This window comes from Falco peregrinus, chromosome 1 (genome assembly GCF_023634155.1).
Source record: "Falco peregrinus isolate bFalPer1 chromosome 1, bFalPer1.pri, whole genome shotgun sequence".
Taxonomy (NCBI): Eukaryota; Metazoa; Chordata; class Aves; order Falconiformes; family Falconidae; genus Falco; species Falco peregrinus.
The window spans coordinates 18,493,036-18,565,124 of NC_073721.1; the positions used below are offsets into that span (position 1 = coordinate 18,493,036).

Below are 72,089 nucleotides of genomic sequence, written 5' to 3' on the forward strand. Positions count from 1 at the left end.
GTAAAACACACACCTCCCCAACCATGCAAAATACAGCCTTGCACTGTGGCATCTAAAGCTACACAAAGATACAGCTGGACGTTACAATTTAGCCACAGCCACAGGTAGAGAGGTTAGTGTGGAACTACATCTCTCTAGGGACAACTCTGAGAGACTGTACCTTCCATGCCATCCCACTAAAAAGCACACATTGCTCCCTTTTTGCAGGCTAAGCCAGCTGCACGGTGCAGAGGAAAGAGCTGGCTGTGGCTCTGCTTCTTCCCTTCTAAGTAGATACAAGGCAGCATATGGGGAGGAGGTCTGAAGCAAACTTGCTCGATGTTACAGCTATATTCTAGGTCTGCAGTTCATTCATGTGGGAGGTTTGTCTTCCAGTCTGTAAACTCCTTATGTTAGAATGTATTTAAACTCTTTGGAGTTGAAACTGTAGCTTCAGCTGTGACCTTTATAGCGCATATCATGCTATCAGCACATAAACAAGATAATACAACCCCTTAAACACGTTCAGCTTCAGTAAGGTTGCACAGCTGTTCAAGAAGTAAAAGCTGAGCAAGCAGAAGTAGTATCCATAGAGTGGGAACTTTTAAGCCTCACAGAGACCTCTTTGTTCTCTTAAGAGGTTAAATTACATACTCTGTCCAGTCATGAAACAGCTTACAACATTATCTCATGTGGGCTTCCCAAATCAATGTTCTCTTATGTGCCACAGCTTCACTGAAACACTGTGCCAGATAATTTAATGCCAAGTGTTCAATTAGTGTTGTAGACCCTGGCTCAGTTGCAGGGACTAGATTGGGTGCTTAAAAGCATATAATTTATATGGTTTTTCATTTGTCGCTTTTCATACAGGCCCAAACTTACTTCAGTTGGGTGCCTTTGTTGTCTTACCAATTTTGCTTGTTTAGTATTACTGAAATAAAACAAAATCAGTAAATCTAAAATGCCAAATATTTACATAACAAAAAGAATTTCAACGTAGCAAATTGTGCCTCAGGCAGATGGATTAATGTCTCAAAATGCACATCGGAATATGAAAGCTTTATGTTCATTTATTGAAGAATATAAACAGCTTAATTTGAACTTCACCTTTCTGTAAATGAAGAAGGGCTGTCTGTCACATTCCAGGGAGAAATACTGCAGCAGTACCAGATATTACCACCTTGTTTGCTTTTTCCCAGCCCTTTTCCAGGGACAACGGTCCTGCTAGCAGAGCAGAAAGCCTTTCACAGCTTTCACCTTTTTTACTTTTCTTCTCTTTCTCTGGCAACTTAGGCTGTTACATTAGGCTATGAATTGAAATGGATGAGGCAAGGGCATGCATGTTCCCTTCTCTTGATGCCACAACAGGAACGGAACCTTCTGTGGTGCAACAAATCAGACAGCCTGGGGCAGGAATATTTGAAACCATCACAGCAAGACTTGCCAGGCCATAAATGAAGTAGGAGAGTGATACTGTGCACTGCATACTCTAAGAGACAGATCGAGTAAATAGTCGTGCACTCGTTTCAGTATCTGTGAGGTATCAGCTCTCTGAAAGGTTGTGAAGAGTATTTGTCTCATTCTTCTTCACACTTAAGCCACCTTAAGTGAGTGTGTTAATAGGATGTCTGAATCCTGCTGCATTCATAATGGCTCTTCTGTAAATAAAAGGGAGAATGTTATGCAGAAGTACTTAAGTATCAAAAGTGGTATTTTAGCTTTGCTTATCAGGTATGCAAGTTAAGTATGGGCTTTCTGATACTGTCTTCTTAGCTGTTAGGATGACCTAAGATAAAGATTTTGAAAGGCCTGTAGTACAAATGATGTTCGCCAAATAATGACACAGTTCTCTACTTACTTTATATAGCTTATTAGAAATAATGCCTAATTTAAGAAGGGATAGAACATTTAGTACCATTATTGCTTCCTATAATGCAATATCTTTAAGAATTATAAATGAAAAATTGTCATTATAGAATATTTTTGTTCTCTCCCTTTCTTCCTCCCTAATCCCTCAAATGCTTTTGAGGGTTCATTTATGTACTACTTCAGTATCTTTCAAGCTAAATTTACTTAACTTAAAAGTACTGCTATTCTCTCACAACTTTCAGTCCTTGAAATACCCAGCATTTAATCTATCTGATAAGGTTGTTCCTTAGCTAAGAAACACACATCAGCAATGATAAAGATTTGACATAGAAACTCAGTTACTAGCTCAGTAGTTGAAGTTTTGCCTGGAACAAAGTATAATTACCACACCTGCAGTTGCTTTAGCTATGTAAGGCTACTAAAGGTAGAAAGTGATAAAAGAATAATTGTAGTGGGTAAAGGCAATAGCATCTGACCATACGTACAGAGGAAAGCCTTTAAAACAAGGCCATACTTGCAAGTTAATATTCAGCACACAGATGCACTTTGAAAATGTTGTGTACTGCTTTCAGAAGCCTGTGAATGTGTGCAATCAAAAAATTTGCTATTGATAAGGTGTGGTCCTATTTGTCCTTTTTGTTGGCAGCATGCAAGACGACAGTTTAGAATCCTCAGCTTCAATATCTCAACTTCTGAGAGAAAGTTATTTAGCTGAAACTAAACATCAAGGGAAGAGTGAAAGAAGCAGATCAGAACCAGCTTCTCATAATTTCCATTACGGCAACGCTTCTGGTGATTCAGATGAGGTAGCTGCCCAAGATGACCTTCCAGACCTTTCTGCTTTTTTGAGCCAAGAAGAGCTAGATGAAAGTGTAAACCTGGCAAGGCAAGCTATCGATCAGAATCCACTGGACACTAAATGGGATGAGCTTCAGGCACATTCACAGCATCCCCCAGATCAGCTGAAAAATACAGGAAAACACAAACAAATGGCTCAGTCTACAGCTTTGAAAACATCAGACAATGGCCTGCACTCAAACTTTTGTCAGGACCATGTCAAAAATACAAAAGGCTCCAAAGGGAGCTCTCAAGATCCAAAGAAACAACACATCCCTTCTGAATCAGAATCAAAAAAGGAATTCCTAAACAAGGCAGCAGATTTTATTGAGGAGCTCTCGTCACTTTTCAAAGCTCACAACTCTGAAAGAATAAGACCCCGAACATGCAAAAACTACAGGAGCAAAATTGAATCCAAGAATAAGCCTGCTCAAAAGGGTTGCTCTAGCCTATCTAGCACATCAGAAAACAGAGAAAGGCTTTCCATGCCAGTACCTCAAGACCTGGAAAACAAAGCAGAGAAAACACTTGAGCAAACAGATGATCAACAGGCAGCAAACCTGGAATCCATCAATCAATTAACAAGTGCAGAGCTAAAAACAGAGTCAGAATCTGCATCTGTATATTCTGATGAGCCTATTGGACAACCACCACGCTTTACTCAAAAACTGAAGAGCAGGGAAGTTCCTGAAGGAACCAAAGTGCAATTGGACTGCATTGTGGTAGGAATCCCAACACCTGAAGTCAGGTAAACATATTCTGCACTTGTCAGTTTGTATTTCTGTAACAGTAGGTGTATGCCTTACTCTTTCCAGATATTTTGATGCATATGTTTCAGTAATCTATAGCAGAAGTCTCTCGATCTTGGTTATGAAAGTCAATCAAGAAAAAAGAAATGTTTTCTTTAAGTTGTACAAAACGCCACTTATATTTTAAGATAACGCATTACTTTCTTTGAATTTTAGATAACTGTTTTTAAATACTGTACTTCCATAACTACAAGAAAATGCTGACTCCTTAGTGAGAAATGTTAGTTATCTTTATGGAAAACAAGATTGATTGTGTAAACCGGCTAAAAACACCCATGGCTATGATACCTCATGCTGATGTCTGAAGGTATTTGAGATGAGTGAACACAGAATCCTATAAACCAAAAACATCCATACATGAACAGAAAGGAAAACAGTTCATTTAGGCTGTTATACAAATAACCAGGAGCAGCTCAGTTCTAATTCAGACTCTGACAATGATTCTGCTGTGACCTTAGAAAAAGCACTTCCGTTTTATCAAGTATAAGACACTTCTATTAACTGAGTTTTATCAAGTATAAGACACTCCTATTAACCGATACTTATTCATGTTGTGTGACTAGCCTGCTAATTCTGGTGCTTCAGTTTTCACCTATATCTATGAGGATTTTGAAAGCTGAATAAGTAACATCTGCAAAGATCACTGACAATTAAAGGAAATGTGAAAAAGCTACACTTCATTCATCAATGACATCAGTGGAATAAGAAACTGATTACTTTCAAGTTTATCTTAAAAATTCTTAGGTCTCATCAGCATTTCTAAGTCTAAATTTGTTCATATAGAGCTCATTAGTCAAATTTATCTCTCACTTACAATGGTGGAATTACATTTCCTTTGCTGGGATCGTAGCAATCCAATAGAAAGGACACACTATACACCTTTTAGAAATGTACTATACATATTTGCATCCTAATATTTGAAGTATCATAGATACCCTCAGTCTAGACGGTTGTCTATCCTTTTACAGGCATTTTAGAAATCTGTGTTGCTCAACTAAATATGGAAAAGAACTATTTGCATCTTCAGCATCTAATTAAAGGACTCTGAGAGTCACAGATGGTCCACTGTTTCCAATTGTCAGCTCACTGTCTTCCTTATATACTTCAACAATGCTGAGTACAGCACTACTACCACTTCTACTGCAGTGAACATCTTTTATCATCTTTTTCACTAAACTAATAGGCACAATCATCAAATGAAAACTGTTTCAGCATCCAAAGAAGGAAGTTCCTAAGATTTTTGTGGTAAAGAATCTTTGCCTTCCTCTCCCTTGGATTTCTGGCACGCCAGCTGCTGATTTTTCAAAAGGAAGAAGCTTTTATAATGCATATTAAGTACATAGGAACAAGGATCTACAAACAAATCCTCTTGTAATGGACAGCCTTGTCACGAAGACAAGAAGTTACCCAGTTCATAGGATCCCTGAACTGTGACTGCCACACCATTTTGCCCCACTAGTACCTTCAGTAGTAACATGTAGGTTCTCAGCCTTTAACAAGACCTCGACCCATGGTGCCACACAGGGTCTCTTGTCCATGGCAGAAAGGTGAACTTCCAAAGGACTGAATAATTCGTTTATAGGAGAGGAATCTGTTCTAAAGCTGGGGGAAATACCTTGTTTGGGAAGAATGTTTTCTACTATGCTTCATGTCTATACTCGCTGCTTTAATTAACAATTTTGAAGCATTTCCTTGGTGGAGCTTATGCCATTATAAATGTTGTATTGTGTTTAGCCCTTAAATTCACAGAGGAGTCTGATTAAGAGAGAAAACAGTGCCAGAATTTTGCGGGTTTTGACAGAAAACAGACAGGAAATATCATAATCCTCTAGATATTAGCAACAGTCTCTGAAAATTTCTTTTGCTTATAAAAACTTGGAGAATTATTTCTCCAGGCACTTGCCTCGATAAATCTTTTTTATATTAAAAATGTCAGTAGGATCCCTGGACATAAGAAATATTTTTTTTCTCTCATCAGTCACAGTTCATAATACAAAGAAAACAACTGAAATAATCTTCTCTTATGTATATAGACCTGTACACAAACTCAGTCTGGCTTTCTTTGCATTCGGAAAAGGTGAACATGGAATTTCTTGTTTATAGACATATACTCTGGTGCACAATGCTAATTTTATGTATTTTCCAGAAGGCCACAACACCATCCTTACAACAGCACATCATGCCCATGCCATTGACACATACATAAAACTGACAAGGTGTTCATGCCATCTAAGTATAGGCATTTAACAACTAACTGAATTAGAAGCTGACACTATAAAGTCACTGAAGCCTCGCAAGGGCAGATCGGAGAACCCAGGAACAATGACTCATCCCATGGAGCATCCAAGGATGGCCAGGATGCCTATGCACCCACAGAATTGGATGACGAGTATCTTTTTAACTTGGGTCTATTTTTGTCCCAACAAAACTAATGCTTTTTCGTTGGCATTTCTACTTTGACATTTGATTTTGTTTATTTTAAATAATAAAATACGCTACTTATGTGAATGACATTTGATACAGAAGCTGTTACACTTTTATAGAGTAAGCATCCATCAGATTTTTCCAATGATAATACACTGCTGTCAGGCACTGTACTGCCTCAAACAGAAAAGCATACCTGGTTTACGGACTCAGGCTTGTAGCAAGGTCAGGGTCCTAGAGGAGCTAAGGCAGAAGTCCAGAACTTATATGCTGATGTCCCAAGGCCAAGGGAAGTACAGACAGGGAAGACCCACAGGGAAAATCAGTCTGAAGCAGTCAAGCTGAAGAAAAAGATCAGGCTCAGCTTTCAGTTCCACTATTTAAACTAACAAATAAAAGATAAATCACAAGGGGATAAGTTTCAACTCTCTCCCCCCTTGTGTTTGTTTGTGTATGTGTGTGTGTACATGCTGTATTCAGGAGAAAGCTGGGAATGTTAGCTGCTTGAACAGAATTTCCTGATCACAACTTTTTGTTAACAAAACTTTTGTCCTGTTCATCCAAGATTCTTCCAACTCCACCAATGTGTAGGAGTAACACTAAGAAAGGGTGTAAAAAAATTCACTTGCCTGAGTGATAAATACTTACGTGGTTCCAGCGATCGTGGCCTTGTTAGTCACTGCCACAGCATAAGGGAATCAGAAAATATAATGTACCTTGGGGTATGCGTCCCATTAACTATGGGGATCAGGCGAATGCAGGTCTTTTTCACTAAAAAGAGTTCTTGTCTTTGCTCTGTTGTGCAAAGCTTCCAAAATAGTGAAGGAAGCATCTTGTTGGCCATAGTTGTGGAACTGAGTTCAGAACAGGAAACTGTCTTGCTTTGAGGGTAACAGTTTTATAAGGTTTGTGGTGAGTTAGTTCAGTATCATGTGGAGCTGGGCAAGGAGAGAAGAATTCTAATAGATAAGCAAGAGAGACACAAAAATCATAGTTCCAGGAAAGGACTAAGTGGCAAGGTAGCAACTGATGAAAGAAAGCTTAATGCTGGCTGGCTTTAAATCATGATTTCTTCTTCCTTCAACTTAGCTGAATGAACAAGTTCAGCAAACAAGCATCCTTTGGACACAGGTGTGTGAATGCATACCTGCCTACATCCTTTGACTTCCAATGGACTTTCTAACCACAGAAAGGAATCCCAGCTTGCTTATAATGCTATTAATATATACACTTAAGATGCAGAAGTGGTACTGTGGGAACCCAGAGCATTGTGAAACAAGAATAAGATTCAACAAGCTCTGTAACACAGTTTCTCAGTCAACACTAGAAGCAATCAGATGTTTAAACTGATGTAATAGGGATTGTAAGAGAGAAATTAGAGAGAGGAGGTTTAGAAAGAAGCTGATCACAGGAATGGAAAGGACTGGAAAATATGATGGACAGATACCGTGTTTGAAAGCAAGAGAGTATAAAACAAAAGTGATGATGTAAAAATGGTGTAAATGATATTCACAATTGATCAGGGTCAAAATATCATGATATATGCAATGATAAAGCAGTATGATTTATAGTAGGTAGCTACCTGGCATATATGAGGGCTCACTGAGGGACATAAAACTGGATGGTGGAACAAGAGGAGAAACTGGGAACTGATTCGAAATATCAGTATATGGGAAGCTAAATCCTGCTTGGCTGAATACAGATAGATCTGTCCAACTGCTTTTTAAGATAACTCAGCATTAATGTAACAGGTCCACAAATTAGAGGAAGCTCATTAAGCCTACCTATCTTGAAAGAAGTTTCAATGAAACATCACCCATTTTTCATTATCATCAGCTGCAGCATCATAGAAGAGACGAAGAAAGATCGATACTTTAGTATATGGGCCTCTAGCTAGCTCAAACATTGGCTCGCAATTAAAGAGCACTACTACAATTATTGATTGATTACTTTACTCTGACTACACTGCAGGTTAGAAATAAGCATTTAAGAGAAGTGTGTAGCATATTTCCAGTGTTAAACGTTTTGGTGACCTCCTTCTCATGCTTTCTTCTACACATTTGTTTCTGTATGAGTAATGATAGGTGTGACATTCACTCCTCCCCATGAAGAGAGCACTCCTTACTCCCTCAAGTTCAGAGGTGTCTACATTTTTCCAAACTGTTTGGCACATCACTCCTAGGTTAATTTTACTTATGAATCACATTGCATGGTTTGGCATACACAGCTATCCTGGAAGTGTCATGAGGATTTGATGTTCTAAAAACGGGCTGTATGTTGTAAGGTTTCTATGAAAACATTCTTTAACATCAACATACAAAGCTTAAAAAGTGCATTTTAGTGCTGCTTTGTTTAAGGATACTAGATCTGCAACCAATCACAGATTTTAAGAGACTCTGAAGCCACGTATGATTGATTAAGATTTTTTCTTCCTGGCTGCCACATGAAAACATGTATCTGTTTTAGTGCTCAAAGTCTAGAGAGCCAAACTTCTTTTACATGCAACTCCAGTCAAGTCAATGGATTAAGACCGAGGATGAATTTGGCACAGCAGACGACACCGCTTGTGCTTAATGTGAACCTGCCTTGTATGATGAAGCTATCATTACAATTCATGGCAGGAATGAAATGTCAGTGACAGAAAGTAGTGCTACTTCAGTCACGCCACGTATCTCAATGTCAGAACTCCCCTTGGAACTGACATTTCATTGCTACCACGTACAACGTTTTGATGTTAAGAATAAGCAAGGAGTAGATATGGCCATACCAAAGATTCACATAAGCTTAATTTCCCAAGAGAGAATTGTTTTCCATTTACAAGCATTGCAAAGAGATAACAAACATGCTCTTTTTCTCAGCTTAATCTTAAAATACTTTAACATTATGGTGGAAATAGTGAATAAATAAGGCAGTGCATAGGACATCTAAACATAGATTTGAAACAGAAGTTTATTCCTGAAGTTTTAAATCACACTGCAAATTTTGGACCAAAGGAAAAAATAACTGCAAAGAAAAGAATTAACTCAGTCCTGCCTCACTGTGTGTTTGAGTCTACTACAGGAACATAGTACTCACAAACTACTGAAATAACTGGAAGGAATAGCTTACATGCTGTTTTCAAATTTGCCTAAAGGAAGTAAGAATTGTGCCTCACAAAGGCATGCAATACAGACTTATCTCTCCACAAACACAACAGGTTAATTAGAAAAGCTGATCAGTAGTAACACAAAGAGTTCTTACATCTTACTGGTGATTATATTGCAGCATTTTATGTATTGTGTTTTGCCCTATGAGTCACTTAAGTAAGGAGCCACATTTGAGCGGACACAAACATATAATAACACTGTACTATACAAGTTATTTTAATGCTCTGAAAAGATGCTGTTGAAGATGAGATAAAATTCAAGAACATGGGTATTTGCTTTAATAGTTTCTCATGTCTGCTAAAGCTAACATGCTAAAACAAGGCTATGTTATAAGGAAGAGGCATGAGGTAGGTATATAAAAAGACATGAGTAAGCGCTGTGACTCACCTCCCAAAGCACACAGTTGCCTACATGAATTACACACCTAAAAGGCGACCTGTACATTCATGTACCAAATTTGTGCTTGTAGTCACACAACTGTGCATGAACCTTTGGTCTTCTCCTCTGAAAATGTGACCATTTTCACAGAATCACAGAATAGTCATGGTTGGAAGGGACCTCTGGAGATCACCTAGTCCAACCCCCCTGCAGGTTCTCCTAGAGCAGGTTGCACAGGATAATTTGCAATTATCACTAATTGAAAATCTTAAAAACAACAGAAGACTAAACCATATTATACATAGAATAAAAAAAAATTCTCCCTGCAGGATCACAGGAAACCTACATGATTTCCTGGTCTAGAATTTAAAAATGGCACTAATCATTTTCAATGGACAATTTCAATCGACGCTGTAATGCACAGTAGCATACTTCTCCCTTGGGACTGCTAACATTGCCTCTACTTACTCATGGTACAGCTGTTCCTTTATCCCAGGCACTAAACGTTTATGTTCTGGATACCAAGGACCCTCTACTAGCTATGGTGCCTGTATCTACATGTTTATAAGGACATTACTGAACAGAAAAGCAAATGTGATTTGCACTTCTGGGGAGCCAGTCAAAAAACCCCCACTGTGTATAATTATTAGTGGTGAAAATACCAGATTTGGGCAAGCCATTATGGACAAAGTCTAAAACACGTAGCTGTTCCTTCTGTCTGAAGACATTTGTATTAGAGGATCTGAAGGTTCCTGACCGGACTATGATGAAATATGAACACTACAGCTCAAACAGAAGAAGCTAGAAAGATCATTATTTTTAAAGGAAATGTATTTCAAATGGAAGTGTAAATCACCTCTTTCAAAATAAAGATGACACAAATAAAAAGCAGGATTTGCAAACTAAATGTTAGTGAAAAACCATATAATTTCAACTACTAGAAAAAAATGGTAATGGTACTGTGACAGTGAAATCCTTTAAAACAGAGATAATTTGCAAATAATCATTTTAAGACCAGTGATTTCACCTTTTAAAATTATTTTAAAAATTGTGCTACTTCACACTAAAAAAGATAAGAGAATGCTAGATAAAGATAGAAGATAAAGAGACAAAAAGAACGGTTAGATACTCTGGAGAAATATATGAATATACATACATCTATATATTCGCTCTGTTCTTATACTCTTCCGTGTCTGCTTTTAGCCACTGGTCAAGACAGCCTGCTGGGTTAGGTGGACTTGTAGTCTGAGCCAGAACACCCAATAAGTTCTTATTTATCTTTTTACATGTGCTAGCTCACCTGGCATCTTAGGGTATGTGCTGGTGTCATTTCTCCCTTTTATATGATGACAGCTGTCTCTTCAGTTTCCAGTGGTGCTATACGTTGTATAGGTTTGGTTAATATCCAGAACACTGTTTACAACTGTATTGTGAAGCACCTTAAACTAAGTTCCATTGAGGTTTGAGAAGTAGCCCGAATGGCTGCTGAAAGCTATCCTGGAGTAAAGTGTTGGCCTAGGCAGATTGTCCACTGACAGAAAGTATATCGGAGCATCTCATTTTGCCCACCAGAGTGATAGAAAACCTAGCAAATGGACTATATCAAACTTCAAGGGGACAGAGGAATATTCCCTTAACATTGTGGCTCCCATTGAGCTCAAGCAAAAACCTGTGGCAATTTAAGATGCAGCTGTAGCCTCCTGACTGCCCAGACCCTTCTTTTATGGCTATTAACATTTACCAAAAGTGATATATAGGAGAATTTGTATAGTTCTGTTATCCTAGATCTACATGTCTAGTGTCCTGGCACAAACCCATTTTCATTAGACCAGAACTGTAGCAGCTGGGCCTGGGAATATGTCAGAACCTGCCATCCTTGCTCCAGAGCAAGAAAGCTCCAGCAAAGAAGTCAGCATCAGGATTTTAACATTTAAAGTACTGCTGCCAGATCTGGAAAAGCCTGTCTATCAGAGCTCCAAGGCTCAAATGGAAGAGAAATTAGTAACTTCTGTTGAAGTTCTCCGCATAAACCAGTGCCAGTTTCTCTGTTGTAAAACCCTCCAAGAAGGATGTGGATGTATTTTAGCTGTACTTCAGTTGTGAAATGTCAGGGGAGAGAGCTGGGACATTTCACAGCCTACTGGCATCCTCTTTTAACATGATGATATTTACTACATGACTGTCCATTGCAATCAGAAATGTTAAATTCATAAAAGTCATCTTCTTAGACCCATTTTCAATTCTTGTTACAATGGAGGCTTGTAAAAGAGGGTAAGCAAGCAGATGTAGACACAAACCAAGACTTTTAAGGTCTAGCTCTCTAGCTACAAAGTTTGCCTTTCTAAAAGGGGAAACTGTGTTAAACAGTGTGATTCATTCTACAGTGTGGGAGCTTCCCCATGTAACAGGCAGACCTGTACGTTTTCCAAGCTGTACGTTCAAGTCAGTTGACTGTACAGCTACAGATTACACTAATGTGCGACTCCAAGCGTACTGGGGAATACCCTGTCTACTTTAAGAAAGCCATGTTGGATGGCTAGGACTGATGGTGCACAAATAGTGCATGGCTTACTTCTTAGCTATGTAATATGAATTTAAGTTCCAAATCTGTACTCTTTCATACCTCATAGTCCCTCTAAGAGTCCTTTTTCAATTCTACATTATACTTCTATTCAATTCTGGGCTTCCATGGGTAGGGACTGTCTTATAGATATTTTTTTTCCCCCTCAAGATGTTAATTTGGTGTTTTCTTCATGCTCAATTTGTAGCACAACCTGTTGTTTCCAAGTTCCACTTCCAAGAGGTGAATACAATTGAATGATTAAACAGATTTATTTATTAATGTTTTTCTAAATTATCTGAGATGGAAATGTATCAAAGTACCTTACAGTACAGCATAGGAAATATGAATTATTACAATTTATTACTCAAAAACCGATCCTCATCCTTCTGCAACTAACCTTATTTGGTGTAATACATAATAGTAAATACATTTGCCATTATTTCGTTAGCATTTGTATGCACTCAAAAGCTAGCAGGTACTTTTACTAAGTTACCATATAAAGATGTATGAAACAATTATTCATTTAAAAAAGTCCATTGATCAAAAAATGTTATAAGTATGACAGTCCCACTCACACATGCACAAGATGCATTATTCAACCATATGTAGTTAAGAGAGCAGCACTAAAGAAAAAATACAAATATTTTTGTGGAGTTTTGTATCTATTTATACTTATGAGAAAAGTTACGGTGAAGATGCATGCACCCTAGTTTGGCTTTTCAAATTTAGGTAGTTATCCAAAAATATAGGTGTTCCTGATATTAACCCAAACATCTATAACTGGATCCCTATACATAGTACTACACCTTCTCTATAAAACCTAGATTGTCTTACTGAATTTGAATCTGGTTCTGCAAACCCACCTGCTTTTTCTCTCTCTGTTCTGTCTTTTCCATATTAACAAGCAATAGCAATCAGGCCTGCCCTCCCCGCCTACCAGCTCTCAGGTTGAGCTGGTGGTTACTCTCACTAATACATCCTATGGAGCTGTCTTTTCAGGTGATGCTTTTACTTTTGCTTGGATTTCTGCATTTTCTACTGAAACAACCCTTCTGAACACTGAGAGACTTAGGAACGCCTTAGATGAGCGCGTGAAGCCTCTATAGGGCCCAATACACGCTTGGATGTGTAGTTGGGTTTAAAAGAGAAACACAGCAATATGATCCAGAAAAGAATTGAAGGTCCAGCTGTCTCACTGGCCATGTCCCTGTAAGGAAGTGCCTCTATACTGTAACAGATCACTTCTCTTTACTTGTGACACACTTATGCCATATTTTATAAAAAGCAGATTATCTTAAATATATAACAAAACAAAGCATAACATTATAGTAAATTTCAGTCTGATTTCTGAATATATATTCTGAATCAATATGAACTTTGGAATTACAAGTTTGAGGTGAATTTGTTTACTTAGGGTGTTGGGGGTTTTTTTTTGCTGCAGTTTAAGCCTCAACACAGATCTGAATGTACCTGAAGTGAAATTCAGAGCTGGACTGATAGCATTCCAGATTCACAGCCCTTGTACTCTACTAATGAAATCTGTATATCAAGAAAAATACATGATAGAGTCACTTAGATAAACTAGCTTGTTAGTATGTTTAACTACTGCAAAGAAAGGAGCTCTATTATTTGCTGTAATTGAGTATTATGAAAATCACAAATATTTTACGCCTAGGACTGTTGATTCAACACTTGTCTGCAGTACTCTGTCAGAATCTTCAAGGCTAAAACCCACCCATTTTATCCTCAGAAAGACTTTGAACATTGTCGTTTTAGTTGCCAAGTTGCTTGCACTGATAAACGGTATTTTTTGCCTTGCAGGTGGTACTGTGAAGGGAAGGAGCTTGAAAACTCACCAGATATTCAAATTATCCAGACAGGTGATCAACACTCATTGGTTATTGTTGAAGCTTTTGAGGAGGATACAGGGCGTTACTCGTGCTTTGCTTCAAACATCTATGGAACAGACTCCACTTCTGCAGAGATTTACATAGAAGGTATGTTAGAACTGTTGAAGAAACTGGTTGTTGAAATTGGTTATACAGCATTAAGATACGACTATTCATTTTGTATGTTAACTGTGTAATAGATTTGTCACAAAAAACACCCAGCAAGGAGCCAACGCTTTTCATCATTATCAAAATATGTTTTATTTCTCTGTAAAATACTCTGCAGACAAGTGACTTCCCTTTAGATACAATTTTATTGTGCTGCTTCACAGGGATTTTATATATCTCACTGCAAGACTGAGGTCTAGAAATATTCAGATTCTGAAGCCATCTTACATTTTTTGTCTGTGGTACTTGACAGAAATATAAGAACCTCAATTTTGTGTCTAATTCTTATTAATCCCTTTCTCTGCAGTAATTTTTACAAATTGGATATATCTTCATAGTAGTCCATTATTGGGACCTTGTAACCAAAATAAATATGCCAGCAATTTGATATTTTTACTTGCACAATAGATTCTGTAAATAAAACAGAAGCTACGTCTGCAGATTTAGGTGTCTCTTCTTTCTCCTTGTGCTCTTTAATATATCCTACTTGGCTTAAGAGAGGTCTATTTATTGTATTTCTTTTTAACACTTTTTGGGGTAAGGTTTTAAATTGCATCCATCATTGTGCTAGCAGGATTACAAATTTAAAATAAACACACTGAAATTTTTTTGTCTTTTGTCTTTTTTCCATTTTTGAGGCAGAAAAATATATTGAGTTCCATCACTGACAACAGTGGGACCATTCATAATTTAAAGCACATACCCTACTTAATACAAGGTTAATTTTGCTCTACTGTTATTCTTCTTTCACCTCTCTAATCTGACAGTGAAAGGACGAATCCTTTTTTAGTATCTGCACTGCCCCTGACATTAATGGGAGACGCCTGTGCTTGGCAAGGATTTACCAGTTCTCGAGCCTGGGGCCAAGGCCTGCTTTTACCTAACTCAGTGGATGTTGGATGGAAGCCATGGCTGATGGAGATGCTCCCTGGCACGAACTGCAGAGAAAATGCAAATTCTAAACGCAGTAAAGGCTGCATCAGGAGTGTAAGACAGCTGTTAGTAATCTGAGCTTGTATCATCTCCAAACTGTGTTATAAGGCTATAGCTTAAGAATAATAGCTGTGACTCCAGGTCTCTCTCTTTCCTCTCCCTTTCTTTTTTTTAAACTGGTAGTATCAGGTGTCTGAGAAAAAAAAGCTCTTGATTCACAACAGCAATTACAGACTGAATCACACTAGTGGCACTTTAAAGAGAATCTGACAAGACCCAGGTATACATTTAGTCTTGGATGCTGTTTTCCTCATTTCAGTCGCACCTCATCCCAAATTTGCCTTATGTCAATAGCAGTTCTGGATCTTACACAGTATGCAGCATTGGTTCATTTCCACTGCAATGTGATGTTTTGGTTTGGCATAACTATAATATATATCCTTAGACTGCTCTATAGGCAATTTGAATAAAGGTTTGTATCATTTATACATAAACTTCTGCAAAAAACTCTCTGCTGAGTGATTTTTTTTTTCTTTTTCATAGGAGTCTCTTCTTCTGACTCTGAAGGTGAAATCACCAAAGACGAAATGGATCAGTAAGTTTAAAATCAATTACATCTTTCCTATTTCTTACAGTACAAAACCCCACAAGTGTAGACATTTCAGTTTCCATTAATATTTTGCGACTTCCAACACATTAGGCTTTTTTTTTGCATTTGTTTGGATTGGTTGGGGTTTGTTTGTTTGCTTTACAAATAGTATGGAACAAATACACATTTTCTTGTGTGTTTTCAACTTCAGCTTCAGAAGTGAAACAATATCAAATATAAACATAAGAAGAATTATATTACCTTAAAGATTAAACTACTAAAATTAATTTACTAAAACAGATGCCGCTTGACTAGATCCAACTTAAATGATGATTTAAGCATCTGACTTGGAAAAAATGTGTAGTAAAATTTCTCACATGAAAATATGGTATGTCATGGAGTTTTTGGCAGAACATGGCTATACATGGATTATTTAGATTTAAGATAAGGAAATTAATAGATATGAACTAGAGTAAACTGAAATAATGGGTATAAAAAACTACTTAACTATAAGAAGTAAGAAAAGGTATCAGTTGTATTCTAAAACCTGGGAAATAAAATTATTTTTCCTAAACGAAATCCATTCCCTGTGCGTTTAGAACCTGATCCAAAGCTGTTAAAATTTATAGTCTTTCAGAATCAAAGTCTTTCTATCAAGGAAAGGAAGCCACACTGGTTGAAAACCGAAATAATCAATCATTTATTTTGCATGCCTTTGTATGCATTAATTGAACCCCAAAAGCAACCAGTGCTTTATAAAGAGGAAATTTTAACCAAACAGACTTGTGCACCCTGTCTCTTTTCTATTATTTATTAAGGAGTTTTATACTTATTACAAATGTAATTTTCTTTTAAAACACAAATACAAAATGCTGCAGACCTCAGGCTGACAGCAAATCCTGTCGTAGGTGATTTTTACTTCGAAGTCATAAAATACTCCAGATTGGATTGTTTTATAGACTTTGATGGATGTAAGTGTTTAATATAAAACTTAGGATCAAGAAGTCCTCAAAGGTCTTAGGATGAATTGCTAAGTTTTTCATAGTTCTAGCTCAGACTTTTCCAAATGTCTCAGCCATTTCATCTTATTAGGTGTTAATATAGTGTTGACCATGATCACTTGATGGCATCTGTAAGCTGCTTACCTCATTAAATTGTGAAGTAATATATTGCATTCTGGTTTTCTTGGAAAAAAAAAAGAATGCTGCTCTGACATTGTAGAAGGATGTCCTCAAATGACAGAATTCTGAAAGATCAGGCTTGGGTGTAATCAGACTGTCTTTTGTGTTTACTTAGCTTCCAGCTGTTGTCATAAGGAATCTGACCACCTGTAATTAAAGGGAATTAATGTGAGAACAAATGCAAAAAAAAAAAAAAAAAGTTCACAATTTCAAAAGAGAAATCAGTGATGACAGCAACTATATGTTCACTCTGAGTAAGGCTTCCTCTGGTTTGAAGACTGCCTTTCCTAGGGGGGACCTGTGGTACATTCCAGAGCAGCCATTGCATACCTCAAACTGAATAAAAAGACTCTCGCTTCATTGTGTGCATTACTTCACTTATCAATAAAAACAAAAAAGGTCAACTCTTCTACTTCCATACAGAAACAACCTAGAAGAAGTGAAAAGGTGCCAACCTGTACACTACCAAAATTGCATATGTTGGTCAGAAAGCATACCCCTCTCTTTTATTCTTCAGCAGTAAATTATTGAATCTGTATGCAAGCAGACCATAGTATTTTCATTACCTTATAGGCCCAAACCTTCACACAAGCTCAGGGAGCAGTGCAAGAGAAAATAGCACTGTCCTCTGAGAAACTAGCATTGTGCTCTCATGCTTCTCAGAACTGCTAACAGCAGCTTTCAAGCCACGATTAGGTTAATCCAGGCCATTTATTACATTTGGTGTAAGTGAACTAAGTATGAGAGATTACAGTGGCAAGACATGCAGCCTGACTCTTATAAAATGTGGTTTACCTAGGAGTATGTATCAGTTTAGATCAATCGGAATTCAATCCCAGAAGTGAGGCTGGAAGTGACATGTAACTGGGACAGACATAGCTAAGGGACACACTCTAGCTTCCAGTTAGAGAACTTTATTTTGGTTAATATTTTACAGCAAAACAAAGCCAGCTGACACCTCCTTGAATGCAGCATCTCCTGCTGTTAGAACTGCAACCAAGCATCAAGAAACCTCCAAGGTACCACCTGCCTTCGTTCAGCCTGTGTCTGTACCTGTCCAGACTGTGTCAACACCAGTTAATCAGGTAGGGGAGACAATATGGTGAATTTCAAGGACCAAAACCAAGCTCTTAAAAAGGTGTTTCTTCTACAGTTTGTGACTCATAACCCCCAAAATGTTCTAGCTTTTGCTTTGCTGTTGAACTTCAGCTTTGAACGTTACAGCCATACGGTAGTTGCATATACAGAAGAGATGTCCTGCCTACTAGCTAACCTTTAGCACCCGGCAAAGGGAAGGGAACCTTTCATCCCCAGGTTACAGGCATCTCCGTGGCAGTGAGCAGAAGGAGCAGCTGCCGCTAGCTCAGCCAGCGGTGGGAATCTGTGTGCACTCCAGCAGGTCGGAGACTGCATGCCATGAAGTGCACTTGGATGTGTAGGTCAGCTCACCAGCCCCTTCACACTGCTGACTGACTCATTCACTTCCATGAGCGGCAGCCTGTAACTTTTCCCTCTCCCTCGCTACAGAACTCACTTGAGATAATGTTCTTTCTACGAAACTTATTTTAAGCTAAATAATTTGACTATGTTTACTTTCTATGTAGATAGGCTTATTTACCACATAACATTAATATCCACATCAAAGAATTTCTAATTAATGTTTGCATGCATTTTGAGTCCTTTTTGTTGCAAGCTATCAGGATATTCATAACTGTGAATTCTTTCCCAATAGGAAAGAAGAACCATATTTACTTAAAAATAAAACTCAAAAGTTCATGACAAACTCGCTTTATGCTGCCTTTTCAATGTTTACAGCCTAGAATTAATGGTAGCCAATAACTGAATTGATGAAACAATGCACATTTACTTTTGACTACAAAGAGAACAGAATTAAGCCTTTGAGACAGTTTGCCATTTTGACAGAGGTTGCCTAAATCAAGAGTGATAGTTACCTCAAAAATTACCACTTTTAAACTTGTTGGCTTATATGACACCACCTGTAAAATCTGGCTATGTTTCCAGAGATACTGAATCCCTAATTCTGCTGTTCTGGGGCAGCTGCTATTTCACTAAAATGAAAAACTCTATTAATCAAGTTATATAAGGAAGTTTTCCAGAAGGAGAATAATTTCATTCTGATTTCACTGAACAGGATCAATAGGGTGATATTCCACCTCTGTAAATTGTTTGGGTTTGGCAAAGGAGAAGAATTACTGAGCAGTCACACACATGACTTGAATTAACTTTTCCTTACTAACATCCATAAATATTTTGTAAGAAAGAATTTTTAAAAGGACACACCACCAAGCAGCCTACATACATTTGCTTTGGTGAGGTATTAATGAAAGATATTATAACACCCTGCAGTGAAGTTTTCCTTCCCATGATTAACTCAATAAGGCAATAACAGCATTTTTGTTACTCAGGCACTAACCCATCCAGGCAGATCGCTAGCAGTTGTCTACAACAGAGCAACTTTTATTCATTACATTAATATTTTGCTTTGGACTTCGCCCACCAAAATCTCTTTTGTGTCATTCCAAATGCATGTTTCTCTTGTATATGGAAAAATAACCTGTGTACACTTAAACATCATCATGCAATGTTTTGCAATCTACAGGCGCAAAGCCCCACTAACTATTTGCAAGGACTAGATGGAAGACCTATAATTGCTGCTCCTGTATTTACAAAGGTAATCTGTTCTATGACATATTTGAAAATTAAAGAGGTCAATTCATTGTTTGGAGAAGTAATTAAAATTTTCTAGCTATCAAAGTTTAAAAAAAGAAATTGTGCATTTCATAAGCCATTCAAGGATTTAAGTGGGTTTATGAAATCTTACTGAAATCAGTATTACTTCAAGACCAGTAAGACATTTACTGACTGTCTATTAATTTTCTCTATTAGATGTTACAGGATATTTCAGCTTCTGAGGGGCAGCTTGTTGTCTTTGAATGTCGAGTGAAAGGAGCTCCTTCCCCAAAGGTTGAATGGTATAGAGAAGGAACACTGATAGAAGATTCTCCAGATTTTAGGATATTACAGAAAAGTATGTTTCTTGTGTGGAAATACTGTGTCTAATAAAGTTTAGGCAAGCAACAAAACTGCTAACACAGCAACAGAACTGCTAACACAGCAACATTTTTAATTTCTTATTACAATGGTAAGAACAATATAAGCCACATTTATGGCAATAAATCTGGGTTCCAGAAGTCAAAGCTGTGGATGAATTGAACAGCATACTCACAGGTAGTATCTGAGATTCCCCAAACTACTGAATTGTTTTGCCTTCTGCTTTGACCCCTTTGCCACCTCAATGTCCTTTTCTAATTCAGCCTCACATCTGGTGTTTGGGTTTGGCACCATTTATATATAAGTTCCACTGCCCGTAAATCACTCATCTTTTAGTTAAGTGCTATTATAATAGCATTTGTGGGCAGCGGATTGCTTATTTATCCACAAAAGTAGCCTGATGTACACGTTAGCATGCTTACACATACCTGTGTGTGCACATGATAGGTTGTAAACATACACTTCTATTTTAATTTTCAAATGCAGTCTAAATATCTGAAGTTTTCTTATAAGTCACTGGAATGCTAAAATTGCTAAAACTCAAAAGAAATTCCTTAAATACGACACTACACCAAAACTAAACAAAACAGCGTTTTATCGTAAGATGATCTCATGTGTGTAACAGTCTGACGAATTGTCTTCAAGACACAATAAAGTAGCACTAAGATTGCAAAAAACTGCTTCTTGCAGAATTTATTTCCTATTCATAAGTTCTCAAAAGTGTTCATAAGTGTTCATATTGTTCAGTGGATTTGACATACCATTGGGTACAAGGCCTGGCTGTCTCCACCGCCCCTTAAACAGAAAATTGGATCAAAAGGAGTATTCCGTCATATTGAGAAGACCAAGCTTCATATTTAGTGCTTAAGAAATTAAAAATATTGGCAAAAGTAAGTATTTTCAATCTACTAATTCTGCTCTTCTTCCCTTTAGAACCACGATCTATGGCTGAACCAGGTGAGGATAATCAAAAGGCACATACTTTTTTGACTATACAAATGTCGTTATTTAACCTCACAAAATATGAATTATTCAAACTCCATAATTTAATTAACATAATTTCTTCTTTTCCCCATGTTCTATAGCTACTAGTGAGAAGTATTTTACTGCAGACTGTTCCATAAATATACAATCCAAATTAATTTTATCACTTTTGAAGAAAATAGTATTTCCATTCTGCTTTGACCCAGTTCTAACTTAGGACCTAAATGTTGTCACTTTATGAGCTAAAGATTAACAAGATTAATGTGTGAGGGTCCCCTGTATATCCAAGGTTCAGAAGTACACCAGATGACGTAGACTGAACTATTTTTATCTAGTTTACCAGTTAGGGAACATTGCATCAGATGTTTAGCCATGTCAGCCATTCCCTTTGCTCCCTACCAGCGTAATATGAGAGTATCACATCAGGTGTTCCACCCCTGATATCAGCAAATCCTAAAAAAGTAGCTGGATTTGCTAATTTCAAGGGTCAGAGCAGAATGTAGGCTACTCTGTGTGATTTGAGCAAAGGAGCCTTACAGATTTTGATTGCTTCTTCATGAGATTATTGCTCTCCCTGTAACACTTTTCACTATTAAAAATAAAGCTACCCGTCCTAAAGCAGAAAATTACCGAAGTAGTATTAATTTTTATGGAATATAAACTTCTGTAACTTCTCCTTACCCTGTTAAAAGTTTTTTACCCAGAAAAGTGGCTTGAAAGAGACTTCCTCTCCTTGTAATGTCTCTCTCTGAGATTTAGGAATGAATAAATGAAGCTTCTACCAGAACCCACCAATGCTGTTCCTTTACTGTCCAGTGGCATCACTGCTGAGTAATGTGAAGCAGTTTTTAGAGGGTAATCAGTTGGGTGCAGTTGTCACTGCCTCATCACCTGCTGCTCATTCAGAAGGAATCTGGATTTCCATGCATGCAGTGGTTGGCAAATCCAAGTACTATAAACTAGATACTATAATGCCTTAAACTAGTTCTATAATCCTAGTACTATAATAAACTATTATTCTCCTATAGTTGTTAGCAAATACTCTGTTGCTACTAGATTTTCCTCAGTGATGACATGAAACAACCAAGTTTGTGTGGTATGGTCTTCTACAGAAATACTCTTCAAATATTAATCCAGTAGGGGTTTAGGAAAGTTTCTTGCAAAATGGTAGCAAAATAGTCATTGACTACTTGAAGAAACACTATCAGCCCACATTTCAATACACTTTAGATATTACTCTCCCTCCCCATCCCAGCTACCCAGCCAAATGAAAGATTTAAAATCCCATCACCATAGGTATTTATTAGCTAGTACTGCTGCCCAGACATGTCAGATACTGGTCAGACAGGAATGTCATAGCCCCAGATTGACTTTTCAAGATGGAATTTATCTTTTGCAAGTACAATTTTGCTAGCATGTTGTTCATGACCACTGGTCTTCTTCACAAAGAAGTGAAAAAGCAACTTTCTCTAAGCACAATTAGCACAATCCCCTCTTATCTGCAATCTGCATTGGTACTTTTGGAAAATGCTAGCCTATATGTATATGGTTTTTATTTCTTCACCTTACAGAATGACTCTACTTGAATTGTTCCCAGTTAATTGTAACTAATCTTTCAATCTGCAAAGAGATGAAAACACATATATTTTAGTGAGTTGTGAGTATAAAGTAGACTATATTTCTCCAAATAAAATTTAAAGTTCTTCAGAGATAAATTCTGTACTTCATGTGATTAGGAAAACATTTTCTAATGTTTTCCAAACACTGCTGACACCTGTTCTTCCCTTTCGTTGGGCATGCTGGAGCACAGAGGGTACCAGTTGCTGCAGACAATGCTGATAACAGCTGCTGCACACAAAGGCTGCCAAAATTGATAATACTGATGGAACTAAAATCAAACTGAGCAAGGTGGAAAACTTTAAGGAAATGTCCCCAAGGGTAATCAAGGCTTTGTTTGTTTGTTCGTTCAATGCATGTTCACTTCAAGTAATGACACTGCTGTGATGCTTTGCAGAGGAAATTTGTACTCTCGTTATTGCTGAAGTATTTTCAGAAGATTCTGGCAGTTTCACCTGTACTGCAAGCAATAAATATGGCACGGTATCTAGTATAGCTCATCTAACTGTCAAAGGTAAGAGTTTGTTTTAGTCCTTTGCTTGCTAGTAAATACAAGCAGAGCAGGCTGCAGCGCTGTGCAGTCCAGGCAGCTTATCAAACATACAGATAGATTGCTATGTCTTTTCAAAGTGTCCTTCCTCAATCACAAATGTGAAGGAACAAGGAACATTAGGGAATGAATCCCGCACAGCGCTTCCAAAAGCACAACCCTTGCTGACCACAAGTTTTGGGCAATAGCCATTTTTGGAATCTCTATGGACTGTCTAGTTTGCTGTTTCGATATCCCTTTGGTGCAGAGCCCAAAGGAGGAAACCTCAAAACAGATTATTTCATACTGCCTGTATCATTTATGCTGCCAAGGCCATTAGGTGAGCAAAGTAAAGCACATAAAAGCATAGTGCAACGTTGACTCCAATTCAGCTCAAGTTCTGGCAGTGTTCTTCATAACTAAAATGTTAGAGAATTCTCTGAGAAGAAAGTTTGTATTTCAAAGACACTAGTGGAATTCATGGGGGACATGGTTGAAGAGCACTGCTGAATCTTCCAAACAAGAAGTGTGTCCCTTCCCTTCCCCCCCCCCCCCCCCTTTACAATATTTCTTGGTTAAGGGAATTTGTTGTTAAACAAATGAGGTCAAACAACTCAGTCCAACTGGAAAGACATCAGAGTGATTTTTTCCAACTGTAACTTTTGTAATTTCATTTCACCATAATTTATGGTAATTTATGTTCACCAAAAGTTTGGTATTTGCTATTTCAGCAACTGAAGACAGTAGTAATGCTGCTAGCCTTCACACAATGAGCTCAATCAACTTAATTGCTGTTGAACATCAACCTCCTCCACACACTCCTTCCCATCGTGTAGTAAATCAAACCCCCAAACCTAAACTTGAAGGTGTTCTTGTGAATCACAATGAACCCAGATCAAGTTCCAAGATAGGTCTCCGTGTGCACTTCAAGCTGCCTGAAGATGATAAAGGAAGTGAATCATCATCAGAGGATGGACCTGGTGCTACAAACCAAATCAGATCCAACTATTTCCAAGAGAAGATAAATGGACAGCCAATGAAAATACCAGAGCCAACATCACCATCCAAGGAACCTCCCCCAGTGCTGGCTAAACCAAAGCTGTAAGTAAAAGGGTTTCTAAGTCTCAGGGGCATCACTGGTATTAATTAGGAATCACAGACCAGGACGCTATTACACTAGAGCAAAAATCTCAAATACAGAACAAGAAGACAGCCAGTTTCACATGGTGCTGGCCTAATTAACCATACTCTGAGAAAACACACTCAACAGAGGTAGATATTTTTTTCTGTATCACCCTCCTCGGAGAAGCATTCTCCAATTTTAAAAGGAAAATGTTTTTCCCTTTGAAATTGTATTTAATGCCACAATGCTTTTTGCTGCAAACAAAAGGTGAACAATACTGCTTTTATGCAGGCAAAATAAAAACAGGTTCTTCAAACATATCTCATTCAATTCCAGGTATGTGATTTTGCCAAAATCAGATATATTCAGTCTTATACATAGTATGGGCTAACAGCTAGCTATGCCTCATGACTTTTACATCTCACAAATGTAAATCTTAAAACAGATAAAATACTTGGAAATGTTTGATAATGTGAAACCACTTGAACTAAAAAGCATTCACATGATTAGTGCACTGTGAGCTCAAGGGGAAATTTTAAGAAGTAGTGTAGTTTTCTTAGAGGACAATTTACGGAATTCACACTGCAGTTTGTTATGAAATATATTTTCATCATTTTTTAAACCTCCCAAATCTGGTTTAAAAAAAAGCATGCAGTCCTTCATTTCATTTCTTAAATAGGCGGAAGCTTTAAGTAAAGGCTCAGGAAGGACTTCATAAAGTAATTAATTGGTATCTTTAAGCAGGGATGTAATTTGATAGAACTTATATACCATGTAGCAGAAGAACTTGGAACAGTGCTTTTTTAATTTGTTAAGCCTATATTCACAGACCTACATACCTTCAGAGCTATAGTGTCTTTAAGGGGGGATCAGAAGCAGTATTTAATTTACCCAATGTTTTTATAAAGCGGAACTTCTCTCAAACTCCCTCCCCCAATAAACTGTAACAAAGGAGTCCATTATTATGCAGATGTATATATAAAGGACACAAAATCAGGATTGCACTACTTCTAGCTCTCTAACATTCTACTATTTGAAAGCTTGAAATTGCCATCTTGATATACCTTTAATGCAATTTTTGTTTAGTACATTATAGAAACAATAATTCTTTTAAAGAAAAAGCAGTTCTGTTGACTTCATGTATTTGGTTTGTTAGTACCTGTTGTAGTTGGTCTCTACTTCTACATTTTTTGCTTTTTAAGAACAGTTATTTAATACTTGATGATTTATTACATTATAATTTTCTGTATTCTCTATGTCCTTTTTGGTTTTGGAAGGGGAAACATTAGCCTGTTTTCTATATGTTGTATTTCCATATACATAACAACTAAATAAGCCACTTGACAAGGCAAAATGATTCCCCAACTGCAAAGTAAAAAAGCCCTGAAGACACATACAGTAGACATCATCTAAGAAACAACTGCATGAAATGCAAGTCCTCTCTGAATTATGCACTCCTGCCTATCACTGAATGTCAATACCACCTAAAATACATTGGCAGTATCTCTTTGGGTGGATTATTACAAAGCTTTATTAGCCATAATGCTGAGGAGCTAAATAACAGCAAGTATCTTACAAATGCTCATTTAAAAATCCAATTAACTAAATCCTACTCTTCGTTACACAAGCAGAGAGGCACTAAGGTGACATAGAGCAGAATTTGACAATGCTACCCCTTAAATATCTTCAAGTAAGGTTTGTATTTATATTTCACATGATAAAATGTAAGAATCATCTTCAGTCAAATGATTTTCAGACAAAAAAATTTTGTGCCTCTGGCAAAGAAGGGGAGAGGAAGGAAAAGTTTATTTTAGTAGCAAACTAATATTATGCTCTTCTCATAACATTAGGGAATATGTCATGTAGTTTCCCCTACATCTTACTGTATCACAGGACATAGAATTTTTCTCTTGCAATTCACATAAGGAAATGTAGACAGCCACCAATTCAGGGCTCTTGACTGAATTTTTGCATCTTTGTTTTATATGCAGCGATCAAACCCAGTTAAAACAGCTCCACAACCAGGTCTTGCTTGAACAGCAGCAGGTGTATCAGACATCTACAAGAGAGTTGTCATTCAACACAACTTTATTGAATTCTGCTGCTTCGCTCCCTCAACAGTCCACCTCAACTCTGTACAAACAAAGCAAAGCCCCTGCTGCACAAGCATTCAGCTATCCCCGACCTAAGCAGTTCCTACCATCACAAACCACACCGCCTAGCAGTTCTTCTTCCAGCTCTTCAGTTACAACATTCAGCAACGTCCCTCAAGGAACTCAAAGAACAAACAACAAGGAAAATTTCACAGGAAATTCGCCATCTGCCCAATCAAGGTCTTCAGGAGGGTTTACAAGCATAAGTGAACAGTCTCTACCAAGCCCTAAAGAATCAATGCTGCCTCCACTAACACTTTCTACATCAAGCGTAAAACAGTTTCAGCCACAGAGTGTGACTCCTGCTCCTATGTCCCCAACTGGCCGGATTCAGAATCCAGTAGCTTTCCTTAGTGCTGTTCTTCCTTCACTTCCTACTGGGCCATCAACCAATGCTATGGGACTGCCTAGAAGTACACCAGCCACGTAAGTAGCATAAACCATATGTGCAGCAGGGACAAGAACTACTCATAAAGGAAACTAAGATGTATTTCTGTTCAGGGGTTCAATGGGGAGTAACTGAAATGCAAGTCATTCATAAAATAGAAAAGTGAGTTATTAATATATTCTGGTCATTTCATCTAACTTTTACATTTAGTTAATAAAGGATGAGCTAGTAGCTTCTACAAGAAGATAGAGAAATATGAGTTTATAAACAGATTATACAATAATGTTGGGGCTCAGAGACTCACAAGACTGTACTAGTGGGTGAAAAGAGATTTCATGAGCTTGCAGGGTAAGACCTAAGACTCGAAGACAATGGCTATATAAGCTATAAAAACATTCTCATCTATTGTCAGCAACAAGTAAAGTTCTGAAAGGTACCTCATAATATAAGTTATTTCTTAGTCCAGGTAAATCTAAGAAATAACTTATGTAAAGATATTTTTCTGGTTGCAACACTTTCTCTATTTAAAGTCCCCCCAAAAATCTCAGGAGAGTTAATGGTTTGCACATAAATATTTTAATTGACAGCCGCCATGATTTCACCACCATACGAGCAGATAAGGATGATGATGTATGGGAAAGGCTGTGGTCTTGAGAGTTCCTTCTTTACTAGTGGAGTTTAAATCAATATCCCTTTTGTGGGCTACGTGAGCACCACGTTAGCATGGCTGGCACCGGTAGGTTGATACCACTTTTTATCCATAGAACTCCAGATCCTGCACAAAGTGAGGACTATTTCACCTTTTTACCAATGGTACACTTCAAGGTAGTGATAGCCATCCGTAAGTCACAATCTCCCAACTATCCTGCTGATACTACATCGAGCAATCTATAATTAGAAAAAAGTGTCCCTGTATAAACAACATTCACCAGTGTGTGCCAAGAAGCCTGCCTTCAAACCATTACTGCACTCCTGCGCACAGACTTCCTAGCTGCCCAGCACAGCCACATAATTGCCATCACTCTGTGGCACATGCCTGGAGGCCCTCATGGCCTGGCATCATGGGCAGGCACACATAATAAAGTTCCAAGGTTCACAGTGAAGGCTTTAACAATACCCAACCCAAGCCTTCAGCCTGCTCTCACAACACTGCAACAGCAAGCAAAAGATCAACTGCTACTACTCATCCACTCCCCTTCCTCCCCTTCAGAGCTGGTGCGCAAGTGCTCAAGCCCTATTCTCTTTGCATTAATGACACTTAACCCTTGCAGGTGCTTTACTTTTTCTAACTGCTGTACTGGCATTTCCAAATAGATCCTTACAATACGCCTGCCAGGTAGAGTAGTTAAATACTGTTTTATCCATTTCACCTTTCCTGGGTCCCAGCCCAGAGCTGAATTCCCACATAACTACAGCTCTTTGTGCTGAGATTCAAATTTAGATCTTTACATGGGAGAGAATCAAAGTGAGGGCACAAAAGATCAGGAAGGAACCTGGACAATTTCTGTGCTAATCTGTGAATATCTAATGAAGTTTCAGCTTCCTTTTTTAGCATTATCAATCATATTCATTCTGGTTACAAAATCAGTGAGAGAACACCATGTCTGCAGAGCCACAAAAGGAAGACACCTTGCACAGCAATCATCACTTATGCCTTTTACCTGGATCCCCTGTGTTATTATGATCCCAGCTTCTGGTAAACTACCAGAACATTGCACACCCTCTAGTAGTGCGCTGCTGCTGTGCTTCAGCGGTGCACTCTCACAGTCCCCTGACAGTCTTATTTAAGAATTTAACTATTTTCAAACCTTACTAAAATAAAACAGACTACATCTATAATATAAAAATAAAAAGAACTGTTGATGTTAGGTGTCATAAAAAGGTGAGAGAAATGAAAGAAGTAAAAGTTCATGGCAAGTGTAAATGATCAGTGAAGATGTGAGATAAAGATCAATGAGAAATTGTATTAACTCTTAAATCATTGCCTGATACAGTAAAATGTACAAGTTATATACCTATGGTAACACCTATACACATTTCTTTAGCATTCATAGTGACATTATTCCAGGATAAATATAAATGGAACCCAAATGCTTATTATAGTATTGTAATGCTTATTCTCTTTAAGATGTGTCCTTAATTCTCACTGGCATGGGAATAGGATGCATCATTAAAACAGTACCAAAAAAAATCTAATCCCATATTGTGCTTTGGCTCTACATCAATAAATAACAGGTTCCCCCAGACAACTGAAGGGTAACATGTCATATCACACAGGTGACAAAAAAAAATACGTACTGGTTGCTGCATGTTAGTATCAGAATTTTCTTTTAATAGCCCGATCCAGGGATTAACAAAGAAAAATCTGAAGCCTCTGCCATTAGCAACAGATGATTCTATTCGTGAAAATAAAGCTGCACTTGTAAAGGACCTGGAAAGAAAACTGCATTTCAGAGAGGATGTTAATCAACAAAGTAGTCAGCAGGTAAGAAAATCAAGTGTTATTAAAATAAATTTCACTCATGACAAGACATGTATTATGACTTGTGGAACAAAAGGTGTTTGTGTGGTTGAGCCGCTACACTGCTTTGCCAAGTGAGCTTTTGTGGTAAGTACTGGTTTGGAATAGCAAACTGGAGCTTTAAATACCAAGTGTGAGGGGATGCAGCTGTAGAGGGTTTACTTTGTGACTGAGCAGCATTGTTAATTTCTAACAATCTCTGTTAGAGACCAGTAGGAATGTGAAACTTCTTTTCATGGAAACTTCTGTACATCGGATTTCATTTTTTCACTTTACCAGTTGCTCAACTCATTGTGTACACACACATTCATACACTGTATATTTTTAACACAAATTGAGTAAAGTAATCAGATTGTTTAAGAAAATGTTTCTGGTTTTACTTTGGGTGAACTAAAACGCGATATTCAATTTTTAGCACTAAACCTATTTTTCCAGATCTCCCTTCAGATCTCCCTTCTTGTATGAATTGACAGGGACTTTGGTAGCTGGTTTTGGTACATGTTACTGGCATACACCAAACTTCAGGCCTAGCATTATTAGAGTTTAGCAAAATAACAAGCCTTTTACAAAGTTCAAGGAACTAAATATCAGTTCATTCTTAACTGGAATCAATAAATTCACTGGATCTGTAGAGTGTCTATGAAATTAAAGAAGAAATAAAAAAAGAAAATAATATTTTGAAGGTTGAAATCACTGTAGAACAGGTTCAACTGCCCTTGAATAACAGTAGGACACACTAAGGACTGCTAGATAGCTGTTCTGTCTGCAGGCCACTATCCTACCTTCACCTTGGCCAGGAAGCCCTCCATAGCTGTCCCGCCAGCTCAAGCTTAACACAGCAAATAATGGTTTACCTTGATCTGTCATCAACAAGGGAATTTTCATAACGTCTGTTAGCCCTTCTGACAGAGAACACGCAAAGATAAGCAAAAAGCCATGGAGTCTCTGGAGCAAATTACCCTCTGCGGACAACTGCAGTATAATCCCTGTTTTTTTAATTTTGCCATTGACCTTTCTTTCTGAGAGATCACGCTGCCAAAGCACTTTGAGTAAAACAACTGGCAAGCAGTACATTTTGCAGATGAATCACAAGTGTTACAATTTGTACTTGCTATGGTAGCAAGACAAATTATTTAGAGAGCTACTGTGAAATACCAATCAGTCTTTCGAGTTAACTGCATGATAACCCCTTTAGAAACAATGATCACTAGTAGTGTCAAAGTTATCTGCTGACAGCAAAAGTTATTTATACACTTACTTGTTATTCTGTATGAGACCAAACCAAAATCTAGATTCCCGAATCCCCCAAACATTGAAAAACTTCAAAGCTGGCACATCTCTAATTGTTATGGTAATTAGAATGCCAATGATAATGAACTAGAAAACAATTTTAGGATTGCTCAATAAAAGATTGCTCATTTTTCCCTCAGTTCCCACCTTTAATCACTTTTGATTTTATTCTTCCACGCCCAGGAATACCACTGCTCTGACTGACTCCAGCAAATTAAGTCTGAGTTTTCTCCTCAATGAAAGCAGTGATTATTTAAAGAGATGAGAAGATGCATAGTATTTTCCAAAATTCCTATTTGCTGTTATTAAAACAATCAACATTGTGAGAATAGTATGTAGGAGTGCTGGATTCACACCCATACATTTTGTTCTGGTTTTTCCTCTTATAGCTAACACAATTAAAAAGGAGACATTTTCATGCTATATATAGCATATCTGCATTAAATTATAATGGTAGGAAAGGGCTTCTTACTCGCTTTCTCGTAACTACAAATGCAACTCTGTGAGACATCACTGCATAATGAAGTACAGCATCCAACAAGAATCTCAAAGTGTTGGCTTCCTTGTATTTTCTACATGCTATTTTTAAAATTCCTTCTATATATAGTGTATTTTTATATGGTGTCCTACAGCATATTTTTATTTAGAGAATTGTATTGTAGCCCCATATTTCAATAGCAGCATTTGGTCTCATTTACAGTACCTGCAGAGGATGTAGGGATCATCCAGAATGAAAGCTGCAGATGACAAGTCTGTGCCTTAAAGTACTGGTATTGTCTTATATTACTATGTAAAGTGCAGTAATGAACATAAGTGATTTACATCCTGGTGCTCTATTTATTATCTATCATTGACTTCCATATGAAACGTGTTTAGCTTACAAGTCAAGATTTTCCTAAGTGTCAGCACTGTGTAGTCAGCATGACATCTAATGATCCAGATGTACTCCTTCTGGTTCATCCAGTACATCATTCATCACCAACAATAAAGAAATCCAGAATCAGAACACAGTTGGTAATTTTGCTGATGTTGCATGAGACAGAACAGATTAGTCTCTGGTCTTCCACAGCTATGATAATCACACAGTGCTGACAGAAATACAAATATGATTTTGCTAAGATTCTAGATGAAGCTTTGATCAAGTACGTGAAATAACAAGCTGCCATTTTTACAAGAAAAAAAAAAAGACACCTGTCATTTATGCAGATGGTAGTATGCTATATTGCCAGGTGAGATTTCATCACAATTAGGAGTGTTGAAACAAATGTGGTTCAGTTATACAAAGTGTCTTCAGTCAGATTTGCTCAGTTCTTTCAAACAGAAGACATACCAGATGAGGATTAGCTTTATGCAATTCCAGGAAGAGGTCAGGACAAATCCCAACATATAGCAGACAACTCAGTTTCTTCCTTGGCCTGAAAACAGTTGAACTCATAACTCTTAACTCCTGTAAGGACAGCCTAACCCCTTGCCAGTGGGAATGTGTACTGTTGGTGCTGTCCCAGGCTGCACAAATAATTAGGCATTCTTTATCAGCAGGATAAAAACCTGGAAATTCCACCTTTCAAAACAGCTCCCGTAAAATGATACCTGAGCCTTTCTCTCACCTTCTCCAACTCAACGAATAAAACTTAGAGACTTTCAAGCAGTGTGGAACAGGCCCTCCTTTAGCAGGACACTTCAGATAGCATTTCACCTTAATGGTTAGGGATGTTTGAGGAAGCTTTCTTCCAGTTTGTGTCGGAGAAAAGAAACAGAGACAGAGAGAGAGAGAAAAAGAGAGCCACTCTCCTGCCTAGGAACTAGGACAAACACCTGGATTCTTGTCCTTGCTACAGTGTATGTTTCAATGTTTCTGCAAAGTAAAAGAGGGTAAGAAGGACAAAGAACTTCCCTCCCCACTCATCTCTACTCCCATAATATTTTACTACCATGGAGCTCAGAGCTTCCTCTTGGAAACACGTTGAAATTCTGTGAGACAAAGCATCCAAGTCTCATAACCTCTGTGAGCGTCTGGGCTACTGCACCATTTGGTGAAAGAAGAGCACAGCCAGTGTTATCTCTGCCTCCCCAAACCTGTCACCTAGTCCACTGGGCCTTTTAACTTACTTACAAAGTAAAGTATCTTGGTAATGTTCAGTTGGACTATGTCATGTAGAAACAAAAAGATGTGTGGGAAGGAAAGGGCAGACAGAGAATTTGAGGGGATTTTGGCAAAAGTGTAAACGTGTAATGCAAACTGATTCTCTTGCCCTGATATTTGAAAACATTTACAGGCTTCACCAATGGGACTATTTATAGAGGAAATTAAGTTTTACAGGCAGAACTTAGAAATGAATGATATTACTGCCTCAAAACTTTGCTATACAAATAATATATAATAGGAAAATTAGGTAATTAAACCTCAAAATCCTGTACAGTAATAAAAGAATTAACTGTGCAATAATAAAGCAAAGGAGATTTAAGTACCTGGGCCTGGTATATACCTTTTGTTTATAAGAACTACAAACTGTGCTCACATATCTGTGTCATTTACTATGAAGAATATCATGTGGCAATGCTAGTTGGTTGTGTCTTACGTAAGACCCAGACAGCAGCATGGTCACTGCCTTATTTTTAGGACAAAGAGTAAACCTACAGCTGTTTAGAAAATTATGCACAGCCCTCACATGAACATTCTTTACTTTTACTAGGGAATACTCTATAACAAGATTTCAGAACAGAAGAGATGCAGGGTTTGTCCAAAAGTTTTTAGATCATTAAAATCCATGGCTTGTAAAGTCATATGGAGAACTCAACTCATCACACAGGCCACATCACCATTAACACCTCAACACTGATCAAACAGAATCACTTCCTCGCAGTTCCCATACTAACCAGTCAGCCTCAGAAAGGTCCCAAGAACCACCAAGAACTCTGTTGCCCAGAGCACAAGAATTACCCTTAAGTCAATCACTCCAAAAATCTTGCTCAAAACTAAGCTTCACATCACATCTCAAAGGTCAGCAAATGTAGGCAATTTTTGACCAAGGATGGGAATTAAACCACATCAAAGCTCATTTGCTCTGTACTACAAATGAGAAAAGATTTAAGAACCTGACCAAGACAAGTTATCAAATCTTGGTATTAATAGGTATAAAACTGTGGGAATGAACAACTGAACAACCACTTGTGGCTGTCTTCTCAAGACCTAGGTCTAATCAACAATGAAGTACAGACAGGTTTTCCTGGTAAAGATCCTGGCTTGCAGAACCCACCACCTAGGAAAGGGAACCTGAGCTCCTCATGCTTTCACACACACTCCTAAGCCACTCACTCTAGCTGATAAATCTGTGGGAGCTGGAGATGCAAACCTCATTTGCTTTCTCTTCTGTTTTCCTCTTGCTCAATCACTGAGCTGAACCATATTTCAAACATTGTCTAGCTGTGTACACAGATGAGTTGCTAGACTCTTCAACTGTTTGCATTTGGATGTGTTTCATGCGTTTACATTTGGAAAGCATGATATTCATGTCTTGTGCCACCTAAAATGGCCCAACGTAATTCATCTGCAAGAAATAAGTCACTTCAGTAATACCTCTTCACAGGACATAAGTGAAGAAAAGCAACATGTTGGATCTATTGGTTTTTGATTCTGACCACTGACAGGGAAGGGAGGGGAGAGGAAGGAGTGAGAATCCAAACTACACACATTATTTCACTCTGAGTAGCCCAGATTGAACTTTGAAGCCAAGGAGTGTTACAGCTTGGAAACAGACACTGAGATGCAACATAATGCCAGATTCTTAGATAAACTGTCAACTGGATTTAGAACAACTGTCAAAAAGCCAATCTAGTAAAAGTTACAAAACTGGGATTAAATTGGGAAATTCATCTGCAGGTCGTAATGAGTGACAAAGAGAATTATGTTTTTATACAGTATATGAAAATTGACATTCAAATGAAGTTCCTCTAGTCTTTCTATTTGTGGTAATTTCAATGGGTTACTATGCTAACATCAGATTATTTTGATGCGACAAACTTCTACTAACTGTTAGCATGTATTCTCACTAAGATCTGAATCTTGCTAAAGTTAACAGCAAGACGGGTTTTAACTTCAACAGATCCAGGATTTTAGAACTCATATTCACACACAAAGGTGCTTAGAAACTTACAGGAATTACTACAGTCTACAAAATTCCCTTTTTGCCAAAAGGTTCACAGGTAGCGGTATGGCCCAGGAAATAGATTATTTGAGTCAAGATCTAGGAGACCGTGATCCAACTCTCTGGCCTGTCAGAGATTTTCTGTGTTAACTTAACAAGGTCACTCAGCTTCTTTAGTCCTCATTTTTTCATATGTAAAATGCAGGCAACAGCCCTGCCCTCAAGGGTGCTCAAAAAATGATGGTGATGGGGCCAGAGACAAAACAATGTGAATCTGTACCTTCAACAAGACTTGCATGGATTTTGTTCACCATACTGGTCAAATTACAACTATCCAGCAGCACCCTACATTATTTCCAAGGCAATGCAAAGGCTAGCAACTCCCCAGAAGAGAAGTTGCATGTAACTTCTCCATCTGCCCCAAATTTCCACTAGAACTTGTCTGACTTCCCCCCCACCCCCCTTCTGAGTTAACTTTTTTCTAGCTGAGTCCTGCAGAACAGATAACTTTCTTCTAGCTGAGTCCTGCAGAACAGATCACTGTGGGATCAGATGAGCGCCAGTGATGGCAGGAGGGATGTATGGGAGCAAGTGAATATGAGCAGGGAGGGAAGCAGTTGAATGCTGCTGCTACAACAAGCTGGCAACTAAACTGGTTCAGCTACACTGTGAAATCATATACTGAATATGCTACACGTCTCTGTGGCAATAATGCCGCACAGCTCACTTATAAAGTGCTACTAATGACTAGAGAAAAATGGTCCAGAACTGCTTAAGACACATATTCACCAGCAGGTTTCCTGGCTTTGCTCTGGTCCGTTTTAAGTCTTTTACCCTTCCAGCTATACCCTGATAATTTAATGCAACCACCACTGCCTATTCCCCTTTTGGTAATGCATGTATGTGAAATATCCAGGTTTCAAAAGCTGCAGTCTACTTAGCATATATAGCTATAGATAATAATATACAATTATAACACATATGTATGTATTCTATATATTCTAATTGGTACAGAATATTTACACCTCTAGACAGGAACCTTAATTTTACAGTTTCCTAACTGGGAGATAGCACAATTTAATTATCTTAAACAAGTGTGTGAACTCCTGTCTGTACAAATTTCATGTTCCAGGAAAGCTGCCAAAAAGCAGCTGGAACCCTACATTTTTGACCCAAAAAAGAGCTTGAACCTTTGTACTCTTTCCCTTAGTGTCCTCAGTACACTGAACTGCAGCCTAGTTTTAACATTGTACCCAGTGATCACACTGACTTGTTTTTTGTGTGATGCTTTACGAAATACTTGTCTGAACCACAACCGCAAACACTTTGCCCTACTCTACTTATGTAACCACATTCAGAAATAATTTTATGGCTTATGTGATAAAAACAGTTCTTCAGAAAGCCGTATTAACTATTAACTATCTTCTGTTCTTGCTAATCCTGGAACAAAACCAAACTACCAAACTAGCAAAAAACCCATCCAAGGTTATATTCTCTATATAACAGTGTAATTCCACTTACTTCAGAGATTTCTGTTTTTCATAAGTTTGGTATAACACCTTCAGTCTATGTATGTTGGTGTTAAAATTTTCACAGCAATGTTAACTTAGTCTTGTTGGTTTGTGTGTAAATTTATATAAGCATACATATGCACACTAAACAACACATTTAGAAAGACAAAAGACTGAAGTATGAGCACAACACACAGGCAACACTTTGGAACTGTGGGAACCCTAACTTCAATATTTTCTAATTTAAAATGTATTTTTGAATATAACTCCTTAAAACGAACAGTCCAAACACATGCAGTCAGCGTGCACTGTTGCTGGCCAGAGACTGTTGTGTTTGCATGGAAACACAATGATTCTTGTGGCTTCCATTGGCAGAGAAGCAGCCATTGGTAATGATAGCCCAGTGTTGATAGTGCAGCAATACGCACTTGTTCTGAAAAACTGCTATTTTTGTTTTATACCTTTCTTCTGCGTGTGCCCATATATCCAGAGCCACATGCACTCACGAAATGTAAGAGAAAACCTGTCTATGATTAACTTAAAAGTGTCCCTATGCAATGCATTCCTTCCTCTATCATATTTCTTCTGCAAGCAGATACTTGAAAAAGAACTGCCTATATTTCTTAACAAAGTTAAGTTTGTAAGTTAATATCCTCAACATATCAGTCAGGGAAAAAATGATACACTGTTCACAGAAAATGTTTTCAGATCTAAAACAGAGGCAAGAAACATTAGGTTAATGACAGTTTGAAAACAATTGCTCAAAGTTTGATTTATGTTAGTTGGTAACTTAAGACAAACCTGTACCTTTTGAGAAGAGGAAATAAAAGATGTTAATTGTCTCTATCAGCATTGTTTGGTTTCATCTGTAGGCCATCACGGCTACAGCAATACTACACTATTCATTTCTTATTACATACCATGACTTCTTTTGGACAGCAGTGAATCGGGGGGGAAAAACATCAATATGAAAAACTACTGACTAAACTCAACTATCTATAAATAATACTGGACCCTCCCATTAGCTTGCAGTATTTCATTGCCTTTTAACTCCACTCTGTAGCATTTTGTTCTGGAGTCAACATCTTACCCATTAATGTGATGCCTTGAAAGTATAACAGTAATGCCTTCCTAGCCCCATTACCTCCCTCTGCTAGAGAACACCGTAAGATGAAAAACTGATTTCAGGGACCAAACAGTGATTTCCCAGTCTTCAACTATATACAGGTGAGGATATATTAACAGTACAATACTGCCTTTTTAATTTGAAACATTATTCTTGTCATTCACAATTTTCATTTCCAAAACCTGCTTTGACACAGTCACCAGGAAATTGAGGTAAGAAAACTCTGATGTAGAGATTAGTTAGGTCATTCTGAAAAAAGTTATCACATTCAGACTTCACAGGTCTAGTGAGACATGCATATAGCTCAGTAAAATTGAAGATGCGATACAACTGAGATAGTCCAGTGGCAGATTTATATAATACCGTAAAAGAATGATGTTACCTATTGGTAAGGTTCACAGGGCAGTAAATAACTGGTCTGCTGACTTCTAGATTATGTAGATTTAACAGTTTTGTATGAGAGAGCAGATGCAGGCTGCCTACTTTTTCTTCCTTTGTTCTTTCTTACATTGCACTAAACTAAAAGGTCTTGGCTCTTGCAAAAAGCACTCTTCCAATTTTTAGCCTTCTAGACTACTGCCTTCAGGTTGCTATCTGATTCTGAGAAGTCTTAACACTTTTCATACCCACTCATTTTATTCTAATCTGAGTTCAGAATTGCCCTCTTTGACTAAAAATTCTTCACAGACTTACTGTGTCTAGATTCTGAGATAACCGATTTGTGAGTCACTGCCTACTCTGTCCATCAGCCCTGTTGCCCTCTAAACATACAAAACACTTGAAAAATGGCTTATCTTTACAAAGAGCATAACAGTGCTCAAAAGTGCTCAAATATGAGAAATTAGAAACAGGTATACAAAAGAGTGTATTTAGCTTCATAATTATTCTGTCATATAACCAACATCCAGAAATTATTACATAATTTTTGAGAGCATCATTATACAATAAACAGCAACATGTTTAAACAGGAATAAGGTTCTCTGTGCCATACTTGGTATGTTGCCCTGACCTTTATTCATATGACAAATTGTTAGATCACGGAAAGGGAAGGAAGGGAAGAGATTACCCCAGCTTAATTAATCTTCAATTAGCCTCCACACTTCCAAAGGCCACACAGCATGTGAAATCCCTGAAAACTATTTCATTCTTAGAAGAATTACATGTAGTATCTTCAGGTCCTACTGGAAAATCCAGACACTCAAGGTAATCCTTTTTCAGTAGGTTAATTTTTTTGCCACAGATCTTGCTCTCTGCTGCCAAGAACTACCTAAACAACATGAAGGAAACCACTGAAAGCTCTCAAAGAACTGGAAGGAAAACAAAACTCCAAATATGTTCTTCAGTACATTGCTTGCAACGAAGCATTTAGGTTTGAATTTCTTAATTTATGGGAGACTCCAGAAATATGACTACAGTACATTTTGGTGACACGGCTGCTTCTTAGAACATAGCAGTCACTCCCTGATTTTTGTTGATTCTTCCTTCCTAAAAACACACAGGCCTCTTCTCAGTATCAAGGGTATAAGACTGATTGCTTAACTTTCCCTTGGAACAGCACAACCAGCTCTTGCCATCCACATGGAAAAATGATAGCTTTGGTTAGTCAGAAATGAGAGGATCTCTGGTTTTACACTGGCTTAACTGAGATTAGAATTTGATCTATCAAAGTGATTTGTTGAGACATGCTGTGTGAAAGAAAAAAAGCTCAACAAGATGAAACTTTATAAGGCTGTTTGCTGACACCAGCTGTTGGCCAGCCTACAGAGCAAACAAAGCCAACTAAGAAAGTGGGTGATACCATCTAGTGGCTGGCTCCCTGCCTTGGGGCCATGTATCCCACACTTCTACAGACTGCAAGCTCAAAAACTCCTGCCTGGCAAAGCTGCACTTGCAGTGGTACCTTTGAAGAAAGTATCAGACAGCAGACTGTCCCTGTCAGAGTGGAGGGAGTGTTAAAGGTAAGGAAGGTATCTTGAAGGGGGAGACCCAGGAACCTAAATTCCCTGTGAACACTCCTGTTACCTTGTACTTGCTGGCACTGCTCCAAAGCTGCGTGGAAGGAAGAGCCCTGCAGCATCAGAGAAGGGAGGACTGGAAGGAGGACTCAATTTCCAGTCAAGAGAGTTCATTCATCAAAGTCCTTTCCTCCCTACTCTGAGTTGTCTGACTTTTCCTACCATAGCTAATCTTTACTGGAGCTGACCTTACAGCAACGCCCCCCCCCGCAAAAGATTTTAGATGAAGAGACCAATACATAACATCTACCATTACAGTGCCAAAGTCAGATATTACCAGGGCATTTATTCCACCATGGCAATTTCCAATTTTTTCTACTTTGTGGCTGCCACATTTTCCTCCTCTCACCCCCAGTCTCAGAGATCCCTGTCTTCTCAAAACTCCCCTGTAACCTCTCAACCTTTGGCTACTTCTGTTTCTTTGGTCTCCTCAAGAGATCAGAAGTCTTTGCCAGCTAAAATTTCGTGCTGCCTCTCCATCTTTGCTCCTTACTGTTTGGGAACTACTGGTCAAGAGCATAATCAGCAGTATGATGGAATTTCTAAATGATCAGGGATGTAAGTCCCAGTGACTTGGGATTTGTGCTGGTTCTTTAATCAACTTTCTGTAAGATTTCAGACAAGATGCATTTTCTGAACCTTGTTTTTTTCAGCAAATGGAATAAATATCTAAAGACAGGCTACATCCTTATTTACTATTCATCAATTTCTAAAATTCTATTTTTAAAATGAGAATTACACTTTTGGAATTGCCCAAGCATTTCTCTTTCAAGCCACAGATCATTTCCTTCCTATAACACAGTAACAAAACCCACTGTAATAACTATCTGACAAAGTGAGATTCTGAAAACCCAAACTTCCCACAGAAGTAGAATAAAACATAAGCCTGCTTTCAGAGGTGTCAGTGCCCTTCAATAGAAGGAGGAAAGCAAGCTCTGGACTTAGAAACTGCATAAATCCAGGTCTGAGCAAACTGATTTGGTTACTGCTACGGGCCTACATATGGTAATACAAGCTTCCCCACAAGACAGTTTAAAATTACTTAAGTGAGCTATTCTTGCAGCCGTCTGTGGTAGTGTAGCTAGGCAGCACCTGCTACCAGAAAAAAACATTCAGGTGCATCTGTGGTGCTGCACCATGCCCAGGATAAACACTGGTTTGGTGTCAAAAACTGAAGCTGGCTGGTCTGAAGCTTCACATGTCACAGGCAAGACATTTGGTCAAACGCCTCTTGGTCCAGACAAGAGACATTCTCGTGCAAAACAGCTAAGTAACAAGAGGTTTCTAATTGACTTCAAGGGATTAGGGGGAGGCTCCTAATCACATCAAACTATCTGGAAATGGTCATCTATGTAGGAATATACTGGTTTTCTTGCATCATCTGTTTAATCTCCTAAGGATTTAAACGTGGTGTGTTTTGCTTTCTCAGTTACACCAGTTAAAAATCCAGTCAAGTTTTAACCTGAAGATAAATTACTCTGAAAATATTTCACTTTCTTCCTAGCTTTCTATTTTAGTACGTATCATTTCCTTATTTAATTCTGAATTGAAATATATAGCAGTATTCATTTCTATAATTAGCAGGTGAGTAATATTTGGACATAAATTCCTCAAAAATCTGGTATTTTTTTTGATCAACAGTGTACAACAGTATAGGTTTTCTGTAAGAACTTAGAGGAATTACATTTGATTTTTCAGCTGCCTTTGAAAAAACTCAGTTTCATTAGTTGCATTCTGCAAACTTAAGATGCAGTGAGAATCTGTGCCTGCAGACCAAATTCAGACTGTTTCCATATGTCCTAGTTTATGTAGGCTTTTTCATTTTCACTCATTTTAGAATTAGTCTAAAAGCACAAATGACTGCAAATACCACAGAACACGACTCGTCTTGTTCAGAACTGTGCCCTTCTCACTCTGCAGGAATACAGGATTTCAAGCTTTGAACAGAGACTGATGAATGAAATAGAATTTCGCCTTGAACGTACCCCAGTGGATGAATCAGACGATGAAGTCCAACACGAGGAAATCCCTACAGGCAAATACATAGCACCGATATTTGATAAGAGACTCAAGCATTTTCGGGTAATGGAAGGATCTCCTATTACATTCACTTGCAAAATAGTCGGAATACCTGTTCCCAAGGTAGGTCATTCTCACTGTTAGTAGTAAAAAAAATAAAAAAACAACTACTTGCTATTTTCTACGCATCCCTCTGCAAAGTCTCGCTCCTAAAAACACGGCTCTGTGGAGAGAGCTCTAAAACAAATTATTTCCCTCCTGCTTTCCAAAATAACAGTATCTGCTTCTGAGCACATATCAGGCCTTGATCTGCTGTATGGACTGCCTCACAGCCTCCTGACTCCAAGAGAAACAGAACTTCATAACCCCCCAAAAAATTAACTTCTCAGAAAGATGAGAACTGATCTGAGATAACCAGTAACAGCCCAGCTATGTGAAGGAGATACACAGCTTTCTGAGTTCAACCAGGAATCATTCTATTTCACACTGTAACTGACCTGTGATTTTTATAATCTAAAATTTTACCAGCAATTGATCAACTTATGTCATGCTCTTATCTACATTTTTTCTAGTCACTCTTCCACTACAGAGCAAGTGTTAAGTCAGTGGGGGGGTCTGATCACTACAGGTATACTGGTTCAAGGATGGCAAGCAGATTTCAAAGAAGAACAAGCATTTCAAAATGAACAGGGAAGAAGATGGAACATGTTCTTTACATATTGAAGCTTCTACTAATGATGATGACGGCAACTACACAATTATGGCTGCAAACCCACAAGTAAGGTGTTTTGATTTCCTCTACAAAAATGCTTCTTTCATGTCTTTCTAATATATGTTAATAAGAACATAGATTGGGCCACCTAGTCTGACATCGAGTACTGACTGTATAAAAAAATCAGATGCTTCAGAGGATAGAAGAGAAAACCATATAATGAATAATGATGAGACCACCCCTTTTTTACACATCCCAGTTACAATCATTAAGGACATTTTTTCATATTAATAACTCCCGCCCTATCTTCTGACCTGCTGCTCTTCTGCTGATAGATACCTTTCAAGACGTGTTGACAAGACAGGCATGATATTTCAGGCAGAAATAACAGAGCAGGGGAGAAAAAAAAACATCAAATTTGGAGGTGTTATCAAATGCAATTATTCTTTATCTAGGATGCAAAGATGTGGATTTGCAAATAGGCTCATCCCCTAACACCATTCTCCTTCACCCTACGTGCTAGCTTAGCTATTTAGCAGTACACTCAAGAAGATCAGGCAACTTTTTCCAGTTTAAATTTCGTCTTTTTACTGAAATATATTTCAGCCCAACTACTTCTCAGTTTCTGTGCTGCTGCATAAATAAGTATGCTAGTACAAAGGTACTAGCAGACAGTACCTGTGGAGACACAGTGGCAGGAATGAACAAGCAGGGACAGACACTGTTTAAGCTGCTTTACATAGCACCACTGCTAAATTCATTGCCACAGCCTTGAAGAGTCTGAGAAACACACTGCTCTAGACACACAAAGAACCCCCTGCCTCAACTGCACTCCACCACATGCTAACAACATCTGCTTTGAAAAAGTAATATTTAAACTATAGTTCAGTTACTTTATAAAAATAAATCCTACTCCATTCTAAATGTTAAATATTTATACTTTAACATGAAGTGAGCTATTAACCAACTATTAATTCTGTTTCCATTGTGATTTTCAGGGGAGAATCAGTTGTTCAGGACACCTGATGGTTCAGAGTATCCCCGTTCGGGGCCGAATATCAACAATTCAGCCTCACAGGTAAAAGGAAACACAAGTCCTTCAGACTCTCTTTATGCTTCTTAATTGAAGGCATTTAAAATAACTAGCTACTGTACTTCAATGCACTCTGTACCTCAGGTCTCAGCCATAAAATGGAAATAGCAGCAGTTCCCTCCCAACAGGTCACTTCTCGATTGTACTATTTTTGAAGGTCATCTTCAAATACAGGGAAGTTTTAAGTGTAAAGTATTATTTCATTTGCCTGTGGCAGTGGAGTGAAAGGCAAGGGATGGATTAGCAAGACGAAATCTAGCCAAAAAAGCAAAAAGAAGTGAAGGACAGCTTGGGAATCCAACAATACTACATGATATAGTTACTTTGATAATCTTTCTAAATAGAAAATATACAAATATTAAATTACAATCAGATAATTTCTTTCCACCCTTTTATTTAACTCAAGCTATCTGTTCATCCTTTTCCACAATTTCTTCCTTTTTTTAAGTATTAGGGAAAAAGTTTGACTTCCAAACATATACAAGCAATTTTTGTATTGCAGAACACGACCCCGGGTGCCAGAGGGAGACAAAGAGGCAGTTCAAGAACGCTTTTTCAGGCCATACTTTCTACAGGCTCCAGGTGACATGGTAGCACACGAAGGGCGACTTTGTAGGTTGGATTGTAAGGTATTAACTATTTCCTCTGCTCATATTCACTTTCCCTACCTCTGCGCATGTATTGCTGGGTGTTTTCATGTTCTTTATTTGCACGCGTGAACAATTTCTGTTAAAGTTGTAATGCTTTATGTTTAAGAATTATTTCCTATTACCACTGTCTCTGAGCTGATTCAGGGGATTTCTTTCCAACACATGCTATATGGAATGAAGAACACAGAAAACACAACCCTAGAAATAGAAGGCTCCCTTACAAGGTTGTTCAAATTACTACATAGGTTCACCATGCCCTTTAGCAGTCAGTCCGAACTCCAGAAGTTCTGCTCCATTATCAGATTCTTGAACATAATCCAGAATAGCACAAAACCATGAGAAAGAGAGGATTCAGCATGTTGTATTCTGTTCAACAAATGTTCCTATTGTGTTGGACTGAACTACTGAAGATTAATACTCCCTGAAAAGAGGGAACAGAGCCCAGTTCGTTTTATGCTTCCCCAGCATGCACAGATGCAGAAATACTCCCATTTACAGATTCAAATTCTGACATGAGAGTTGTCAGAGGTTAGAGTACATGCAGAGAACATCTATTATTGAACAGCTTTAAGAAACCCTTCTGCTCCGATGTATTTTGGTAGTCTGTGTCCCAGTAGCACAGCAAAGGTTGTAGTACTGACACAGACCTCTTCCATGCTCCAGAATGTCTCTATCCTGAAGAGGATAGAAGCTCTGAAGCACAAGTTAATGCCCTGAAGATGAACAAGATTCATTACTACTCAATTTATGATGTAAAGTTTACTAGTGAGCATGCCAAAGAATTTGGTTATTCTTAGTTCTGCTATCCTGGCAGAGCCTGTGAAACCTTAAAGCATGTCTGGTATTACACAAACCTGGAAGACAGCAGCCCTCGTTCAGGCAAGTTCCACTTCCATCTTTCTCTGGTTTGCAGACTGTTGTTTGGAAAGCAAAATTTTAGACATGAGTAAGTACTTCCACCTATTGGAAAGACCTTTAAGATTATAATACAGTCCAATAATGTTTCTAAAAAATACTTAACCTGTAGTGTTCTAAAGCACGTAAGTTTAACATGTACAATTAACTATATCATTCTTCGTCAAATTTTATGAAATACAAAGTCATTTGTATAGAACTCTTTTTCATCTCTAAAACTCTGTAGTGGTTTAGATCCAGGGTTCTGATTTATAGTCAGCACTAAAAAAAACCCAAACTAGCAGATTATTAGGAATCTTTTGTGAATCTGATATACAACCAAATTTCTTCCTTTCTGACTAAGAAAAATGTAGGCATTTCATGTATTTGTTTCTCTTGGGATTTTGTTGCTTGTTTGTTTTCTGTTCTTCTCCCTTTTGAAATTAAGCAGAAAAACAGAAGTTGAGAACTACAATAATAAATCTTTCTGTTCTAGATTCTGAAATTATTCAGATGGTATTTGAAAAAAAGGCTTACCTATGAATTTACTAAAATCTGTTTGTCAGTTTGACATTTGTCTCTAGCTGTTTCACTGTCTGTTAGGTGAGTGGGTTACCAACTCCAGAACTGACATGGCTTCTGAACGGCAAACCTGTGCTACCAGATGGCACCCACAAGATGCTGGTCAGAGAGACTGGAGTTCACTCTCTGCTTATTGATCCTCTCTCACAAAATGATGCTGGAACTTACACTTGCCTTGCCACTAATAAAACAGGACAAAATTCATTCAGTCTGGAACTCACTGTTGTAGGTAAGAATAATTGGAAAAACTAGTCACGATGATGAAGTTATTTTTACATACTTCTTCAAACTTACCATACTTAGTTTCCCAACAGACGAACATAAATAGTTAATCCACTGATAGTAGGAGAGTTTAACAGCTGTAAAACTCATCTAATGGAAGGATATGGACCTACAGGTGTTCAGTTAATAGGTAAACTCCTGTTATTAAGAGGGCTGCAAGAATTCTGTCTCATCATCACTTTACCTCTCCTGTCTCGGCAAAACGACATTCTTAATTTTTTCCCCAAGAAATTTTCTCCCTTAGGGTTTGAATTAATAATATATGTTGACGTCTCCTAGATTTCAATCCAAATTTTATTAGTTTAAAAATGTTTTTAAATAGAAAAATACAAATCTGCATACTGTTCTTTAATAAGGCCTTAAAGGATGTGAAATACTGAAATTCATAGATCTGGCATTAATTTCCTGCAATGGTAGCATGTTTAGACCCATTAGATATGCATACAATCTTTTATGAACATCAGTTCTGCCTATTATTTTCTTTATGTTCCCTTACAGAGGATATGTCATGGCATTTCATTTTCCTTCCAACTTCCCATTAAAAATTCACAACCTATTTTGATATCACAGGAATAATTTTGGGTCATGCACTACCATACTGTTCAAAGCAAAACAAAGAATAAAGTATCTGTTGTTCAATAATTCTTTTTTTTTTTTTTTCAGCAAAGGAAGTAAAAAAAGCCCCCATGTTTTTGGAGAAGCTTCAGAACTGTGGTGTTCCTGAAGGGTACCCTGTCAGATTAGAGTGCAGAGTTGTGGGAATGCCACCCCCCATATTTTACTGGAAGAAGGATAACGAGACCATCCCATCAAACAGAGAGAGGATGAGGTACTGTGCTATCATACCCACGCTTGGAGTTTCTTGTGGCTTGACCCATCGTTTCCATGAAAACCTGTGTGAGAAGGACAGGTGGTGGTCTTCTTAAAACAACTTCTTTCACCCACATAAAGTTTTAAAAAGGTCTCACTGTGAGATGAACAATAGCTATTCCCTTGGTTCAGAATAAAGGCATGGAACATAATACACCACTGCTTCAGAGAGTGCTGATAGACCTCTCAGGCCATAGGCCTGATATAGCATATGCATCTTCTTATCAGCAATACTATGATATGGTATTTTAATGCATTTTAGCACCTTATTCTCTCTCTGAACTATTTTTCCCTCAGTTTAGTTCTAATTATGGATGAATTCAAACTCCAAACAGTTAGAACAGAGTTTTGGATGCCCCAGAGCACGGGATAATAGAATTTAGCCTGTCAGACACAAAGGCTGATAACAAAGTTTGGTGACAAACAGGCAGACTTTGATCCATGCTTATAAAATACAACAATGTTTGGGTTCACCTCTTCCATTCAAATGCATCACTATTTTTTAGGTTTTGCAAAAGAAAAGCTGATGAAATAATGTGCCTGGCTGTAATTAATGAGAAATAATTGATTTTGTTTATTTCTTAAAGATTTCTACTTCAGCATAAAACTGATTTTTAATATTTTATTTCACTTGGCTCCAACTAACGGTTTGATGCAGTCATTGGATCTCTGAGATCAGAAGTACATTTTCACATGCATACCCTGCAGGCTATCTGTAAAGAAAACTGGGTCCACAACAGCACTTGTTATGAATGCACACCTATCATGAGGGAAAGCTTTCTACTTGAAAAAATATTGCAGTGGTCTCCCTGTCCCCACTCAGGGACTGCTGTCCTTCTCCAAAAAGCCCACCTGACTCTGATCTTCTATAGCCTGTAGCCTTTATTCCTCTGCCTCTAGGCAGATTAGTCAGGGATTTATTTCAAGTACTGGTACTTTCTCAGGAATTACAGTTATACACACGCAAACACTGTAGTTAATGCAAAATGAACAACTGCTCTAAAAATGTCTCATTTCCAGTTGTTTCACAGAAGATTAGAAAACAAGTTTTTGCTTGAGCTCAGCAAAGGAATGACTAAGGGAAACCTCCCACACCTCACAATGCCAGGAGCTGACAAGGCTTGTAACGCCTCTGCTATTTCAGCCTGTCATGACCACTCCAAGGCTTTGAGTTGTTCCACATAGACACACAGGAGCAATGGACAGCACTGTCCTTGTTTGTCCCTGTCTTGCGTCACTATTATCTTTGTGCCTGAAGCCAAGAGATCCTTTTTGTACCATGATATGAACATATCTGTACTTCTGTACTACCCCACTCCCAGAATACAGCAAATTATGTAGTGCAGGAAGCAAAGGGTAAATGTTCCCTTTTTTGTTAAGAGCTGTCAGAAGCACAAAATGTCCTCTTGACATGAAATTCTGTGGTTTGATGTTTCGTTCCAGTTCATAAGGAAACAAAACCTCAAATTTCAGAACTTCCTGCAACTTCAAGTATTCCGATGTGCTCATCCCCTACCTCTTCCTTTATAATGAGGGAAACACTTGGGTTGATAAAAAGGACCAACCACAGCCTAAAGAGCAGAGGAGCCTCAGTTCTCTGATATACTACTGAACAGTTTTTCCTGGAAATCGCAGCCAGAAGGTCTTAGATCACTGAAGAGCAAGGAAGAGGAGGGAATAATGAAGCAGGTTTCTTTTAGAGTGTTGGCTGAACAGATCTTTAAGATTTTGCCATTTAGTCAGTTTCTCAAGGAAAAGGGTGCCATACGAAAGTTTCTGATTGGTTCTGGTTGCTGTTGTGAAAAATATCACAGCTTTGTACAAATGTTCTTGGTATTTTGTTATATTATTCTTCCAACTTCTGAACTAGGAAAAAATGCAGTATGTGTGGCAGCTTTGCATGGGGTTAGTTCATTGGAATTCAATAAACGATTCCAATATTAACACATAGAGAGCAACAATTTAGCTCACACTGTCACACCATGGCTTTGCACAACTGAGAGGAGCAAGAACAGATTTCAGCTACTCTGATCATTGGCTGAGGACATACTGAAAGCCAACCTATTGACTATAAATGTCTTAGACTGCTACCTCTTTGAGAATAGAAGTTACAACTTACCTATTTCATATTTAATGTACATATTGTAACATCAACATTGTTGATATTCTCTTGAGAAATACTAATTCCAAAACACTTGTTTTCCCAGTATGCATCAAGATACAACCGGGTATGCCTGCCTCCTCATTCAACCTGCCAAGAAAGCAGATGCTGGCTGGTATACCTTGTCTGCAAAAAACGAAGCTGGTATTGTCTCTTGTACTGCTAGACTTGACATATACGGTAAGTGTCGGCTAGTAAATATAACAAATCAGAATTTATTCTCTTTGATTGGTCCCAGCCCTCACCTAGTTCTTAGTCCATACATTTCTGGTTTTGACATGGAATAGAAATTAAGTGTCACAGCATGGCCACAGCTTAATATGGCCATCAGAAGTAGGTATCACAATACAGCTAAATGGCCAGATTAGCTCTTCTGCATCAGTTTAAAAGCTGGTAAAGACAAAAAACAGAGGAGGAGTTTTGTACAATATTCTCTGCTCCCATTTTCCACCTTTCAAATTCCCTAGGCCCATAAGCATATAATCAACATGTATTCAAGCTGAACCTTAACTCTGTTCCCTCTGACACATGCCTGTGCTACAGCCCTGACCTGAGATGGAACAATAAATCGCACACAAGGAAGCAGACCCCTTCTTCTATGGAGCATTATTATGCAAACTATGCCTAATTAATGGAGGCTAGTTTGCATCTAGTATGCTTGTCTAGGACATGGAAGGCCCCAGCCCAGTTCAAGAACTACAGCACATAATTTAATTACTCTGTATCTATGCAAGATGTAATAGTTGAAGACAATTTATCTAGAGCAAGAGAGTACTTTGATCACTTAAGCAGCAAAATAAAAGAAAACATTCCACAAACTCTTGGATTGTAGCCATAGCCTCAAACGAAAAAAAAAAAACCCAACACGTTTTCAACTTTGTGTTTCTCATTTTTTAAAGAAAATCCAATTAATTATCAGGGATAACCACAAGTCACCAGTGCATCTTTGTCAGTTTTCTGCCACCTTGTGGTGATATAGACAATAGTAATGTAATGTTCAAGAGAGGGCTGGTGACAGTCTGATTCAGAAAAGGTCACGTAAAATGAAAAATAACTCCTTAGGTATCTAAATGTTTCCGTACACAAATTAAATTTTCATATGAAGGATTCAAGGTACAAACAGGAAGAAGACAGACAGTCATAAATGCTGCCTGATGTCAACCATATTTTCTAAAGACTCTGGAAGTCTTAAACACTAAAGGGAGTGACAGAAATCATTTTTCTTTGTGCTATTTTGAATGGATGGGGTTGGGGGATTGAAAGTGTCATCTGATATTTGCAATTACATGTGCAAACAAAAAAAGTAGAGTAAATAATGAGTGCATTGTTCAAATAGAAACAAATTGGGGGGTGCAAGGAAAAAGGATGCTTTTTTCCAAGTATTTCCAGACAGACAGCGTCAAAATTCAGCATGGAAAGATTCAGCAAGGAAAGACACTTGCTATCAATGCTTAACATGTAGATTGTAGGTCTCCCACACTAAGCTGTTCTCAGAGAATTGTATCCTGAACTTCTCCCCTTTCATTTTAATTGCTGACAGATAAGTTTGTCCAGTTTGGGTGCAGACCTGGAGGTTTTGTATGGATAAATACCAGCAAAGATCATATCAACTTCCCCTTTCTGAAGTGTTTCAATAATGATAACTGTTAATTATATAAATAATAGCTAAATATTCTTACAAAATTGTAATGGTATTTGTTCATACGGGAACATGTTGAATGTTACTTTTAAATTACTGAATATGTGGTTTTGGATTACGTATCTTTCAATATCTTTAAAACAATCTACGAAATGTGATACTAGTTTTAAGTAGTAGAGGGAAATAAAAATTCTAATCACTTCTTTAAAAAAAAATATCCCTGTATTATTACTTTGAAATGAAATACCACCCAGAAAAAAAAAATATCAGGAAGACAAGTTCTCCAGAGGACGTCATAATACAAAATCAGAGCCATGTCCAGTTTGTTCATCTCTGTTCATGCTATGGTATATTTTTAATTTTGATTGCAAGAGCTTTGGAGGAGGCTCCAAAGATTAAATTTTGGACCTAGTGAAATCCATGTAAACGTTGCTATTGAATTGAACAGGGATGGAATTTAATCTGTAGACTTTAATAAAAAATATCAACATATAACTATATTGACAATATTTGAAGGAACAGAGCCTAAAACAGAACAGCAATGCTGTGCTCTCTTCAAGAATGTTGGAAGCAACTTTTCAGTTGTGTGCATTGACTTCTGCTGTTTCATTGCTAACTTACTTAGATGTTTATACAGCCTGTTCTGTTTCTGTTGCTTTAGCTCAGTGGCACCATCAAATTCCGCAACCAATAAAGCTTCGACCTGGTGGCAGCCGGTATGCAAACCTTACCGGTCAAGGACTCGACATTTTTTCTGTCTTCCCAACTACTGAAAGCCCTATGCTGTTTTCATCCCCAACCCACAAGGTGGTGGAGAGTGAAGAACTTTGAAAAACAAACAATTGTTCCAGTTACACCTGCAGAGACAGTAGAACTGGGGGGGGGAAGTAGGGGTGGGGAAGAGGTACAAGTCAAGATGCTCAAGGTTTACAAGCAACTTGTTTGTAATTAAGTGTACTGCTGCTGCAAATGTTGCAAGTAACATATCATACGAGACTTTTGCATATTATTTTACTGCAGGATAATTGTGGTATGGAGTGTTGTGCAATAAATTCAGTACTGTGTAGTTTGCTAAGAATTACATAGTAAACATAGTTTTCAGCACCTAAAAGCCAATACCACTATTACTGCTTGATTTAAAGCTACAGTACTGTAGCAAGCCGTGTTAAGGACGGATGATGTTTAGCTGGAATACTGCCAGTGAAAATGTTGACATTACAATAACAACAATCCTGAACGAGGGTAAACAACAAGACTTTGAATGTAGTTCTAAAAAACATGCCAGATAATCACAAAGCACAAGTTAAAGGGAAAAGATGTAACTCATTTTTATGTTATTTTGCCAGATAACCTTAGAATTTTTGAACTCAAGACTAGATAAATATAGCACTTCATGTAGGTACAGCTGTATATCCTATATATTTATATTTTTGTGTGTGTGTACTCCATGAACTGTGTACTCATGGTGTAAGGATTCATAAAGTAAGGTACAGGGCACGTGCATAGGACGCTGACATAGGAAACCAAAATTCCTGTTGTCTGCTAGAGCCCATAGCTGAAATTATTTTCCAGATGTGTTTCATACCTTTTTTCTTTACAATGTTAGTGATTCTCTGCCTTTAAACACAGATAGTATCAAGCTTGTAACTTCACGGTTTTTGAATATCAGTCTCTTTTTCCTAATTTTTAATGTGACTAAAAGAAAAGTGCATCTGCTATCTAGCTCATTTTTTAACCAACTGAAAAGGAATTACGATCTGGTGGAATTTAAATTTTCACCATCATTTAGGAAACGATCACAAGTGTGGTGTCTACTATAAAGAGAGAGAAAATTCTGTTGATATAAAAAAGTAATGAAGTTAAGCAACAGTTCTGTGCAAACAGCTAAAAAACCTACTGTAACTAATAGTAGTAATAAATAAGGCAATTTAATGAAAGTGCAATAGAAGGTGTTAAGTGACAACACCACAATTGATTTATTTAGCATCTATACGGTTGTGTTAATACCTCCCAGGACTTACAGTCTGTGAATATCTAAGATTATTTCCTCATCTTTCAATTACTGCTATCCCTTTTCTTTGGACATTGTTTTCTAGCAGTTGTTTACTGCTTTCAACATGGCTGCAGCATGCAACAAAGTCCTGATCAAAGTCACAGCGATGAAGAGAAAACTTTCATTTTAGACCTTATTTGGATTTTTTCAAATTTAAAAACGTAACTTAAAAAAATTACATATGCAAAGAAAACAATGAGAAGTTATCTTAAAAGCAAAAGGATACTGGATATAGCCAGAGACTGAGAAAGAGACAGCCTTTTGTCAGGTTTCCTACAAATACAGCTTATGTTGTCTCTAAGTGTTGGTTCCCCAAGGGGTTAGAGGAAGTGAACTTCTTTAGTTATAATTCATTCTTCAGTTACGGAGTGCCCATCTTAAGACACATTGTGGGTGTGATTTTCCAGGACAGAGAACCTCCTGCTCCTCTTATCTTTCTTATCTTCACTTGTTTTTAGGATTGTTTAGGGATTTCAAAACTAAACCTAGACTAAGTCAGAGTTGGTCAACCCAAAATTTAAAGTTTCCTGTATTAGTAACTATTCTTGGGAAAAAAATCCAAGAAAAATTATTGGATTTTATTTATTTATTCCAGTGCTGTTGGGAAGTGGGAAGGGAGGAAATTAAGACATGAAAGATCAAATTCTACTCCTACCAACAGCGCTGGTCTTCCCATTACTTCATGCCAGAACTGAAGAGTAGATCTTGATACAAAGTACTCCAAGTTGCATACAAGCCATCAGGCTTCACAGGTTTAGTCAAGCAATTGTCTGCTTAGAACTCCCCTGTGGCCCCTTGCCTGGCTTTGAGTGAGGGGTTGGACCAGATGACCTCCTGAGGTTCCTTCAGACCTAAATCACTCTATACTTGCTAAATTATTTTACTTTCCACTGCCTGTCTGAACACCCTGTGTGGATTAAGTTACCTACTGACTGCGCAGAAACTAAGCTCAAGCAAGCACAAACTTTTTCTTTTTTGACTGGGATATATACTAATAGGCAATTCTAGCTACAAGAGGGTCACTTTAATCAGAGTTTAGAAGAATGTAGTTTAGAAGAAAGGAACACTAGTACTTACTATTTGCAAGTATCTGGTTACCAGTGCTGGAATCACACTTGTTAATATTATTGACAGTGGTAGTGGTCCTCACATTTTTCAGTATCAGACAACACACCCAAAAACTCAGTACAAATTAAAAGACAGTGCACAGAGAAAATATGTAAATCATATATCTTCAGCCTCTTCTCCATGATTTCAGCGGAATGTCTCCAGACTTATATCATTACAACCTGAACTGAAGCAGGGGATTAAGTGGAATAATGTTTTTTTAAAATGTACATTCAGTTTTTTGTAAGTGAGAGGACAAGAAGCTACTGTTGAAAGACTTTTCCCAAAAATCTGTGTGAGGAGGATTAATTCTTATTCATTCAAGAAGGGGCCCCAGATGACGGGTAGGCTACAGAGAGAGATCAACAAAACTGTAAGCTGAACTACAATATTCTCTCCTTAGCAGTATTTACAACCAAAAGGATCAAAAGTTTGCCCATCACATCTCTCCACATAATGCAGAAGCCAGTAATTTCAATTATTTTCAGTGCATCTGATACAAACAAAATCAGAATCTGATTCCAAATGGTCTGTAGTCATTACATTTTGCTCGTTAATTGCTACAAACAAAATCACAATCTGATCCCAAATGGTCTGTAGCTGTTAAATTTTGCTCATTAACTGCTACAGGACATTTCTCTGCATATACTGAGCCCATAAAAAGTATGTAAGGGAAGCTTATGTGAATGGATGTAAACGCTGTTAATTAGTAGTATTGATGTGCTCATCACAAAGAAGACTTGCTAGAAAAAGACACAAAAATTGTGTTTGTTAACTCATGAAAAAGGCAAGGGGGAAAGGCTTGTGTAAGCAGCAGAGACAACACTAAGTTGTCACAAAACGTGATGCTGTTTGAGTTCTTGTCCTGTGATGGACGGCACTATCTTATCATATGTCAAGATGCACTAGAGCTTATGCAACTGTGCTCCTTTCCTGAACAGCTTGGCTGTTCATTGTTTTTGTTTAATTGAATAACCAATTTCACTTCACACTAACATAGCGTTTCATCCTCTTATTCAGGGCAGGCTACTGTGACAACAAAAATCAATGTTAGAACTTCAACTGAAGTCAGCATTAGTTATTAGCTTCCAAGGTCCATTAAAACACCACAATGTGGAGCATAGCATTTTATCAGTGAGACAGAGAAATGCTCAGATTTGTAACCTCTCACTGTTTTCTGATTCAGAATCTTGTAGGTTTATTTAGTTTCCCATTTCCTTCTAGTTCCAGTTTTGTATACAATCACAGAGGCACAGTGTATTTCAAAGAGCAGAAATGACAACTTTTGTGCTGCAATTCTAAAAAGCAAAAGTATTACCTTTGTTTTAAAATTCTGGTCCAGCTTGGTGCAAACCTAGTCCTCAGCAGCATCACAAAGCAGTTTGCATTGATATCATTGGACTTGTTGCCTTAAAACAGCTTCCATATGGAAGGTGGAACACACCTTCTGAATGTCTCATGTCTGCTAACATGAGAAGATAAGAGCATACACTGCAAATACAAAAAGCCAAGTCTGCAGTCTTTATCTTGATATGTAAACAACTGCCAATCCCAACTGTTTACAGTAATCATAGGTACTTCAAAGCAACAAATCTTGAATAAGAATTCCTTTAAGAACTGTGTTCTTAATGCTACCAGGTTTAAAAGCATTATTTTATGGAAAATGTCTTTGTACAAAACTACTAGCAAGACCCAACCGAATATTTTAACTGTTACATATTGGAGAAGTGATTAATTGTTAATTGCCTTACTATTTCCAATACAAAGATAATCACTTTGAGCCTTAAAATTCTATTTTGTAATTTTTTCTTGATTAAAGTTGATATTTTTTATTTTTTGATCCAAAGTCATTCTCACTGGGAAGAAAAATGTTAATGTCAGTTTTGAGTATATTTTAAGTGCATACGAAAGAAAAAAACAAACACCTGCCTGTTCAGTAATGTATTTACTTTCGTCTTACCTAAGCCTAAATAAATGCTTCAGTGTTGCATACAAAACTGTGTCCTTCAAGTGTTCAAGTAACTGAAAGTGTGCAACAAGACCAGAGGTTTCCTCAGAGCTTTACTGTGACAGCTGGTTAATGGAATCAGACCTTACATTATCTAGAATAAAATCATAAAATACTGTCAAGTTTATACTAGCCATGCTTCTAGCAGGTTAATTGTGAAATACAGTTGCTGCTTTTTTAAACAGTTCTAATATCAATTTGCTTTGGTTTTAAACTATGCTTTCTTTTTCTGATAACCTCAGCCCACTCATCAAAGTTTGAAAGAACAAGTTTTCTCAGGGATACCAGAGCAGAAGCCAATGAATCTTTGGGGCAAACACTATGTTTTAAAGGGCAATAGATTTGCCAGATTCTCAGTGTATCGGAGAATTAGCCTCCAAAGCCTACGCTTGAGCATATACTTCTACCTACAGTCTCCCATAGCCAAACTCCATTGTGTCTCAAAAATCCATACAGACTCTGTCTATTGCACTGGTCGCCTAGCCCACACACTCCCCCTGGAACACCAGTTTACTGGGTCTAGACCAACACTCCCAGCTGCTCTGTGCAGTAGGGCACTGAAGACCTGTTACAGAGGACTGTTTTCAAGCCTTAGCTGTGCATCCAGCACTTGAACAAGTGAAAACTAAATGAGGGCCAATCAAACGCACAAACCACATCAGATTTCACTCTTCCCTATACATTTTCAACTTGAATGATTTAGCATATTATTTGTATAAGGGTCCATTAGCAGACTTTGGAATGAATTTTAAATGAGCAGCGGATGTAAACCTGAAGGAAGCGGGATCTTATAGCTTGGGTACAGAAGAGAACAGGGGGGAAAAAATGACGCAGCACATTGCATTTGCTGGTACTGATTTTGGTTTCCCATGTAACTATATTTCTCTGTTCCTACCTGGCTTGATTTCTGTGTACTTCTGTGCCTGCTACATCAGAGACAATGTTCTTAAGATCATTTTAGCTCAGCTACAACTCCATGAGCTAAAGCTGCTCCTAAACACTTTATGATTTCTTCTGAGCAACACAAGCTGCTTTTATTAATGCCTTTATACTTCAAGTCCACTATAGATATGAAGGACCATTTATTACATAACACAAAGAAATAACGGGCTCTATGTGCTATGAATATAAGTGGCATTCTCCATTTAGATCAGTGGGAAATTCTTTTCAGAAACTGACCATCCTTTAGGATCACACAATCAGTTAGCAGCAGGCAACACAGTTTTGTAAAGAAATGGAAAAATACTGAAGATGTTCTGAAATTTTGGAGAAAAAAAAAAAAAAGAAAAAGACTATGCACCCTGGGCTGCAGGAAGCCGTTCAACAATGAACTTCTTATTCCCTGGAGTTACATATGCAGACATTTTAAGTAAATTCTGTATAAGATACATTTTGCATGCTAATTTCTGTATAAATGAAAACTGAATTACAAATTAGGAAAAAAATGGGTAGACAATATTAAAATGTACTCTTTGGTAGAAAATATATTTAAATATTATACATGGGGTTGCTTTGTTTTTTTTAAAGCCACATTTCCTTGAAATGTAATTATAAAAACAAAGCATTTTTAAGAAGTGCCCAGGTACCAGGTGAAATCAATGTTTGTTACAAGATATCTGTGTATAGGAAACACTGGACTGCTTCTTCAATGAATAAACACGTCTTTATTCTCAGTGCATTCGTTTTTTTCCCTGGATATTTTGTAGCGATAGAACAGCTGAACATATTTGGAGCAAACAGAAGCTGTTCTGTAAATTCTTATTGAATTTTTTAAATCTAGCTAAATTTAACTCCTAAGTTACAGAAAATTGCATCCATATTGCTTAGTTCAAATAGCTGGAAATCTAAGTGCAAGGGTAACTACCTTAAGGCAAACACTTATTTTTGGAAATCAAAAATTGGATTGGAAATCATATTTTTAAAAATCTGTGCCTAGTGAACCATATCACAGTTGGGACTTCCACAAAGATTTCACCAAGGAAGTTCTACTTTACAAGGTATAGGCAACTTAGCTAAATACTAAAAAATCTAATGATACTCATGCTTCCCCCCACAAAGAAGTTGCAGTGTCACTGACTTCACTAAAATTAAGGTTGGCAACTTTTTACTTTTCAGAATTTGTACTGCAGCATCGTTTAGGAATTTTAGTCAAGAATTGAGCTTTGCTCTGTATGTGTGTACAGTACAAGATGGACTGTGCCCTAAATATCTTATAAATGGTGAGATGGAAAAAAAAAGCCTATAAAATGGGAATGAATTAAAGTTGTAAGACATGCTAATACATATCCACTGCTGACCTCAATACTTAGGAAGAAGCCACTGACTTTTCATTACTAACATACATTTTGGGAATGTACTACCCTAATTCCACCTTCAGCCACTGAAAAGTTACTGCAGCTAAAAATGTCACTCCAGTTCCAGTTCAAATATAACACTGGTCATCTTGTCAAAACAGGGTGATATGATTCAAGAATCATAGAAACTGAGTATCTATAGCTACTTCAAACAGAAAATTCTGCAGTCTGAACCTTTTGCAAGAATAAAGGTTAATTTCCCACAAATAATTCATTAGAATTTCACACTGAATTTCAATAGTGTGACATGTATGTGTAGCACGCAACAAATATTGAATGAAACAAGCATTTCTCATCATCCCCCATGTTCTCACAATAATGTGGTTCTAGAATTACAATGTAATGACACTACAAATAGAAGTATTTCAGTTTTGCACTGCTGTTCAGTGGGACAAAAATTTCTGAGCAGACAAAACTCAGTCACTAAAAACACACCAAGCTCTGAGCAATTCAACTTTTACTTCATTTGGAGGCCCACTGGAAGCAACAATTATCTAACGGGAAGGGGCTTCAAGTGCCCATACCAGTAAAGTCCAGCACAGAACAAGGGTCACAGCCGTCATCTGACAAGCACCAAACACCCAGTAGGGAAAAAAATATTTGAAAGCAATAATCAAACCCAAGTTAAATGGTCATGTTTACATCCACAAAGTGTCGCTGAAGGATTTGTAAAGGAAATTTGTAAAGGAAAGCTATAAAAAGAAACTGACTTCCTGAAAAGTTGTTGAGTTTGAGAAGTCCAAACCAGCATGGATAGTATCTGCTTCTTAGACTGCCTCCAGAAAGAATTTTTAATGATTAAACTTCCCCCTCACCCCAACTGACTCCCCAAAAAGCACTGACATCATCAATAGGCAGACAGCTGCCTATACACTATAAAGAACTTACTCTGCTGCCTTCAGTACTACAGTAAACTGGAAAACCCAACTTCCAGCCCAACACTGCACCCTCCCAGGAAACAAAAATACTACAGCATTACATAAAATCAGAATGTTTCCACTAGTAACATTATGAATTAGCATCAAGATAAAAGAGATCAGTAAAACATTCACCTCCCACTAGCAAAACCAAATCTAAGAGAAGGAGGATTATAATCTTATTATATTGTTCAATCACAGAGACTGATGCAAAGACCTGCTTTACAAAGTGTTCACAAGCAATGTATTGCGCTGAAGTGCTTTTTAGGACTTCAGTTTCCATTCTGAATGAATTTTGGTAACATGACCACAGATATTTTGTGTTGGTTTGTTCCTCTTTATGTGATCTTACCACCATTTAATCATTCACTGCATATTAATCCCTTACCTTTATAATTCTATGTATCACCATATGCAGTGGATGCTAAATTACAATGCTGCATGGAAGAAACAAAATCCAAAGAGAAATGGATGTTAAGTACTTTTATGTAAATTACATATAAACTGCAATGTCATGTCCCACTAAATGAAATTATATGCCAGAAGTGCAGAAACACATCAGTACTGTTCTTGCACACTACTCTGACATTTATGCTTTTGCATTTTATTACCCTTCCCACCTAAGATTTAGAAGGTTACCTTTCACTAAGCCAAGTTTTCCGTGTCATATAATTGCATGATTTACTTGCATCATACTCCCATTTCAGGATGGAAAACCCATTACTGTGCTAGCAGTGCAGGTGAGACAATGTCTGCTTAAGGTTTACTTATTTGTTAATGAATTAGTGTAAAATGGCACATTATTTATGGATTGTATTGATTTTTATTAAAATCAACTGTAATATTGACTGATGAGTAATATCCAAACAGTATTAACTTGGGTATATGATGGACAACATTTAATTCTATTCTCTCTATATATAATTCTGCAAATAAATCCATTACATAACTTCATACTCCCAGAAGGCTGAATCCACTTTCTGTTTGCTGATAAAGACCTAATGTAATTCGTAAGAAGCAAAAGCCCATATTTTAATAATTAACACAATTCATTACCTTTAGAGAGGCTAAAATATACATAAAAACCACTCCTGAATGCCAGTGTTTAAAGGACAGAGTTGCTCAGAACATACAGTGCCTCTTCTACATGTGTTTAACCTAGCCTGAAAGTCTGTCCCAGCAGCTTTCACTCCATGAACAGTCCAACTTGCGCCTCAGGAAGCCTACTAGTCTGCATGATGGTGACCAAGGGCAAAACGTCAATAAGACTTCTGAGAGAAGACAGACAGTAAGGTCAGATCTTTGTATGTAACTGTTCCTGCAGCAGAGTCCCCGCTCTCCCAAAACAGGGCTTAGTTCCTACTGATGCTTTTGTTTTTCACTGAAAGCTGCTTAATTGTTAAAAATAACTCCTATCAAAGCTATTCATTTGTCATTTGCAAGAATTCTAAAATATAAGACATGGCAGCAGCCAGCAGGGAACCCGCCAGCCTTCCCTGCTGGAAACCCACCAACAGCTGTTCTGGGACAGCAGCTCCTTTTCTCCTTCTCCCTCGTGGCTAACAGTAGCAAGGGCTTGTTCCTGGAAACTCCCCACAGCAGCACCAGCAGCAGTACCCTTCAGCTTCACAGTCTGCCGCCATCACAACTGACATCAGCAGTCAAACTTTTGCAGGCTCTACATCCTGCTACAAACACATCTGCTTCTCCAGCTGCCCTGCTTCTACTCATTTTTCGAGCTTCCCCACCTCCTGTCCTTTTCTGCCTTTTCTACCCACTTCTACAACTGAAAGAAGCAAACAAACAAAAGGCCATTCAGGGCGCCACCAGGGCTGAAATGAACTCAACTGCTTTGCAGAAGGCTTTATAACTTTCTACCAAACTCTTATCTTTAAAGTCTGTTTTTCAGAGGGTACATAAAACACACTTCTTACTCTAACTTAAAAGCAAGCATCATTTGCTAGTTGATCCTTCTGCACATTAAACTGCCAGGACTATGATGGTAGTAGTGCAACACCTGGGGCAGGAAATCCACTAGTAAGTAATTCCTACAGTAGGAATTTCAGATAGCTGGCGAGGACATTAGCATAGAAAACACTTTATTTACGATTTACAAAATCTATTATTGTTTCCAGATAACATAAGCCTAAAAATTAAAATCCAAACATTTAAAGCCTAAAAAAATCTAGAAGTTTAGATTATTTTCACTCAAGCATTGTCATTTATGGTATGCAATCACATGTGCTTTTACAGCCATTGAAAATAAAAACCTTCCTTCCATGACTCGATACTAGCTCTTTTTCGAGCATACAAGAGACACCATAAATAGGATTAAAGCAAACCTACGCAACTTTGGAACCCACATGTTAAACTTACAAAGTTTAAGAAAGTTAGTTCTCTGAGGACTAGAACTCCAAAACATTATAAAACTTTTTCCATGGGAGCCATTTATGTGAAAACAAACCAAAGAATAACTTTAAAACTGACATAAAAATAAAAACATGGAATTAAGTTAATTTCTGGTGTTAGTCCATTCAGTTACACCACAGGTCAATTTGGCCCATGATCTGTAGAAAATAGTATCATCATTCATTACAAAAAAAAAAAAAACAAAACACCAAAAACTTAATTAATAAAAGGATCAAATGAACTACATGAACAAGGAAGCAACTGTCAGAAAGATTTCAAATTAAAAGTATGCTTTCCACCAGCATTAAATATATTCAATCTTCTTAAATGCATTTTGATGTAAAGTTCTCAAAGCAAATTTATTTTGTCAAATTAGTATAAGATGCAAACAAGACCGAGCTATTATAATGCCAATATTACCTTATTCAAGCAGATTAACTCTTGCTAATTATTAAATAACACATCTGGCCTGTGGCATATTCTCAGTGCATAAAAAGATCTAATTAGCTATTTGAAAGTGTTCGGGGTGATAGCTGAATATTCGCTGTGCATAAGGATCACTGTCCATTGCCATTTTTTGTCCCGTGTAATGGTGGCAGCTCTCCGGATGAAAGTGTTCACAGTGAAGGCTAATCCACTCTCTTTCAGTACTGTATCTTTCTGCTTCGGCAAGTATTCTAGTGAGAGCCATGATATAACTCAAAGCCATCTGAAGGGTCTCATACTTGGACAGCTTCTTGTCTTGACCCCACTGTGGCACCACCTTTCTCAAACGATCAAAGGCTGTGTTCAGTCCTTGCATCCGTCTTCTCTCCCTGGCATTGGCAGCCAGTCTCCTCTTGGCAGCATTCTCCATTCTTTCCGAACTGCACTTCACAACACAGCCTGGTCCATTTCTGCACTGGATGTTTGATTCTACACCTGAATCCAAATGACTGGATTTACAGGTTTTCATATTCAATGCAGCTTCAGTTTCACACACACAGAGATTACTTTTTAAAAATTAGGTATCTAAAGAGCAGTAGGGAAAGCACTCAAGTGAGCAGCCTGCGTACCTCTTGAATCTGTTTCCAGATATCAATGACGGAATATTTTTCTCAGCATCTCAAAGAAAAGAAAAATAAAATGAAAGGTCTTCTGATTCTTCTGGAAATGTCTGAAAATCGCTTCTTATTGTTAAAAAAAAAATAAAAATAAAGAGGTTTTAATGTCTTATGTTTTCATTCTTTTAATTTGTTTGAACTCGAAGAGATAGAAAACAATGAAATCTCCATTCTCAAAAAGTATGTTGCTGAAGAAAATGGTCCACTTGATTCAAAAAGGATCTGAATGGATTAAGGACACATCCACTCCAAATAACCATTTCAAATGAAAGAAGTTCTGATTCAGTTTAGGAGAGTATTTTGAAATGATGCACTGTTGCAAAGTGAAGACGTAACTTCATAACAGAAATCTCTCCTTTCTTGACTCCTGCCGGCAAGCAATGATTGTGTCTTACTGACACAAGGCTTTATAGAAACTGCAGAAGCTAAACAGGTGGTAGCAGGTGGGCGGGCGGCACTCTGCTTCCATCCCAGTACCTTCCCACCCTGGGAACTACAGGCAGAAAAAAACACAAAACAGTAAAATCCAAACATTACAGCCAGCCTTCATCTGTTGAGAAGTCTTCCAAAGCCATTCTGTCCAGCCCTAACAACTTGCCATCTGGAGTAGTGTCTGGCTGGCCCCACAAGACTGGGCAGTTAAGCAAAAGATCCTTTCAATGGATAATCTGTTGCAACTCAGGAAAAAAAAAAATCTGTGCATTGTAGTATTTGTACATTAAAATGTGAAAATTCTGGTTAGATAGTATTTAGGGTAGAAGAAATAACTGTTCTAATGAAACAGAGGAGAAATACCTTAATTGTATATGGCTGAGAATACTACTCTTTTGCACTATGTGGTACCAAAATAAGTACTCTAATTACTAGAAATTCTTCAGCACTCACAATTTTCATGTTGTATAAAGTACATAACATTGCAGAGAGAGTAGTATCTTGAAAAAAAGGGGATTATGTATTCACCTCTCTGCAAATCTAATGTCATTAAAATAATTTAAATATATTTAAACAGTTCAGATGTAGCTATGAATTTACCTAATGATTGTAAAAATATTTAGATAGGTTGTGATATAGACATACACAAAAACATGTAAGTATACAAATAATCTGAAAACTGCCCTTTTTACTACATCACAATGAAGAATATATGTGTATGTTATGTGAATTTAAAAAAAAAAAAGTGTCATCTTAGAAATATCCCTAAATAAGTAAAGAGAATAAAAAAGGATGTGAAAAAAAGAAATCTGGTTGCTGGCAGTAAGGGATTATTTCTGCTACCAACTGTAATGATAGGGAAGCCACCATATATACCCACACCCCATAATCAAAACACCTTTCTTTTACTGTACTTGTATTATTAAAACCATTATCTACATAAACTTACAAGGAAACATCATACAATCATTTTATAAGATACACAACAGGTTAAAAAAACCCCAAACCTGCCACACAATGATTTATTATCTGTATTGATTTCAAACTTAATTAAATTGTTACCAGCTTTCATAAATCAGTAACTTTTTTCATTAGAGACTGAATACTGTATATTTATTTAGAACTATAGCTCAATTGTTTTCATTATGACTCCAAAACTTGGTGTAGTTGTAAACAGCTGATTAATCCCTAGCAGAAGCAATGACAATGAAAGAGGTTGAATAATCCAAAAACAATAGCATGCAATTGAACACTAATGGACTCCAGCATGACAGATGTTGAACGCAGGCTGTTAACGCCCAGTTGCTCTGCTCTTAATATTCTGAATCCTAATGGTCTTGAACAGAAATGATAGCTGAGGTAGGGAGTCTCCATTATTCCATTATCAAAATGTATGCCACATCTTCAATTTTTAAAGAAGTACAACTGCATCATGTTTCATTATAAATGTTCAACATTCCTATCTGTGTGCATTGACCTATTCTCCCAAACGTAAAGAACTACTACTACACATTAAAACGCTACTTTCTGAATGACAATTTCTGATTATTTGTGTGTGAGAGCAAGCGGAGAACGGCACCTTTCAAAAAAGCCACATTAACCATATGCCTTTCACAGAAGGATCAGCAATTAGAACTTGTGAGATACTTCTTTTTCTGAAGACATTTCATGGGAAGTATCACACATGCAGTAGAAAAAAAAATACACCTCTGAACTTCATGCTATTGCTAGAGCGTATTTTAGTGCTACAACCTTCCACGCCCAAATAAGTTTGTTAGTTAAATCCTTCGTCTCTTAAAATGAATCTCAAGGGGTTTTTAATGTAAACGAACACAATCAAATTAAGATGTTTTGTAAGTTAATAAATATTGTGCATTCTCATGAGATGGCTATTACTCAGTTCAGATAATTAATCACTCTCAGTGTTAAGAGTGCTGGTAACTTCATGCCAGAAGTATGAAAAGGACCCCTTTAAAATATCATATGGTATAATACCCTTTTTTTTCATTTGTCAGCAGTTTTCCTATTTTTAACTTCATATGTCCTGACAGTATGAATTACAACAAAGACTTTAAATATATTGAAAATCAGTTCCTAAAAACTTTGCATTTTACCCACAAATGCACAGTAACATAGTGCATGACAGTGCTGTTAATTTTCCCCTTCCTACTTGATTCACCACCATTATCATGCTTTGACTAACACACTGATATAATCTCAAAGGAGACGGTATGATTTATCTCTCTTACAGAACAAACTGTAACTTTATCATAAATTATTTACTATCAAATGACAGGACAAGGGCCCAAATCCATCTGGATTAATAATGAACCTCTAACAGGATTTTATAGTTTATAGGCAAGGCTAAAAAATTGTTCTGTAGCAGATCAAAACGTCTGCTTTTTATCACTTACAATTGTTTTAAGTTTCTGCTTTATAAAAGAGAAATAAGAAAAGTGAGTATTATGGTCTTATCCACACCAACTAATTTAGTTCATTTGCACAGCCCACCAGCCATATGAAAATACGTTATCTCAAGCTAGAAAATAAACTGCTTTACTGCTCAGTCAATAATGGAAAGGGTATCAGTGAAATTCTCCCAGGTTTCCTCCACCTGGTTTGATTTCCTCTATATTTCAGTTTGTCACAGTTATTGCTTATTTAATTCTATTCCCTCCTCCATTTATTTTTAATTATTTCTTAGAGATCTTATTCTTTGAAATAATTTTTCAAATTATTCTCAAGATTTTTATGATATGTTTACAAAAAGCTATTAACATAATCTGATGTGATATACTGCTGTGGTGCTAAAAACTCTTCTAAATCCCAATCATATTGGTCTCATCTTATTGTACATCAATCATTTCTCAATAATTTCCCTTTTACTCCTACCGTAATCTCAAGACAGAAGAGCATTTGAATCACCAGAAAGAAGTTCTGTGTCTACGCAATTACTCAGATTTCAATCTCTGAATCTCTAACTATGCAGGTGGAAATTTAGCACTACTCCATGATCATAGCAGCATTATTCTTGATTCACATTTTAATTCTAAAAGAATCTTTAATCAAAATATTATATTTTTCTCAGAGAGAAACAAGAGAGACAGGTAAGAATGTTATTTCAGTCATCAACCAAATTATTTCAGCATCATTAAGTCACTAATGATATTAGGAAAATATAGTATAGTTTCCATCTGAAGAAATTAACTAGTTTCAGGATTTATGACTGCATACAGAAATACATTTAAAATTGTCTGCTAGATGTATGACTACATACAGAAATACATAAAAAATTGTTTGCTAGATGTCCAAGTGAAGAACTCAGATGAGATTATCACAGCATCCACTAAGAAAAGCTGGATATCTTCCACCTGTACTACTATGGAAAACCCAATTTAATTAATCTTCTTGTGAAATGACTGTGGCCAAATACTAAATTTAAAAGGAAGTCAAAGTGAAATTTTGGTTAAAGTTTAATTCCTCAATAGCTTCTGTTCTCTAGTGGTACTAAAAATAACATGCACAAGCAATATATCAAAAAAAAGAATCTTACCTGGTCCTTCTAGCCAGAACTCACTATTTCATCTCAAGAGATCCTTTCTAAAAGCCTCATCAAGACTTCTTACCATTGTAGTTTATACTGAGCAAAGCTGAAAGACTGGCATGCTGTACGCTGCCTAATTAAGAGCAGGTGGGTAACTACCAAAATATGATCATCCTTAAGGGTCCAATTTCTAGTAATATTTGACTCAGCTCACAAGACAGGCTAGAAATCCATGGTGTGCAGAATAACATATTTTCCTCCCTTGGCTATTTACATTGTTTTTGTTATCACAGCTAGGACAATCAAAAAACAGACAAATTCACAAGTGAATGTTGTATCCTGAACTGAAGAGAAATTTATACACTTACTCATACTGGGAAGCTGAACAGCAATCTACAGCAGTAAGATGAATTTACAATCACTTCACCTGGGGCTTTCCAACCTCATACTGGACACCCTTTTCTAGAGTGCTTAGAACATTTCATTTTCCTCTGAAGTCTCTCTGGGGTGAGCTTTTCTCTCTAACAGTTCAACAAATCTCCCGACCACACTTAAAGCTCTGCTTGCCATGACACCGGACAGCTATCACTTCTTCTCAATTTACCCATTTCTCCTTGCCAGTCATCCTTTTCTGTTCCATGTTATCTTTCTTAAGTAGCTTCTCCCAGTGATCCTGCACAGAACACCCTTTCAACATAACTTTGTTTTAAAGCATGTTTTTACAACAGGAGGTCTAAAATGTCAAAAAACAAAAATAAGAAAGAGTTCATTTTACCATGGTACTAGAGGAACATGTTTTGAATCTTTAACTGTCTAAAATGTTTCTCACCTGTATTATGTATTGAATATACATACATACATATACACACGTGCATACACACGACAGCTCAACAAAAGAAAAGTTTCCAATTAGAATGATATTGCAACCCACTGTACCACTAAAGCAGAAAAAAAAAAGCTTTGACACATCATTACAAAGCTAGCAAATTTTCTGAGTACTTGGCACCATATAGGTTCTCCTATGGTTAAAAACAGTTATCTATCAAGATCAATTCCACCTGTGCACACTCAGTAATCTGCAAAAGCTGGCCTGAACTTTTTCACAAAGGGATGTACAGGCAACGCACAACAGGGGGGAGGGACGCAGTTACCTGACACGATGTCCACTGCTTACCATTCAACTAGCATTGTGCAAGGAAGACTGGATACTCAAGTACTACAGCTGTCGAAGTTTTGCTCTACAGCTGAACTAACTAGCCCAGGCAAAACACCGATCCTCTGTTCATCTTTTAAACATAAATTAACTCGTTTAGTGCTATCTTCAGTAGCACTGGGCACTACAAATATGCCCACAGCAACCACTTTAAGAAAATTAAAATTACTTGTTAGGCATTCTGGCACAGGCAAGAGCAGACAGAATTCATGTATTTAAGATATAATTCATTTAACTATCTTTTATTTTCCTATACACCCAAATCCAGCGAGGCAAGAGTCTTCAAGAGAAGACCTTCCTTTACTACATAACTTGAGGTTTATTAAAAGTGCTACCTATGCTATGCACCAAAAAACAGATGAGGGAAGGGATCTGCTTTACCTTCCTGACTCCAGACAGGAATTACTGGTTTTATGATCTCTCCTAGATGTTTTTCTAACCTGTTCTGAAAAACTTCTAACACGATAACTAGCAGCTCAAGTGATAAATTACTGTCTTTTAACATACCAGTTACCTCAGGATTAGAAGGATGAAGTAGGTGGTTGGGACATATTTCATCAGCTGATGTGACTATTTCCTCACACCAGAAGGAAGTATAAACTCAGGACTCCTGGGTTCAACTGCAGATTCTGGAGGGATCAGTGTTCCTGACTTCCCTCTGTTGTGGCCCTTACACACTCTTGAACTTTCTCAGATGCCTCCCATCCAACTGTCATCCTGCCCATTCCTCACTCCTGTGCATCACAATCACCTCTGTAAATGTATGGGGATATTTGAGATTACAGGGGGATAAACTCCCATGTTTCACCTCCTGTGCCCCCTGCCCTCCAAACACAACGAGACGGTCCTTTTAACTTCAAACCAGAGATGTTTGTTTCAAATGGATTCTGCAGAGATGGTAACAGTCAAAGCCCAACAATTTATGAACCAGCATAGGTGAACTAGGATTCATGCACTTATTTTTAAGAAGTTTATAACTGTAACTAAATTTAATGAGATCCCTGATACAGAAGCAACAGCAGTGCTACAAAAAACCAAACCCAAATAATCTTAAACTTGTTAGGAGAATGGATGAACTAAACTTCTTAATAGGAAAATTAGCTCAGTGTTCTTCCTTAATCAAAAGATATGGTCAGACAATCTCAAGCAACAAAGGTAATGCAGTTTAGGATGTCATCTTAGCAGAGGGTATGATTTGTTATTACATTTTATCTACTGAAACTTCAGGCTTTTGCTGAAACAGATGGTCTTACTCCTTTCCTGTCCCTAGGTGCTTGCTTCCTCCCAAACACTCGCAAGGTAGGCAATAATGCACTTACAGGTTGAGTCAGTTCCCCAAGCTGACTTTGTGGAAAAACATTTTCTTACACTGTAGTAATTCTTAAATTACCTATTTGCTATGCCACCTGAAGCATAAGAAACACATTAATGTCATTTTAATTGTCCCACATTCAAAACAACTTTTTTTTTATTAGACAAAAAATACCAAGATCATTCACAAGTTAGACTTTAAAATTATTTTTTTTCTTTGGAATTCAGAACAAAACCCACAAAAATTCCTGCACATAGAAACTGAACAGGTAACTATGCCAAGAGACAGTCTGGAAATTCATCCTGGAATGAAATTACTTCCCTAGAAGTTTCTGTACCTTTTTATTTTCAGCACAAGTATAACATTTACCAAATTTCCTACTAAGACTATGTCTAATCCTATACTTAAAATGGCAAATACTGTAAATTCCAATTCAGTTAGGCCTGTATCTAACCTACTTGATAATCATGAATTATGCATTTTACCTCGCTTTGTTGAGTTTTCCAGCTTTGTTGTGGTTTCCAGCTTTTACAAGACCGTGGGCAACAATGCTAACTATACATTGCAGATGTCATAGCAGGTTCTTACAGTTGCGGGGTGTTAGGGCTCTCCCCAATTAGCTCTCGAAGATCACTTATTATTGATGTGTGAAAAAGCAACTCCTTTTTATTTTCTCACATACCTTTTTCTCTTGATACGTGGGGATTGTCTTCCTGATTCACAGGAGAAAACTGAAACTGTTCACACAGTAGTATAGTCTCTTTGAATGAGCAATGATCTTACTTTATCACAGCCTGGGGAAGAGACAGCTGTTAGATTAGTGGAGTTTTCTGTTTCCTGTTGCAGGGAGAAAGGGGAGTACAGAAAGGGAGCTATAAAAGGTGCTTCATGGTATCAAAAGAGAGGAATGTAAGGATGTGCTCCCACTGAGTTTCCCAGATACATCATCAGAAAAAATTTCAAAATCAAAAAACAAACTGCTTGCACACGCAGATTTTGGTCAAGTAAGTAGCTTGACATTACTACAAAAGTAGAAAAAAATGCAGCTTTTTAAGTATTGTATTAAAACTTTTCTGTATAATATATAACTGTCAAAATATCACAGTCTCTGAGTAAAAGCACTATTTTCCCCCAGACACCAAGAGCTAGTCCTCTTTTTCCTCGTATGGCAACCTTCCATGGGACAGGACCTGTAACAGACTCTATGAACATTCAGCTTTTTATTCTTTCCATCAGCATACTAAAACATTCATTTTCTCCGTATTTTCCTACAGTGAAAAGTCACTGTCTATAGCCTATTCTTGTCTCTATCAAGAGGCATGAAGACCCTCATACTGAAGCTGACATCTTTCCAGCACCTATAACCACAAAAACTAAGGAGACACGTAAGCAAGTGCTGCAAGATAGTAAATCTATTTATGAAACACTGTTACTTGTCTATAATTTCTATACCATAAAGACTGCAATCTGCAATGCACAACCTGCTTCAGTCAAAGTACAAAAAGAATCGATGTGTAGGAAAGTATAAGGTAGTTTGTATGAAAGTGAGCATTAAAATTGTTGGAAATTTAACTACCTCTTGACAAGCAGACAAAAACCAAGAACCATAGAGAATGGTGCCTGTTTTGAGAAACAGAAAAGTGCACAAGAAAGAAGCTCCATAAGGGATAAAATATAGTGTCTAACGCCACAAACCTGTAAAGACTTGAGTATGTTTAATATTAAGCCCTAAGTAAACCCACTGAATTCAGTGGCAGCCTGCTTACAATATTTAAAATAAATACCAGCACTTGTAATTTCAGGGAAAAGAGAAAAAGCAAAGACAGACAATGAGGAAAACCAAGGGCCACAAGATGAGATATAAGCAGAGATACAGGCGGGAACACAAAGTGAGAATAAAAGGAAAATGAAAAACACGGGAAGCTTTCAAGTGGGCTGAGTTGCAACAGTTTACAGGGGCTGGAATCTATAGACCATAATATTGGGAACTGTCTTTTTTTTTCTTCTCAAACTCTTTGACTCTGTTGTAACGTGAAGCAGAGAATGCAATGCACTTCAAAAACTAATTACAGTTATGCATCTGGTTCCTAACCAGTTAGGAAGAAGTCTCAAAACTCCTCATCTCCTGAAACATAATTAATGCTACAGTTAATGTTGCTTGCTCAAAACAAAATTGTGTATAGATTGCGCCATATAGTTTATTGACTGAAATAAAAATATATGAAGCAACAACGGCAAGAGTAATTCCAAAGGATGCTGTAAGCTTTTAATAAAATAATTTTTCAGCTCAGAAGTAGCTATTTTCTTGTGCAAACAAGCATAAAATTACTACTCACTGCCCTGCTTCTCATTGATTTCTACTTGGCACAGTTTGCCAGATGCTGTTTGGTCTAAGTGTTGCCTTGACCTCCGCTGGTGACGCTGGCCCCTTTTTGCTTTGTTGCGCAGTATTTTCCCAGCAGGGAGGTCCCACCCCTCTAATAGTTCAGTTGCAACTTTTGCTAAAGACTTATAGGTTACCCATATGTTGTACTGGAGGGGCCAGCCTGACTGGAATTAACTCAGAAGTGGCGTCCAGCATTGCGGCTGGAGCTGGCCCAGAGGAGATTATAAATGCCCCAAAACTAATTAAATATTTTGTCTCCTGCTGGTAAACAAAAGCGAATGAGGGCAAAAATATGAAATGCCTGATTTAACTAGGACCTGTAAGTAGCTTGACAACAGCAACCCTGAAGCCAGTGATGCATGATTTAAAAGCCCCTAATGGGTCAAAGATGTTACACAAGTGAGACTTTTGTCGATTATCCTTCACTTTATATACTTGCAAAACTGTTACATAAATGTACCTGCTATCAGTTTTCAGAGTATGTCACAACAGCATTTCTGGGGTAAAAGCCATGCAGTCCAGATATTTCTTTGGAAGCATTCTTAACTTTCTCTTTTGCACTGAAAAAGTACAGAAAATAAATGTCACCACCCAAAGAAACATGTACAAATAAGAAGTGACAGTATTTTCAGTAACATTTTTAAGGATCTGAACTGTCAAATGGTGCTTCATAAAATGAGACAGATTTCTCTTATTTAGTAACATATTTAGTGACATTTTTAAAAAACTGTTAGCCAAGTGCCTTTTTCAAGGCACTTCTATTTAAAGAAACATATATAGAAGAATATATATAAAGAAATCCGTTAAATTATTTAAATACAGAATAATGTATATTTAAGAATTCAGCTAAGTTATTTAAATAATGGATCAAATGCTCTTGATATATATTATTCATATTTAATGTATTCAGTTTTGTAAATTAAAAATTCTCTCTCATGGCATTTTAAATACTCTATATTCATAAGGGCACACCATATTTTAAAATACACTACTGCAGACTTAACTTCTTTTAGTAATGTATAATAGTTATCATGCAAATATTACATGAAGATGTTTTAGAAAGTTAAGTGAAGAAATGTCCTACAAAAAAGCTATTAGTAAAGAAAATGA

The 72,089-nt window shown here is 37.4% G+C and overlaps 2 protein-coding genes across 2 annotated transcripts; one reads left to right on the forward strand and one right to left on the reverse strand.

Moving 5' to 3' along the window:
• The first annotated feature begins 2,495 nt into the window (after nt 1-2,495).
• On the forward strand, nt 2,496-55,399 carry MYPN (myopalladin). Its single transcript, XM_005235153.3, has 19 exons — nt 2,496-3,433; nt 13,827-14,002; nt 15,539-15,590; nt 17,703-17,850; nt 19,386-19,457; nt 19,673-19,814; nt 20,771-20,794; nt 22,836-22,952; nt 23,699-24,068; nt 26,082-26,669; nt 28,969-29,116; nt 41,160-41,381; nt 41,887-42,036; nt 42,969-43,048; nt 43,566-43,692; nt 45,211-45,418; nt 46,135-46,300; nt 48,549-48,682; nt 50,803-55,399. The coding sequence occupies exons 1-19, from the start codon at nt 2,496-2,498 to the stop codon at nt 50,970-50,972; spliced, it is 4,032 nt and encodes a 1,343-aa protein (XP_005235210.1). The 3' UTR covers nt 50,973-55,399.
• Nucleotides 55,400-61,488: 6,089 nt separating this feature from the next.
• On the reverse strand, nt 61,489-61,944 carry ATOH7 (atonal bHLH transcription factor 7). Its single transcript, XM_055817400.1, has one exon. It carries the CDS (start codon nt 61,942-61,944, stop codon nt 61,489-61,491), a length of 456 nt encoding a protein of 151 aa, XP_055673375.1.
• Nucleotides 61,945-72,089: the final 10,145 nt, after the last annotated feature.

Bases quoted from the DNA above. Each gene is read 5' to 3' on its own strand.
- ATOH7 (XM_055817400.1), bottom strand. From the start codon at position 61,944: ATGAAAACCTGTAAATCCAGTCATTTGGATTCAGGTGTAGAATCAAAC.
- MYPN (XM_005235153.3), top strand. From the start codon at position 2,496: ATGCAAGACGACAGTTTAGAATCCTCAGCTTCAATATCTCAACTTCTG. The intron at 15,591-17,702 runs GTAAGTTTAAAA...AATATTTTACAG, and splicing joins ACCAAAGACGAAATGGATCA to CAAAACAAAGCCAGCTGACA. The intron at 42,037-42,968 runs GTAAGGTGTTTT...TGTGATTTTCAG, and splicing joins TTATGGCTGCAAACCCACAA to GGGAGAATCAGTTGTTCAGG.